At 46.6% G+C, this 71,744-nt stretch overlaps 3 protein-coding genes, 2 long non-coding RNA genes and 1 pseudogene across 5 annotated transcripts; 3 read left to right on the top strand and 3 right to left on the bottom strand.

Annotated features, from left to right (window-relative positions):
• Positions 1–18,361: 18,361 nt before the first annotated feature.
• Positions 18,362–20,743, bottom strand: LOC120646478 (annotated as a pseudogene).
• Positions 20,744–21,729: 986 nt separating this feature from the next.
• Positions 21,730–23,078, top strand: LOC120646477 (endonuclease 2-like). The gene is made up of 7 exons (XM_039923036.1): positions 21,730–21,767; positions 22,075–22,100; positions 22,214–22,359; positions 22,461–22,553; positions 22,670–22,722; positions 22,801–22,871; positions 22,981–23,078. Exons 1-7 carry the CDS (start codon positions 21,730–21,732, stop codon positions 23,076–23,078), a joined length of 525 nt encoding a protein of 174 aa, XP_039778970.1.
• Positions 23,079–28,592: 5,514 nt separating this feature from the next.
• LOC120646056 lies at positions 28,593–31,412 on the bottom strand. Its single transcript, XR_005664263.1, has 2 exons — positions 30,990–31,412; positions 28,593–29,225 (listed from the first exon to the last, which is right to left on the bottom strand). It is a non-coding gene; the product is annotated as an uncharacterized LOC120646056 (long non-coding RNA).
• Positions 31,413–35,078: 3,666 nt separating this feature from the next.
• On the bottom strand, positions 35,079–37,504 carry LOC120646055. Its single transcript, XR_005664262.1, has 4 exons — positions 37,151–37,504; positions 36,316–36,417; positions 35,591–35,675; positions 35,079–35,511 (listed from the first exon to the last, which is right to left on the bottom strand). It is a non-coding gene; the product is annotated as an uncharacterized LOC120646055 (long non-coding RNA).
• A 4,377-nt stretch (positions 37,505–41,881) lies between these two features.
• Positions 41,882–43,413, top strand: LOC120646476 (alpha-L-arabinofuranosidase 1-like). Its single transcript, XM_039923035.1, has 6 exons — positions 41,882–41,902; positions 42,078–42,184; positions 42,303–42,359; positions 42,440–42,632; positions 42,706–42,855; positions 43,021–43,413. The coding sequence occupies exons 1-6, from the start codon at positions 41,882–41,884 to the stop codon at positions 43,129–43,131; spliced, it is 639 nt and encodes a 212-aa protein (XP_039778969.1). The 3' UTR covers positions 43,132–43,413.
• Positions 43,414–44,018: 605 nt separating this feature from the next.
• LOC120646475 lies at positions 44,019–44,564 on the top strand. Its single transcript, XM_039923033.1, has one exon. The coding sequence runs from the start codon at positions 44,019–44,021 to the stop codon at positions 44,562–44,564; it is 546 nt and encodes a 181-aa protein (XP_039778967.1).
• The last annotated feature ends 27,180 nt before the right edge of the window (positions 44,565–71,744 follow it).

Here is a 71,744-nt window from a genome sequence, read left to right as displayed (position 1 = left end):
CTGAGGGGAAGTTCAGAACCACCCACTTTGCTCACCTGTTGGGGGATGATGTTGTTGAGGAGACTTTCAGGTCGGTAATGAGGTATTTAAATGCCCACTACCATCAGCAGGAACGTTTGAGGCAGCACATGACACAGGTGGAAGTACTTGCACAGATGACAGACCCTACACCGGGACCTGAACTTGCGGGATACCCAAGTCCAGGAGTTGTCTGACGCGGTGATTAGCCGTGATGCCACCTTAGCAGAAATGGGATCACAGATCTTAGAGCATGATGTTGCGATCGTCCAGCGCAACACTGTGATTGGTTTTCTCCAGGAACAGAACTAGGACTTAAATGACCAGCTTGTAGCTACTTTAGAGCACATAGAAGAGCTCCAGGAGCAGTTGGCACATCCTGCAGTTCCTGCTGAGCCCGCCCAGGAAGGGAATGAAGAAGAACCTGAGGAGATTGAGGGAGTTTCTGAGATCGATTCTGAGCACGGTTCTAATGACGGCATTATGCCCGGGGTTGTCTATTCTTCGGGCAGCTTCTCGTCGGTTGGCAACTTAGACGACTTTTAGGATGGGATCCTAGGAAATGTTGCATGCACTATCCTTGTAATAATTGTACATAGGAAGTGTTGTATCATAATCTTAGTTGCAGCCACTTCTTGTAAAATATGTGGCATGAGGAGTTTGAGGAACCATGGCTTGTAAAATTAAGACTTATCATGCATGTATAATAGAAGCACTATCAGTTTGTACTCTTAATCAGATCTGCTTGCCGAATTTTTATCGTCTGATTTGTGCGGTTTCGAACTGTATGATGAATACCAAAGTTGTTGAAAATTATGTAACCTTGGTGCCTGTCAAATTTCAGCTTCATACGATCTGTACAACTTCAGATATCATCGAAACTTTATGCACATCTCTGCTGATTTTCCAGCATAAGGACAGATCATGGGGATCGAATTTTTAGACACTGCTCCTATTTGATTCAGCTCTAACTTCGAATAGCAAAGTGATAGAGTACGACGCTTTCCAACAGCTAGCAAATTTTGAGCCCAAATGGTTTAACAGAATGAGAGATATGTTTAATTTTTGAAGTACCTGTCATTCTGTTTTAATCTCAATTTGCACTGTTGCTTCAAACTATTTGTTCCATTAATCCATTTGATACTGGAAGTAAGTGAAAATGATCTAATGGACATCTTCTATGTTTTTTAGATGGTGGGACACACCCGTGGTACGCCGGAAGGCTTTGGTCGTGATGGGACAAGTGGATCACAGCCACCCCCACCACCACCGAGCATTCAAGAGATATTGGCTACCCAAACGGAGCTTCTCCGTCAGCTTGTTCAAGGGAATTTAAATAGAGCCAACCCTCACCAGCAGAATGAGGGAGAAGATCTTGCATCGGGCTATCAGGCTTTCTTCGGCACCCATCCTCCTCTGTTCAGCAAAGCTGACGAGCCCCTGGAAGCCGATGCATGGCTCCAGGTCATAGAATCCAAGTTTGATCTGCTCACTGTTCCGTGCGCGGATGCAAACAAACCCCACTTTGCAGCACAGCAGCTTCGGGGCCCTGCCTGCATATGGTGGGAAATTATCGTGCTATGCAGCCAGCAGATCATGTCTATTCCTGGCAAGAGTTTCGGACTGCTTTCCGGGCACATCATATTCCAGCTGGCCTTATTGAGAGAAAGTTGAATGAGTTCTTGGCTCTGACTCAGGGAATCCGCACAGTACTGCAGTATTCGCAGGCTTTCAACCAGCTATGTTAGTATGTGGGTGATCATGCTAATATAGATGCCAAGAAGATGTATCGCTTTCGTCGTGGTCTCAATACTCAGCTCCAGAAACAGTTAAATCTGGTGCGAGCTGATAACTTCAGTGATTTGGTTAATATGGCCATCACTCAGGAGGACTGCAACACGCCACATCGTGCTGATAAAAAGATAAAAGCCCCCGTAGGATCCTCGAGTGCTCAACCACAGAGGTTTCGTGTGGTGCAGAATCCAGCTCCTAGGGCCTCACCGAGGAACATACCGACAGGGAGATTTGTGATTCGACCACCCCAGCAGCAGGGCGGATATAGGCCCCCATTTCAGCAGCAGCCCGGCCCAAGGCCCAATGCTCCACCTGTTAACCGCGGAGTCAACGACAATCGTTGCTTCACTTGCGGTAGTACTTCTCATTTTGCCAGAAATTGCCCTCAGTCCAAAAGAAATGTTCAGGGGCAGAGTTCCAATCAGAACAATAAGGGCAAGGGGAAGAGGCTGGTGATGCAAGTTAGGCAAGGGTGGCTGAATTTCACTACACTTGCTGAACTTCCAGAAGGAGCACCCATCATGTCTGGTACATTCTCTATTCACCATCATCCAGCTACTGTACTGTTTGACTCAGGGGCAACTCATAGTTTCATTAGCCATAAATATGTCAGTAAAGTTGGCTTGAATTTTTGTCATACCCAAGGTTCATACATGATAGCAACTCCTGGTGGGAAGATAGCTTCCAATCAGATTACTAGACATGTGCCATTACAGTTGGGTAGCAAACTGATTAAGACCGAGTTGATATTGCTAAATCTAGAGGGAATGGATGTACTTCTGGGTATGGACTGGATGTCAAAGCATAAGGCACTGTTAGATATCTCTTCCCGAGTAGTTGAAATTGATTCTCCTAGTCATGGGGCAACAACTCTATATCTTCCACACAGAGAGTTCCGCAATCTTTGTGCTTATGGTGCGGAAGGGATTAGATTACAGGATATTCCTGTAGTCCGTGAATATCCCGATGTCTTTCCGGATGAGTTGCCGGGAATGCCCCCGGATAGAGAAGTAGAGTTTGTTATTGAATTACAGCCAGGCACAACACCCATATCCAAATGGCCATATAGAATGCCACCTAATGAGTTGAAAGAATTGAAGGTTCAACTCCAGGAACTCCTTGATAAGGGCTTCATTCGCCCTAGTTCTTCACCATGGGGATGCCCAGCTCTATTCGTGAAGAAAAAGGACCATACCTTGAGGTTATGTGTCGACTATCAACCGCTAAATGCTGTCACCATCAAAAACAAGTATCCTCTGCCTCGTATCGACATACTATTTGATCAATTGGCTGGAGCCAAGGCCTTTTCTAAGATTGATTTTCGCTCAGGCTATCACCAGATCAAGATTAAACCGTCTGATATACCCAAAATGGCATTTTCCACCAGATATGGTCTTTATGAATATCTGGTCATGTCTTTTGGACTTACCAATGCACCGGCTTATTTTATGTACTTGATGAACTCAGTCTTTATGCCGAAATTGGATAAGTTTGTCGTGGTTTTTATTGATGATATCTTAATTTATTCCAAGAATGAACAAGAACACATGGAACATATGCACATCGTTCTTCAGCGATTAAGGAATCACCATCTCTATGCCAAATTCTCCAAATGTGAATTTTGGCTTGATAGTGTGAAATTTCTGGGCCATACTATCTCAAAGGATGGAATTTCTGTTGATCCAACCAAAGTCCAAGAAGTAATGGACTGGGAACCTCCAACTTCTGTACATCAAATTTGCAGTTTTCTGGGTCTAGCTAGCTATTATCGCCGATTCATTCCCGATTTCTCCAGAATAGCCAAGCCTATGACGGAATTATTGAAAAAGGGAGTGAAATTCGATTGGACCCCACAATGTGAAGAGGCATTTCATACACTGAGAGCTAAATTAACCTCAGCTCCTGTTCTAGCTACTCCTGACACCACTAAGCCTTTTGATATTTATTGTGATGCTTCGGGTACCGGACTTGGTTGTGTACTGATGCAAGACAACCGAGTAATTGCTTATGCTTCCAGAGATTTCCGGACTCATGAAGTAAATTATCTAACCCATGATCTTGAATTGGCTGCCGTGATTCATGCACTCAAGATCTGGAGACATCATCTCATGAGGGACACACTGCAATATTTATACCGACCATAAGAGTCTCAAATATATATTCACTTAAGCTGATTTGAATATGAGGCAACGACGATGGTTGGAATTAATCAAAGACTATGATATAGAAGTACACTATCATCCAGGCAAGGCCAATGTAGTTGCGGACGCACTCAGTCGCAAACCGCACTGCAACTGCTTAACTGTTGAGCACTATAATGAGAATCTATGTTATGAAATGCAGAAGTTAAATCTAGAGATAGTACCCCAGGGAAGTTTGAACCATATAGCCATAGAGCCTACACTCCATGATAAAATTGTTATGGCCCAATTGCAAGATAAAGGAGTCAACATTATCAAACAAAAAGTAGCCCAAGGAGATTCTAAATATAAGTGTTTTCGTGTTGAGCACAAGGGAGTTCTGTGGTTTGATGCACGAATTGTTGTGCCTAAAGATCACCAGCTACGCAAAATCATTCTTGATGAAGCACATCTTTCACGGGTTTCTATTCATCCGGGTAGCACTAAGATGTACCAAGATCTCAAACAAGATTTCTGGTGGACTAGAATGAAGAGAGAAATTGCTAGATATGTCTCTGAATGTGATGTCTGCCAGAGAGTCAAAGCCAGCCATATTAAGGTATCCGGCACCCTACAACCCCTGCCTATTCCATCATGGAAATGAGAGGATATTAGTATGGATTTCATTGTCGGATTACCCAATACTTCTCAGAAACATGACTCTATATGGGTCATTGTTGATCGGCTCACTAAGTCAACTCACTTCTTACCAGTACACACTACCTATACTGCTAAGAAATATGCTGAGATCTATATGGACCAGATCGTTCGACTTCATGGTATTCCCAAGACCATAATTTCTGATAGAGGAACTCTTTTTGTTGCACGCTTCTGGGAACAAATGCAACTAGCCTTGGGAACTAAGCTGATTCGCAGTTCTGCTTATCATCCACAAACTGACGGGCAGACTAAACGAGTTAATCAAATCCTTGAAGACATGCTCCGAGCTTGCGTCATTCATTATGACAAAAACTGGGACAAATGTCTAGCCTTAGCAGAGTTCTCTTACAACAATAGTTATCAATCTAGCCTTAAGATGGCTCCTTTTGAAGCGTTATATGGTCAAAGATGCCAAACTCCATTGAGTTGGTCTCAGACCGGTGAACGCAAAATCTTCGGACCAAACTTAGTCACTGAAGCAGAAGATAAAGTTAGAATCATCCAGACCAATCTGAAAGCTGCTCAGTCTAGACAAAAAAATTATGCCGATAAACGAAGGAAGCCCTTACAATTTCAAGTAGGAGATTTTGTTTATCTTTGAGTATCTCCTACGAAGGGTGTTCAACATTTTGGTATCAAGGGAAAGCTATCGCCTAGATACATCGGTCCTTTTGAAATCACTGAAGCCTGTGGTCCAGTAGCTTACAGACTTCAACTCCCATATCAGTTGGCAGCTATTCACAATATCTTTCACATCTCCCAGCTCAAAAAGTGTATCAAAGTGCCAACTGAGATCATCGAACAACAAGCTATAGAAGTCGAGCCAGATCTATCCTATGCTGAGCAACCTCTTAGAATTCTTGATACTAAGGAAAGAGCCACTAGGAGAGCGAAGGTGAAAATGTACAAAATCTAGTGCATACTGAAGAGGAAGCCGCCTGGGAGACAGAAACATATCTTCTTCGAAATTTCCCAGACTTCCTTAAAAACCAACCAGGTACACTACCTTTCCATCTTAGCTTTCGTAATCTCGGGGCGAGATTCCTTTTAGGGGGGAAGGCTGTGACACCCCTGGTGTTTAAAACTTTACTTGGGATTTAAAACATAGGATTCAGACATGAATCATGATTTTTGAGTTTAAATGTCATGCAATTTTTGGGCTAAATTTATAAAATTAAGGGCATATGTGCAATTACATGAAATAATGAGTACTTTTGTGATAAATGTTTGAATTAGGGAGGTAAATGTTTGAATGCTTAGGGTTTTGTTTGTAAATGTTCATGTAATCATTACTTTGCAGAAAAATTTACTTTTAAACACTTGGTCTTTGTGAAATGGCATTATAATTAGTAAAAACCAATTTAATTTGAATCCTCCTCTTAATTTTCAAAGTATTATGTTATCCTTTGAGATTCAGGCTTAGGTCCTTAAAGCAAAGTTGTAGAGTTTGAAAAGTTGAGAAACTTTCATTTTTGGACCAACTTCATTTGAGCTTAGAATAGTAGGAAAAACTATTTTACAGTCAGATCCCTGGAGATTTTGTAATTTACAAACAAGTCCCTGGCAGACCCCCCTTCTCCTACCTCTCTCTCCCCTCTCTGCCGGTGATGCAGGGCACCACCGGCGCCACGCAGCTGCTAGCTCCAGGCGTGCAGTGGCCCTGCATGGCACCCCCGCAGCTCCCCTGACCCCACCCCCGTCGCGTTGGCCTCCTCCAGCGCCGCCATGCACGCGCGCCGCCGCCGCCCGACGCCACCTCGCCGGCCTTGCGTGGCAAGGCCCCGGCGAGCCCCTTTTCTCCCTCTAGCCGAGCCGATACGCCTCCAGTCGCTCCCTCCTTTCCATTCCGCGCACCAGAACCGTCCCTCCCTTCCTCCTCCCTTGCGCACGACCTCGCCGGAGTTGCTCTCCACCGCCGCCGCGTCTGCTCGCCCGTGGAGCCGCCGCTACGCTACGCCCCACCCCTTCCCGAGTACACCAGCAGCAGCGCCTCCCTTCACTGAACCTTGTCGACCAGCTCCCGCCGTCAGCCAGTCGCCGGAGATACCCCGCCGACGAGCACCCCTCGCCGCCGCCGTCAGTTGCCGTCGATCTGCTACCACCCGACCTTTCCATTCCAATCCAGGTAGCCGGTCAGCATCCCTGGTACCCCCTCTAGCCCATGCGCGCCTTAGCTGGCCGCGTTGCGCCGTGCCCTCGCCGGAACGCGAGCGCCGCCCCGACCTCCCAACCCGAGCCAAACCCTACCCCTAGCCCCTTTGGCCCTCTCTTGAGTTGCTCCACCCCCTACCCCTCACCGCCGGCGAGCGAGCTCGCCGGAATTTCACCGGCCAGCACCACCCCCGCCGCGAGTTGTGGCCAAGGGCCACATTGCAAGGATCTATTTCTTTCTAGGGGGCCATCTGCAAATTTTCAGTCCCTCTTTCTTTGTTTTCCAGTGAAGTTTCAAAATTCGTAGTTAATCGTAGAAAAAATTAGAAAAATGTGAAACTAATTTTGCTGTATTCCTGTAACTTAGCTCTACAACTTTGGTTAATAACTTTTGGTCAGTCTCTGCATGTTTTTAATGTTACAAAATCATTTAGTAAAAGCATGTTTTAGCTAAAACTTTAGTACTATAGCTCGGCTAGGGTTGAGTTTTGGCAGAATAATTCCTCGTTCTATGCCTGTGTTGCTGCTAAAATATCATGGATAGATTTGCTTGGTACCTTAGGTTAGAAAATATTTATTGCTTACATGAGCTGATGGTTACTTATTTTGTATGGATTGTTATATTTAGTTTCTGAAGCTAAGATTTTTATGCTAGACTCTATTTGATGATTGTACTTCATGGTTAAATTATCTAGTGCAGAGAAACTGTCTAGCTACACTATTTGAATTAGATATGCTAGTATGAGTTTATTTTTGTGAGCAAGATCTAATTTTTGTTAACTCTTGAAAAATTTACTGAACACTCTTTATAACATGTTTGATCTTCTTTAAAATTTGAGCATTAGTCTTGGTCTGAATCAGTAGTTAAAATTCTGTTAAGATATATCAATGCTTTTGCATGTTGGATTTTACACCACTGTTTCAGACAGAATTGATTGCTGGAAAAATTACAGTAGCTGCATTTGCTTGTTAGGAGGGTTCAGTAAAATTTCTGGACGTAATCTTGCTATGGTGCAATCTGTGTAAAATGTTTAAGTTAAATATGCAGTCTGATTGCTAGAATTTTAGTTAATTATTGGCTGCATAAAATGAGTTGATTTTTGGTATGTGGTTTAGTCCCTAAATTATCTGTGCTGTGTAATTTTCCTAGCTTCAGAACCTGTTCCTAGCTTATTTTTGTTAGGGTGTCTTTTAAATATTGCTCGTTCCAAGCTAACACCCACCCACCTTACTTCATGGAATAGTTAAATTAATTTAGAAAGCAATTTATGTTACTTAATGAAAACAACTCAGTTGTTTAGTGTGATTAAGTGGGTTTTTCCTTTCTTTGCTTAACCTTTCCTTTCTTTAGGAAGGAAAGCTTTACTCAATTTTAATTTGGTTTCATTGCATCATGTAGGCACCTAGCCGATGGAGACTATGAAGTGATCCAGGAACCAGAAGGAGAAGTCCCTGAAGTCCAAGCTAACGTAATAGAAATAGCAGAAGACCCGAGCCAACGCTCGGAAGAGCCCAAGGCTGCTAACTCCGTTCCTGAGAGCTCAGAAGGCAAGCCCCGGACATATCCCAAATACTTTCACTTATGCAACCTATAATTCCTTTACTGATGCATTAGGTATTTAGGAATTGTTTGAAACCTTAGTTGCATGTCCTAGGTACCCTTGTTTGAGTACTAGCATTATCTCCGACTAGATGCTAAGCTAATAAGGCCGGTAAAAGTCGAGTGGTTGCCTGTCACTCGCGAGCTGATAGGAGTTGTAGTGTTTATTTACATGCAATCACTATAAGGACGACGGACGGGTCATGTGCGATGATTCATGTCTTTGATTGAGACCTGTCTGTGTCGATGAAATTTGTTAAGATCGAAAGGTGTGGTAGCGGTGGTTAAGTGTTTGAAAGTACTAGCCACATGCCGTGAATATGGTAGCGGTAAGCCTAGTAACCAATCGGACCGGGTCGTGGAGATACCTTTCACTCTCTCTTAGAGATAGGACATTTTTATTTATGGTAGCGCTACACCACGGCTGCAGGGGCGAGGTGGTACCCTGTAGTCGGGGAGAGTGACCCTCTCCACGAGATGGAAAGAAAGGTCAACGGTTGCTTGGGTGTGACTCGACAGTACTCCAAGCGTGTGAGTTAGGTTTACCTTGCAAGGTTGAAAATCGATTCGAATCATCCGTTTCTCGCGGTATATGAGGCTGCTTATACCCCTTTGCTACACAGAGTAAGAAGAGCATTATGACGGATAAGTCTTGCTGAGTATTAGTATACTCAGCCTTGATGTGTTGTTGTTTTGTTTCAGAGATGACTTTTGAGAAGCAGATAGCTAATCTGACCTGACCTTGTACTCTGCCTGAGGGCTGGTCTGTGGTTTGGGACCCGAAGCCGAACAGCCAGGATGGAGATGAGTGATAACTCATTTGGGCTTAATGAGTTGTCTTTTGCGACGTGTAGTGCCCGTCGATGTTTTATACCCGCTGTTAACTCTGAGTACTGTTGTTGCTTCAGTTTCAAAACTCGGTTTGTAATAATGTACCTCTAAGTGATGTAATAATATGATGGTTGTTTGTAACTCTGACCCGCCTTCGTGTGGGATATACTGGTGTTCGATCCGAGATTCCGGTGGTTGTATCGGAACGTTACCCGACAGACCAAAGGATTATACTGTTTGAAGTGCAACTGAGTTAGTATTACCTGCGGGTGATACCCTTTGCACTTGAGCCAGTGTAATTCTAAAATGGTTCTGCCACAAAGAAATCTTAATGTTGGGCTTGTGAAATAATAAACAATAATAAGACAATAAAGTGGCCACTTCTTTACAGAAGAAAATATCATCACCAGACTCCAGTTCTCAAATCCCTAATCCTAACATCAGCAAGGAGGAGACCATGCCGCCCGACCCCAGCCACCCCTCCCCCTCCGCCGACGCCACCAACCGCCGGCGAGCCACCGCTCCCCAGCCCCTACGCCCAGAATCCTCCACCGCCAGCAAGCCCACAGCCAGATCCAACCACAGCCCCAGCCGTCTCAGCGTGTTTCGGACCCTTTCATGTGGGCGGCCTTCTTCAGCGACTCACCCCCGCCTCCGTCGCGCCATGGACGCCCCACCATCGACGACGCGGATTGGGTGCCCGACACGCCGATTTCTGTGAGCGCCGCGACGGATCCACCCCGAAGCACGACGGATCTTGCCCCCTCATTCGCTGAGGTCGTCCGACGCGGTGGATATGCTTCCAGATCGCCACCTGCATCGCCTGAGCCTGCTTACCCGGCGGTCTCCCGCCCCCTGTCGCGTCGCCCGACCACGTCTTCCTCCTCTGCGCGACTTCAACAAGCCTTTACTCCTCAGCGGCGTCCAGCTCAAGCCGAGCGCATTTACTCCGGCAAGCTGGCAAGGACTCAAGCCTGGATTCCACGATGCCTCGACACGACGCCGCCTAAACAAGGCTGGACTACGGTGCGGCCGCGCCGAAAGCAAGTGAGGGGCGACGCGTCCCATGCCCTGTTCCCAGGTGACGGCGGACATGACCACCATTCAAGCCGGCCGGGGGACGCTCGTCGCACTTCAAGCCGCTCGACCACCGCTCTCCGAGCATTCAAGATTGCCACGGCCGGTCGCTGCTTCAGATGCCTTGAGAAAGGGCACCTCACTGCTACTTGCCGTGACCCGTTCAAGTGCTTCCGTTGCCGGCGTTTCGGGCACCGCGAGCGGGAGTGCCGTTTGCGCAGGCGCCCAACTCCGCCACCACCGCCTCCGCCGCCCCCTCCGCCGCCGCCACCCCCACCGCCCCCACCACCCCCTCCGCCTCCCCCGCCTCCCCCTCCGCCGCTGCTCCCAGGGGAGGTACCCATGGTGATTGGTGACCCACATACTCGGCCAGATGAGGATACAGTCTTCATTCCTAATTCCTTCGATCTGGAGAGGGATGCCCGGGACTGGGAGGCGTGCGCTCTTGTCCCCTGGGCGGTGCATCTTCCACGCGGTGCGGGAGCGCTCGACATTGGAGACCTGCTGCTCGATGCCCTGAAGCTGGAGCGTGACGCCATCACCGTCTCTGTCCACCAGCCGGAGCCGTATCTGATACGGTTTGAGCGGCAGGAGCACTACGAACTGGCACAGAGCCAAGGAAGATTCAAACGACGGGGCATTAACATCTGCCTGAGGCGTTGGAGGAGCCTCATGCATGCATTGGGCATGCGCATCTTCTACCGGGTGCGCCTTTACCTCGACGGAATCCCGGCCCACGCCTGGACGCCGGAGATCGTGGAGCGAGTTGTCGGCCGCCGATGTGCGCTCCAGTGCATCAACACAGACCTGGTGCAGCCGCTCGACACCAAGCACATTGACTTGTGGGCCTGGACGGCCGATCCGAGTGCCATCCCCAAGAAGGTCTGGCTTGCCTTCACTCACAGGCCCTCTGATGGCTCCTCTGCCGTGGTTGTCTTGCACGATCAGCCGGACTGGTGGCAGCAGGGGGTCCGGTACGAGGTCTTCATCCACTTGGGAGTCCTAGAAGACTGCACGGCGGCAGAACAAGATCTGCAAGGCGCGGTGTCCAACCCGGCGGCCTTCAAGCCGATCAAATAGGGATACGCCTGGCGCTACGGTGTGGTCGATGGCTCGCCGGCGGAGGCGCGGGCTCGATTCCCGGCAAGGCTCCCAAGGCCACCGCGCGAGCTCGTGGCCGGCAGTGACGACCACCACGCGCGCCGTGCAGACGAGCTTCGGCGCGATGACGCTGCGCAGAATCGATGCGCCGATTCGGCGCTCGTACAACGCGAGCACAAGGATGACGGGCAAAGACGCGACGATGCGGCGCGCAGCAGGAACCTGGTCGGGCGCGCAAGGGGCGGTGATTCGCGTTGGGTCGAGGCCAGTTCTTGCAGGGACTCGGGGTTCGTCTGGTCGAGCCGACGCAACGAGGACGACGACGACGATGCCGACGGGGACCACTACGACCACCCGGGCCGCGGTGGCCAGACTCGGCGCTGGCCTTGGCACTCTGACCAGGGCGAAGCCGACGCGCCGAGACGAGAATGAACGCGGTCGCCACTCCGCCGGGACTCCGAGTTCAAAGGAGACCGATGCCGACACCACAGCTCGCGGCCGACCGCGCACCGCTGCCTCCGCACCCTGCGCCTTCCAGGGGTGGCAGAGCTTGGGGCCATGTCGCCGGCGGAGCTCCGCGCGACCTTCACCAAACAAGCCGAGGCGCTGAAGTTCACTACGGAGGCGCGCGCGGCCAACTCGGCTGACGACTGGCTGCAGGGCGCAACTGACTACCTCGCCAAGGCGTGCCTGCTGGCCAACAGAATTGGCATTGCGGGAGAAGAGGCACCTATCTGGAATGGAGCCTAGTTCGGGCCAAGCGAAGGTGAGTCGCTAATTCCAGTGCAGCGCGTTTACTCTAGGAGGTGGAGTGCGCGCTGAACGACATGGAGCTTGAGACGTCGGCGGCAGCGGGGACGATGCTTCCCCCACCATCCCTCGTCCCTGAGAAGGTCATTGGGCCTCTCGCCCTCGACGCAGGCCCAATGCTGGGGGCCTTGGACGCGGCCCACTCCTCGCCATCGGGCTGCCCCGCGATGGGCCAGCGCGGCCCAGACAATTACCCGTCTGGGGAAGGTCTGGAACTGCACCCCCAGGCCGAGCGCATGTCGCCTGTGCTTGCGGCACTGGAAGAAGACGACGCCCTCTCCGAACGGCCAACTGACGAACGGCGACAGGCGACCGTCGACGACCTCTTTGCAACTCTATCGGCTCCGCTTCTGGTGCAGCAGCCGCAGCGCCGCCCCCGACAACGCAAGTTTTCGACATGATGGCGGTCCGAAGGAGTGCAAGACTTGCAAAGCGCCCGGCCATGCCGGCCGTCGAGCGCGCCCAGCGCAACCTTTGGTGCAAGCTGGGGCTCTCGAATGACGAAATGAAGCCCATTGAAGAGGTCCTCAGGAGCTTCATCACCACCTTCTCCGGGCCTCTCACGGAGTTCATCGTGGCTGTGATGACGGCGCTCTTCAACCTGGAGGACGACGACGACGACGCCGTGCACGAGGCCTTGCTCCAGTACGCGGGCGAGGCGGCTACGGACCTGCAGCAGGAGGCGAGGCGGCTACGGACCTGCAGCAGGAGGTCCTACCAAATGAGGGATTATGCTCACGCCATGCTTCATAGAGATCCTACATCTCTCATGTATCACGTTTCTTCACAGCTGAGAACTACGGCCTTGAGCCAACGCACCCCCACCGCCCTGCTGGCTTCGACCTTCGGGCTGCTTGTACGCGGATTCGACTCCGCCCTGCTGGCTATGACCTTTCGGGCTAACTATATGCGACATCGATTCCGCCCTGCTGGCTATGACCTCCGGGCTTGCCTTCTACGTTCTCTACGCTCTCAGCGACGATATGTGGGTGACCATCCTTGAGCAGCCCGGGTGCGACCGTAACGATTACTTACATCGCGTCGCGAATCGCAAGACTATGCGTGCGATACAACCTGTTACCAATGCATAACGACTTCAATATTTTAAGCTGCAACGTGCACGGCCTAAATTCGGCGGCTCGGTGCCTCGCGGTACACGAAGTCCTAAAATCAACAACCTGCCACATAGTATGCCTTCAAGAAACCAAACTCCAAAATGTTGACAGTGCTTTAGCATTCTTTTTGGGGGGCTACCGCCTAAACAATTTCATCTACAAACCATCGCATGGGACGAGGGGTGGAATTATTATCCTTTGGAATGACAGCGTCGTCCAATTAAGTGGGATAGATGCAAGTCGAAGCCTTCCCCCTCAGTGCCACCGTCTCTATCCAAAGCTCCGGAACCGTATTCCTGCTCACATCGGTCTATGGACCTTCCAGAAGACCACAAAAAGTTGTGTTTCTACAACACCTACGATCTTTGAAGCCACTTGAGGGAGTGAAGTGGCTCATTCCGGGGGATTTCAACCTGATTTATAAAGCAAGCGACAAAAATAATCGACGTCTGAATCTAACACTCATGAGGCGCTTCAGAGGGGCTTTGAACTTTTGCAGCCTAAAAGAGGTTCACCTCCAAAACCGAAAATTCACGTGGAGTAACGAAAGACGACGGCCGATGATGGTGAGGCTTGATCGCTTCTTCATCAACGAGGATTGGGACTTCGCATTCCCCGACCACGCCCTGCACGCTTTTTCATCTTCGCATAGCGACCACTGCCCCCTGCTTCTCGCGCAACAATCTGGGCCGCGAAGACCGACCCCATTCAAATTCTACAACTTTTGGACTGCCCTACCAGGATTCAACAAAACTGTTGAGGCGGCTTGGCACAAACCGACGGGGCACACGGAACCTTTCCACCGGCTAGGACACAAACTTCATGTGACGGCAAAGACTCTCAGATCGTGGAGTTCCTCCATACTCTCGGAGGTGAGAATGAAACTCCTAATGGCTCTGGAGGTGATCTTGCAGTTTGACATCGCCCAAGAAAGCAGAGAGCTAAATGATGTGGAACTGTAAGGACCTTGATGTCGCCTAGAGGGGGGATGAATGGGCGTGACCACCAAAAACTTGTTGAACAAGCCCCCTTTTTGCTTGCTGCCTGGGACAGGCGGTTAGACCGCCTCAGGCAGTGAGCACACTAAAGTGCTCCTCGATAATCTTCTAGACTTCTAGCTCGAATGCAACTCGGTAAATAGCTTCTGTAGATGATGATGATGATGATGATGAGCAACACAAATATGCCCCTGCACACAATATCACCACAACCAAGTAGATCGAAGCGGAAGCACAATTTAAACTAGAAATCAACAAGAAAGAAATGCAAGGGAAACAAAGGATTTGTTTGACCGAAGTTCGGATCCACTACGTGCTACTCCTAGCACGAAGGATCCTACTCTCCGTTGAGGAACTCGATGGGCGTGAGTCTCTTTCAACTCGATCCCTTGAGTTGGGTCTCTTTCAACCACTTCCTCACTTCCACTATCTTGCTTCTTCCCTTGCGGAGGCGAAGCGCAACCCTCACAAACTTCCCGCAGCTCACCACACCTTGGGAGCTCACGGGCAACTACTAGCCGTCTAGGAGGCAAGCCTCCAAGAGTAACAAACACACCAAATCTTTCTTGACAATAGAATCACAAGTGCTCAAGCTATGGAAGGCTCTTTCTCAGTTCTCTCTTGCTCTCCACGAGCTCACTAGATCACTCAATGTTGCTCTCTCTCTCTCTCTCTCCAACTCAAGAATGTGGCTTGGAATGCACAAATCTCACAAAGAGATGTTGGGAGGAGCTTGGCTGATCTCTCAGTTGTTCTTAGGCGTGTATGAAGTGAATGAAAGCAGCAACTTGCCCATGGGGAGGAAGGAGAGTATAAATACTTAGCTCATCCCCAACTAGCCGTTAGAAGGCGGTTAGACCGCTTCTATCAGGCGGTTAGACCGCCTGGAAACAGCCGTTTGAAACACTAGCCGTTGGGGCTCTAGGCGGTTAGACCGCCTGGCCCCAGAGACACCCCAAACTCACAAAGGGCTTGTTGGCTCGCCCAAAGGGTTGAACCAACCATTGTTAGTAGAGCTGGGTTGTTTAGCACACTCATTAAGTCACTGAGAGGCTATTCTCACATAGGACACCTAAGAGCACTTTTGATCTTTTGTCATAAAGCAAATGTTGCATCCCCCTTGATAGTACGGCATACCTATACTCAAGTTAAAGATAAATACAATGAGATTCACTTGAGTTTGTTGATTCTTCATTAATGCCACACTTCGATAAATATTCTCTTGAGGGCTTTCAACATTGCTATTGTCTTGAGCACATCCATACTTAAGCTGGTGACTTGAGATTATCCAACAACCATGATAGCACAATCTTCCATCACAAGTCACTCCATATTATCAATCCAACATACTTGATGCAATGTATTGCTTTACTCAATTAGACTAGATATGATTCCAAGACCCCCAAATACTAGCACTTCACTTTAGTAATTCGCACATGGTCCAAGTCGTCACTTGACCAAAGCTTGCTTAGTCCCTCGCTCTAGTACCTTGGTTATCTCTTCACCTATTCTTGCCATATTGAGTTTAGCCTTGTCATCAATAGTGAATTCTCATTTGAATAATCCTTCAAATGCTTGTTCTTGATTGATATAGAATATCCATGAATTGCAAGCTTTGTTGATGTTCGTTAACGTCCCGATTTGTATACCGCAAGCGCACGGTTTCATGTAGCTTTTCCCTTAGAGTATTCCCCCAAGGTTATCAATCCGTGGATCGACAAAGAACTACCCAAGGTTTTCCATCTAATCTATCGGATCTATCCTAACATGAAGCATAGATTGCATATAAAAGGGTAAACCTATATAAGATGTGAGTGATGTGTATAGGTTGATCTCATCCATAGATATCACCAAAGCATAGCCAAAATGGTGACTAAGCCTATCGTCATCTAGTTGCAACTCCGGCCAAAGCATAAACTTAATCTAAACTCGTACTTTGATAAAGAGTCTTCTCTACGAAAGACGGCTCGCAAGCGGCCTACTTTCCCATGGACGCTCCCGCGAGGTGCCCGCCAAGGCCTAAGGTCTCCCAAAGCTTTACCCCAAACGACTAGCAAGTGCTCATACTCGAGCTCCATCTCTTGGTAGCCGGCACGACAACTCCCATGATACTTGCCGTAGATCCAATCTCAACATTACACGCTCGTTCGGCCTTTTCCCTCCCGCATGCTGTCACCACACAAGGGTAATAAACACCAACTTCCCGCACACCACAACGATGAATCCGCAAGACATATACTAACCACCACGGTTAGATCTAGTCCTACTAAGAACATATGCTAGCTAGACATATGGGGAAGAAAGCATGCATCGAAGTAGATCAAAAGTAGAGACAAGATTAGATTGATATCACCATTCAATGTACATGTGCCTTGATGAATCCAAGGTATGGCTCCGAAACTCCACCATGGCTTCACCACGCAGGGCCAACCATGGCGGCTAGGGTTTAGCCTAAGCCATCTCCTAGGCAACGTTGAGGACTAGCGGCGGCTGTCGTCTCCTTCCGGTCTTTGCCCTAGGTTTTCGTCGAGTTCTGGGTGGATGGATGTCGTGGGTTGAGCTGAAAGTCCTCCTTAAATAGTCCGAGGGAGCCACCAGTCGAAAGGGAGGCCGAACTGCCTCGAAAAAGGGCTAGGCCGGCCGGCCTAGGGGTGTTGGGCCGGCCGGCCTGCCCCTTTTTGGACTCGGCTCGGTCTCATCTTTCGCGTGCGGACTCCTCACAACTTTTAAGGTATAGTTTCTGTACAATTGCACCCCATTGGACGTCGTTATCTTCGAGATATCTTCGAGGCAAAGGATAGGACTGAGAATCCTGCCTTAAATCTTCGTCTACTTTGCTTGGCCTTGAAGTATCTTATCCTCATCTTGTGGGCTTTGATCCTTTGGGCTTATTTCGGAGGGTGGATGTGCATGAACGGGCCCTTGATCGTCGTAGCCTTTGCTCCTTGGTACGGGCCTTGGCCGGCGTCTTTCTTCGTGTAAATCCGCGATCGTAGGCTTCGTCGTTTTATGCTCCAAAATAGGTCAAAAACCTGCCAAAATGCAATACCTCCAAAATATTTGTGCATATGTGAAAATGGTCAATTTCGGGTGCCAAGTGGCGGGTTAGTAAAGAATCATCCCGAAGAATTAACCAAAAGCACTCCTAAATGAATGACAAAATGTGTACTTAAGGAGCGCCAACAAGCTTCAAATAGAATATATATGCCCTTGTCTTGTGTTATGGTGAATATATATGAAGCCTTGCAATGTTTACTTGATCATAGATCAATTTTTCTATGAATAATCCCTTTGATTGTTGACCAAGCTTTTCTCTAGATTTTACCAATTCTTTGCTTGTCATTTGATCTTTCAAAGTCATCATGGAATTACATATCTATTTGAGTTGTCCCACTACTAGTTAAGCAAGTTCTTCATCATAGTAGAGATATACATAATATTTTCAACATGAATTTCATCTCTTTTGCTTAGCTCAATCACTTGCTTGCCCTTGATCACATCTTTGCAACTTGAGACAACACACTTGCTTGCTTTTCAACATTATGAGCCATATGATAAACCATTCATATTCATGATATCAATCTCAATATAAACATTACAATTAGTCCCTGCTCATAATCTTTAAATAAACAAGTTAGCCCTTTAATCGCTTTGTCATTCAATTCACCAAAACCGACAAATAAAGGAGCCTAGATGCACTTTCAGGAACTTCAAATTAGAGCAAAACTAAAAAAGAAAGTTCTTGGCTGGGCTGTGGTGGAAAAGGCAAGGAGGCGACAGAATGCGAGAGCAACGAACCTCAAAGAAGGGGACGCAAACACTAAATACTTCCACCTCCGGGCTAATGGTAGACGCCGCAAAAACTTCATTCAGCGCCTCCGGATCGGCCATGGCTGGGCCATATCTCATCAAGATAAGCAGGAGTCCATTTTTGCCCACTTCTCTACAATGATGGCGCAGCCGCCAAATCGCTTAAAAGATCTCAATTGGGAAGATCTGCACTTCCCCTCGGTAAACCTCGACACCCTAGATGCCCCCTTCACGGAAGTCGAGATCCTCAACGTGATCAAGCAACTTCCTAGCGATAAGGCGCCAGGGCCGGATGGCTTCACTGCCAAATTCTTCAGGAGTTGCTGGCCTATCATTAAGAATGATGTCATAGCTGCAGTTAACTCTTTCTACAACAACCGTTGCGCTGATCTAAACCTCCTCAACAAAGCAACCATGATATTGATACCTAAGAAAGAAGGTGCGAACACGATACAGGACTTCCGGCCTATCAGCCTAATTCACGCGGTGGCGAAAATCATCACCAAGATTTTGGCGTTACGACTAGCGCCTTTCATGAATGCCTTAATCTCACAATGCCAGAGCTCTTTTATAAAGGGTCGTAGCATTCATGACAACTTCATGTACGTCCGCAACCTGGCGCGCCGATTTCACAAAAACAAAACTTCGGCTCTGCTCATGAAACTCGACATATCCAAAGCCTTCGATTCGGTGCGGTGGGATTACCTTCTGACCCTGCTGCAAAAAAGTGGCTTCCCACCTCGTTGGCGGGACTGGATTGCCTCGATCCTCACCACTTCCACTTCAAGGGTCCTGCTCAATGGCATTCCACTCGACCATATTCAACACGGTCGGGGGCTACGTCAAGGGGATCCTCTTTCCCCGCTACTCTTTGTCCTGGCCATTGATCCACTTCCGAGGCTACTCTCTAGAGCTACGGACCTGGCCCTCCTCAGCAAGCTGCGAGGGCGGACGGCAAGGTTTCGGACATCTCTATATGCGGATGATGCGGCAATTTTCATCAAACCGGACAGAATGGACATCTCAAATTTGACACTACTACTACACAATTTTCATCAAACCAGACAGAATGGATATCCTGATTGCAGAAAGTTAGTAATCAACTGGAGTGAATACCAATATGGATCCCATTCTGAAATACAAGATCAGACATTTTTCTTTAATTCTCAGCAATCAGGATATCCTAAACTATAGTGCTACATGCATTCTGATGTTGTCTAAACATGACAAAATATAACATGAACTAATTAGGAAGGATAATTAAGTGTTATCATAAAAGATTGTAACCTGTAATTTGTGTGGCAGCCAGCTCCATTTCAGTCACCCTGCCACCGTATAATATGGATACACCTTCAGTTTTCTTTAATTCTAGTTCATCATAATAACATGAAACAAGTAGCTGCCAGACAAACCGGAATTGGTTTTGGGTCAAGGGTAAGCACAACTCCAGCTTGCTCCGTGATTCTCTGATACATGTTTAGGACTATATTTAGAAGTGCTTATTATAGTGATGCAAATTTTATATCAAGAACAAAGGTGTTTTGACCAAAAAAGATACACTGAACTATAATTTTTCACCACAAGAAAATATTTTAAAACCAATAAATGCTTTACTGTAATAAGCTGATGGACTCAAAAATATGATTCAATACAAAGGAAAAAAGAAAAGAACCTAAATGACATGCTATCAGGAAATCCTTAATTACTATTTGAAGTACCTCGAGAAGGTATCTTGAAATCCATATGTGGTCTCCAGCTTCAATACCAACACTAGGTCCAACTTGGTACTCCCACTGCACAGATAGGGATAATGTTCTGCCAATTAAACAATTTGGGAGGGGTGGCGATATACCACGATTCGGAAAAGAAAATTTGCATGTGTCTATGAAAGTAACCTAACCATACCTGACCAGGCATGACCTCCCCATTTATTCCACTAATGTTGATTCCAGCAGAAAGGCATGCCTTGTAGTGAGCATCTGATATGTCACGGCCAAAAGATTTGTCCGCTCCTACGGCACAGTAGTATGGACCCTGCCATATTTTGACACAGGTTAATACTGCTCATCAAGCCAATGCAAGACATGTATTTCAACAAGTAACTTTATTATAGCATGTTAAACCAACTGTTTCTCCTTGTTTAATAAAGTACCTGGGGACCAGGGTAGCCACCGACAGGCCAGCCAAGAGGCCAATTTACATCTCTCTGAAGCAAAGTATACTATTGCTCAATACCAAACCTGGAAGCAAAAGGATACAACAAGTGTTTCAACTCATTCCATGATAGTCAGTTTTTTACTATAATTTATAGAGTGCATACTATTTGAAGTACCTCGAGAAATGACACGATATCAGGAAATCTTTAGTTACTATTTGAAGTACCTCGAGAAGGTATCTTGGAATCCATATGTGGTCTCCAGCTTCAATACCAACACTAGGTCCAACTTGGTACTCCCACTGCACATACAAGGATAGTGAAGTTCTGTCAATTAAACAATTTGGGAGGGGTGGAAATATACCACATAGAATCAGAAAAGAAAAATTGCATGTGTCAATGAAAGTAACGTAACAATACCTGACCAGGCATAACCTCCCCATTTGTTCCACTAATGTTGATTCCAGCGTAAAGGCCTGCCTTGTAGTGAGCATATGATATGTCACAGCCAAATGATTTGTTCGCTCCTACGGCACAGTAGTATGGACCCTGCCATATTTTGACACATTTTGATACTGCTCATCAAGCCAGTGCAAAACATGCATTTCAACAAGTAACTTTACTAAAGCATGTTAAACCAAGTCTTTCTTCTTGTTTAGTAAAATGTGGTACACGTCGGACGAAAATGCTGAACTGCACCAAAAAGACAACAGTCGACTTTCCGTTGTACATGCCCTTAGTCGCTAAACTAGTACCAAATGGCTGACACTTCTATCCTCACACCTTGAACTTTAGCAATCAATACTGTTAGCTGATCGAATAGTTAAATCACTGTGGTGGCCTGTTTTCCATGCTTGTTCTTTTTCAAAGGTGGAATACAGTCAGCACACCTACACTTAATTAAGTCCAACGCCTTGGCCGCCAAGAATGCTTTTGGTCGCTTGCGGTGCTATACTGCTATATGAAGACCTCAACTTGTGTATAAGCAGTATTGAACTCATGGAGCTCTATCGACCAGTCTCATGGATTCATGGCTATGCTTTGTCTGTGCTTCTTGTTTCTTGAATTGTGGTTCCGTTACTGTGCGTGTTTTCTTTTTCTTTGGTGCTTTTTTCTTGAATTTTATTTGCCGGCTTAGTTTTTGTCGAATCATTTTTGTTTGGGTTTGAGTTTGATCCTTGGAGAACAATGATGGAAACAAACGAAGGCTCGCTCGCCAAACCTAATATGGCATCTCTAATGCCTTGATGACCATATTCGTATGTGTACTGAGTTCTCCATGCTCGCAGCTTTCCGTTGTCGTATTGTCGGTTTTAGCACTGATTGGAGTTCTGGATTCAGACGAAAAGGGACGTCCGGTGAAGAAGTCCCATACATGGAGTATATTATATATCTAGTATAATCGGTCTGAATTAAATTTGTTTGCGACATGCCTGTGCAAGCTTTAGAGGATGCGTCGAAGCATTGGTCTATCCTTGCTTGTTTGGTTGGACAAGCAAGTTAGGATTGCGTCACCGCCAAAAATGGAAGCCATAATCAAGGCCCTTCTCTTGTTCCTGCTACTAGCTTGGTTTATTTGGATAGCAGTAATGATTTAGTCCTGTAATGATCGTGTAGGATTATTTTACAAGTTAAAAGAATTTTGTTTCTATAGTCTAAAAAACAAAGAACAAACGAGAGGTAGGTGAAGGAATGGTTGTGCCAGTACAGACTGTACCCCTGTACCTGAAGTTCAGACTTCAGAGCTTATCTTATGGTTGCTACTTTTGAGCAGGGGACTGCAGGACTCATCAAGTCCATGTAAGCAAGCATCGATCATATGTCAACTGCTGTAACTACCATGCAGCACATCGTATGGGCTTATTTCAGGCCAAACGGCACCTAACATCCTTTGCGGGAACAACCTCCATCAGTTGATCGGACCGAGAGCCTGATGTTCCTGGCGCATTTCGTCGGCGACGTCCACCAGCCGCTCCACTGTGGCCACACCGATGATCTGGGCACAACACTATCATCGTCCACTGGGGAGTGGTACAGAAGGAAGAGCAACCTTCACCATGTATGCTACTACCGTCTTCACAGATCCAGTCAAAATATAAACCGTATCGCTTTTTACTGACATCTCACACAAACGGTACTTTGCAACTCGTATTGCTTCAGGTATGGGATGTGAACGTGATTGAGACAGCCATGAAAGACTTCTATAACAACGATCTAAGCACCATGATAAAGGCCATCCAGCGGAACATTACTGTAAGTAGAAGTGCACCCATCACCTCACCTTTTCCCCTTCATTAAAAAAAAACTTGAGCTTTATTTTGCCTTGTTAGTATTGTCAAGTATGTGTTGATTGAGTTCTTGTCGTTCAGGACGTGTGGTCTAACGAAGAGAAGCAGTGGGAGACGTGCAATATCCGGACAAAGTAAGATCGTGATACACTGATACTGCTTCCGGAGGAAACTCAAGTCTTCAGAGGCTAACTGCTGAAAAACAAATGCAGGTTCTCTGAAGAGAGCTCAAAACTTGCCTGCAATGCCTACAAGGGTGTTAAGCAAGACTCCATCTTACAAGGTAGGTTCTGAACAAATACTACATGGATTTAATTCTGTGAACCTAAAGATTTGTTTATGACCCCCCTTGGAAGCGATGTGATGTGATCCTCTTTAAAACTGAAACGCAGACGACTATTTCTTCGCTGCGCTGCCGGTGGTTCAGAAGAGGATTGCCCAAGGAGGCGTGAGGCTTGCGGTCACACTCAACAAGATACTCCGTGAATGAGTATCTTAATGTCAATCACTTTCCAGCCACCATTTTCAATGAAAAGAGCAAGTAAAAAAGAAAACGAACTCAACCAAATGAAGCTCTTATCATTTTACACTCTTTTCTTGAAGAACTCTCTTCATGCCTTAAATTTTGGTAAGATAAAAGTACTAAAAAAGTTTTAAAAAAAAAACTCAACTCACAAGGCCTAGAGAGCATCAAAGAATACTACCAATATCGCTTGAAACAAAAGAATGATACTAAAGTTATCATAGTTTGCGCTTGCTAATAATAATATTCACTACATCCTCATTGTATCAGAACAATACTTACAGGCTCACACACATCATATGCAAAGAGCAGCAGTTGGGTGAAGGTTAGCCTTATGAACATTTCAATGACGTGATTAGAAGTAACAAGTTCAATTACATTTACAATTTCTAAACAATTGCCGACATCTTTTTAATTACCAAGATACTCCCTCCATGTTGGTAAAAAATGACGTTTAGGATATCGACACGGTCTTCGAAATGTAACTTTGACCACTACTTTTTGCTATAAAATATTTTAAAAATTTAGTCAAAGTATACTTTTATGAAACAATATTTGAAGATGAATTTACTTGTACCATTTTCACATCTCACAACTCAACACATAAAAAATTATTTGTTGTCAAAGTTTGAAATGATTGACTTAGGACAAACTCAAAACGACATTTTTTACCAACACGGAGGGAGTATTAAGTGTGTTAAAACTATTATTTTCTATAGCCAAATTAGTATGACATAGGTTATATTAAACGAAGTTTTGCATTCATGCCGGTGGCATCTTGTACTCCATGAGTGCAAATGAAAAGTTTTAAAACTAAGTGTAGCCATCTGTTAGACTTTTCTGGAAATTTTTCTCGAGCAAATCCATTTTACCAAAAAAATTTAGAAAGCATTTTCATAAGCTCCAAATATTTAATTAGGTTCTTCGTCTCCAAATCTATCTCTAGTATTTTTCTCGGGATTTTAGATAGTTTTGTGGTTTAAATTCTTTATCTAGTTTTTTATGCAAATATTTCGTCGTAAAATAATATGTGAAAACTAAACCTAATTTTTCCAACTGGGACTGAGACCAACCACATCAACCAACCCATTTAGCCCACCCACTTAAGCCCAACTCAGCTCCAGGCCTGGCCCAATGCCTGTCAGGCATCAGGCCGAAATCTTGTCCATCCAGTTGTTGAGGTTGTGAGCTTAGCAGGAGGGGAGGAACGGGAAGTTCTTTGGATCCAAAATTTTGGATAGAAGAATCTTACCTGCATAAAGGACTAAACGAAGTTAATTTGTAAAATATTTTTAGAGATGGGTGTAATTTTGTGCGACGAATGTAATGAGTCTAATTAATCCATAATTAATTACAATGATGCTACAGTAATCATCCACTAATTATGAATTAATGTACCTCATTAGAATCGTCTCGCAAAATAGTTTAAAATTATATAATTAATTTTATAATTGAACTTCATTTAATAGGCCAAATAGCAAGATTCTTTGATCTAAAATTTAGATCTACAAGAACCAAACAAGCTTCTAGAGCCTAGAGTGCGAACCTGGGAAGGCTCCCGCACAGACCACGGAGTTGGATGCGTGCACGCCATCCGCGTGGAAGAGAGGAGTAGAGGAGAGGAGCTCGGCGTGCACGGTGCCCTCCCGTGGACGTGGTGCACCACGGACCAGGTCAAGCACTTGTCGGAGCTTCTCCTGCCCGGGGAACAGAACACACTGGCCCGCGCTGCGCCATGTCCACGGAGCGATACGCTCTGGGTTCGGCCCTTCGCTCCGTGGCACGGTGGCAGAAGCGTAGAAGACACAACTACTACATAGAAAAAGGCCGCCACGTGGTCGGAGTGGTTAGATTTTTTTTCCTTCGATCACGTTTTTCGCATCAAATGATTTATGTTGAAATAAAAGTGCAGTGATTCTTTTTTTCGCGAAAGAGAAACCGCTATTTTAGCTTGGAACATATAGATTGAATCATTGAAACATATCAAAATGGAGCAAAGTTTGCTTCCTTTGCCTCTCAGTTTACATGCAGCCATGAACTGAAACAACCCGTTGCGACCTCACCTTTTGTAATACTACCTCCGTTCTAAATATATGCACCATTAATTTTTATTCTCAAACTTGGACAAGTATTTATTTAATAATTTAGTTAAATAAAGTAAAATGAGTACCACTACATTTATCATCAAAAGTATTTTCAATTTAATTTTTAGGTTTATCTATTTATAGAAAAAATAATAAATAATCAAATCAAGTGAAAAAGTAAATAGTATCATATATTTAAGAACGAGGTAGTACTTTACTTTTTTGGTCAACAGTTTGTCAGGACTAGTAGGATTAAGATGCCATGAATAATGGTCAAGCCGAATTCCCTTGAGCAATGCCAAACAAGACCTAAATACACACTCCAAAGTTCTAGGCAATGAATTAATATGTTGATAAATGTTAAATGTTAAGTACAATTAAGAAAACCAACTACTCCAATTGTATTCGTCATAAACACAATTTGCACGGAAACTGTCAATTTTCGTATCTAGTGCACGTGTTGCTAACAAGTAGCAACGATCAAATTTCTTATTTAGACATGCTAAACTTCCTAAAAATATTCATAACCTTAAATGACTGTGTGTGCAAGAACATTACTAGAATATGTTGCGGTGAATCAAATCCTTCCACTATAACCCAACATCAAAAACATTGTCGGGATATGAATCACTAAGACAGTAAGACTTGAAGATTATATTAATGATGTAGATTCCTGGCAAACCATCTGTCGGTATATCAGTCAGGACAAATGCTTTCATTTCCCGTTCGATCATCCTCGTTTACTCGTAGTATTTGGATCCGAGAACATACCATCGTTCGGTATATCAATATCAAAATTATAAACAACATAAACATGTAGCTAGAGGTTGTAAAGGGTCCTAAATTTTATTCTAGATAATCTAAGAACCGGCTTCTAAAAGGGTCAGACTCTAATCTTATATAAAATTAAATTTTAGTCTAGATAATCTAAGAACGGGCCTCTAAAAGAATCAGACTCCAATTTTATAGAGTTTTGAGCTAAATATAAAAAAGGACCAAGTCAGATGGTAAAAAGAGCACTGGAGTCATGATCTCATATAGCCGTAGTCGCTGAAGGAGGTTGCACGGATTCCAACGAAGTCACGATGTATAAGGTGTGGTATACGTATAATGTTGCCATTGGGCTTGGCCCCATTTGGAGCGCCAGCTCATCGCACAATGCATAAGAGGGCAGCTCCAGCCTATGTTTTTAGGTGGTGCTAGCAAGAGAGAGAAATGGATGAGAAAGGTGCAATACATTGGAGCAAGAATTTGCATGGGTGCTAGCAAGAGAGAGAAATGCATGGATGAGAAACGGGCCTCTAAGAGCATCTGTAGCAGTGATCCGATTCGTGTTAGGGACACCGGCCACGTAAACAAAAGAATCTCTTTCCTCCAACGGTTCATTTTTTGATCCGATTCATTCACAGCTGCTTTACTGTTCATATACGTTATTTTATTGTACGGGAATTTTTCTTCATCAACACTCGCTTTTTTCTGGTCTCTACCACAGCTGCTTTACTGTTCATATATGTTATTTTATTGTGGATGCACCAAATCATTTTTTTTATCCGATTCATGCGCCTGGGGAATGATTCGATGTGCTCCAGTAAGAAAGAATCGACTCATTCTCTGCCAGGTAGACCTTTGCACCGGTTTTCAAAGGCCACTGGAGAAGCCCGAAGCCTAATAGCTTTCGTCAGCTGCGTGCATAGGCGCAGTTTAGATTAGGAAAATTTTCGGACGCTACAGTAACTTCGAGCGTTTGACCACCAATTAGAGTGTTAAATGTGAATAATTGAAAAAACACATTCCATAACCCGGGTAAAATTGCGAGACGAATCTAACGAGGCTACTTAATCCATATTTTGCAACAGTAATCAATCATCCGTTAATTATGAATTAATTAATTACCAACATTAGATTCGTCTCGTAATTTCCAGGTGACATCTGTAATTAGTTTTATAAATATTATTAGTCTACATTTACTACTCTTAAATGATAAAGATTCCTTTTTAAAAAAATTCGCCCTAAAAATTTTCGAATCTAAACACAAGCCGTAAGAGCGCCGTGTCATCCATAAGTAACCGTGTTCTTTTTTTATTCATCCGCATCTTGCGCCATTTAATGCTCATAAGCACTGTGGATGCAACAGGATCGTCCGCTTGAAGCCGGCGCTCTGTGCCGTTCCATTTTCTCTCCTCTCTTCTCACTCTTCCATGTAGAATTTCACCGGCCACTCGTCTGCCATTAGCCGGCATGCATGTAACTAGTTGACCAGGCGACAGTGCCGGACCACCACACGCTTAGCAACCGACGAATCGACAAGGCGGACCGAAAACGTCATGGGTCCCGTACACCAGGTACTTGGATGAAGAAAACACTGGCACCTGCGCGTCTCGGTTAGCTGCACGCATGGGTGCACGGTCGCCGCCGACGCCAAGCTGATCGACGACGACGATCCCAGCTCCTCTTCCGCGCTGCGTGTGCTCCGGCCGGCCGACAGATGATCGAGGGGGCTCCCGGTAAAAAGAGACAAGCAGGTAGCCAGCCCCTCCCGTGAACGGGGCCGGCGACGTTACGTGACAACTGGACGACGAGGGCCCCACTCGACGTGGAGGCAGCGTACCTGACAGGTCAGCTCCTACTCGTCCGGCGAGGAGGAGGGCGTCCGGCGTTCGGCGCGGCGCAGCTGATGGCCCCTGATCCGGAAGCAACATTTTCCTCACGCAAACACGAGAGCCTGCTCGCTCGGTCTGCTCCACCTCCACCTCCACCTCCACTTCCACTGACCCCGCCGGCCCGTCGGGGGATCTTCTGCGCGCGGCCGGCCGCCATCTCCGCGTGCGTCAACATCCGTTACGTACGGGGCGTGAAGGTGATTACGCTACGCTTGCTCGACACCGTTGACGCCCCCGGCCGGCCAGATCGAGTCGGAGATTAGTCGTCCACGAAAGCCACTTCGTCGCAAAGCTGAACTTGCATCTGAAGTGGTCGCCACAACCAATCATGTGTGATACACAGGAATAGGACAGATAAGCCCAGAAGTAAGGGTGGAAACGGATCGGATTCGCACGGATACGAATTCGGATATCCATTTTTCTGTTTTCTTACCATTTTCATCCCTACCCAGAAGGGCAGTAGGTCTGGTTTTTGAGGTTGGGGCAGGGGTGGTTGCTGTCCATGGTTCTGGCTCGGTTCTTCTGAGACCTGCGTGGTTCAGCACTTGTCATTTTTTTCATGTGCAAATTGCTCTGTTTACATGCATTGTTATTTTACGATCAGTTAGCTCAAGACTTGCTGATGGCAATAGTATATGTGCATCTTCTTTGTAATGCCATGATCAAAGTAGAAATGTGTAAATCAGAAATCTAGTGGAAATAAGCTGAGCTGTTGAAGCAACGATTGCCAAACCACAAAATGAACCAATATTGTACATTTGCACTCATCGAATCCCTAAGTTATCTGCACCCAACTAATACAAGAAGCGAGTACTCTATTTATCAACTCAACTCGCTCATTCATTCGAAAAAAGGAACTTTAACACCTTTATCACACCACCTTTGGTTGTCAGCACTGTCTTAAACAATGCTTCCAGATGATGCCTTGGATATTTGATGTCAAGGCATTCATAGAGCACTGTGCATGAATACACTAGGGAGGCAATGTACTTGCAGTAGATGGTTTAGAACAGGATTAACATTAAATACAAAAAGTAGAGAAAATGCATATAAATCTACCAGTTTTTTTTTTTGGTATACACCATGCTAATTTAACAAATGAGGCACGTAAGAGAGAGACCATAGGCTTTAAGAGTTATAAAAATCCAAAATATGAAGAAAAAAATTAGAATGACAAACAATGCAAAGTTTATAGGGAACATCATTTATTTTTCTGGCCATATTTTTTATTATGATAACTTAACATTCATTTGAACTTGCAATTGAGACCACGTGTGGCTTGCTGCCTGCATGCTACAGTGAATCATTCCTGACGACCAGCACATACCATCAAAGCAAAAACCAACATAACTGGACACTCTATCCTCATCCTGCAAACAAAGTACCATCCAACAGATCAAATTAGTAGAATAATGAACTAATTCTCCAGTACCATCTTTCATGGACAAAATAAAGAGTGCATCTCATGAGAAAATGGCACGAATACTGAAAATGGTGAAAATTCGTTCAAAAACATTAAGAAATGCATAACTCAAGTCGAAAGGGTGTCTGACCAAAGATGACAGAGTAAAAAATTATATTGGCTCGTCATTTCTACTTTGTGGAAGGCAGCAAACTTTGAATGCAGCATAAAAGTACTCTTGTGTGAAGCAACCAAGATAAAAGGTAACCCTGATTTTGCCATCCAAATACAGTAGGTAAAATTGCATTAGATGAGAGACAGATGGTATAGCTATTGTGGCAAAACTGTCATGTTTCAGCCAAACAAGCTAAAGAAATGCATGAAAAAGCATTCATCAGAAATGCATGAAAAACTATCCACCATTTCATTGATTGAGAATGACATCACACCAGACCACATCAATACTAGTACTGTATTACTCATAGAGATCCCCTCACATCAGGACTACTTGGTTACTGTACTACTGAGTACTGACATAGATCCGGACCCCTCCCTTGACAGTACTGACAGAGATAAGAATGGAGAAACTAACGACATGCTCACAACTCCCTATCCCTAGATCTTGAACTCCTGGTTGTAGACCGAGCGGCAGGCCTTCCGCAGCTTCTCCAGGTCGGAGTGCAGGACGGAGCGGAACTTGACGCGGTCGACGACGTCCTGGGCGGAGTCCACGAAGCGCCTGCCAAGCTTCTTCATGCCCTTGAGGTTCGAGGCCTTGAGCTTCTCGCCGAGGAGGTGGAGCTTGTCGGCCTGCCTCTTGAGAAACAGCTCATCCCTGGGCCCGTCGATGGATATATTCATGTCCTTCTCGGGGTTGATGAGCGGGTGCGGCAGCAGCTTGCCGAACACCTGCAGGGCCTGCTGCACGGCTGTGGCGATCTCCACGAACGGCTGCAGCTTGGGGAGCTCTTCCACGGACCAGCGCTTGGTCCCCTCCATCTTGCGCAGGAGCCTGGCCATCCCATTGGCGTCGGACAGCTTGGTGAGGGTTGCGCCGACCATCACCTCGACCCCCTCCGCCTCGCCCACCTCCTTGACGAGATCCTGGAGCTCCCTCAGAGAGCACACGACCGCCATTGCTCTCCTCTCCTTGGGTGGTAGGGAAAGGGTTTGGGATGCTGGTGATGGAACATCTAGCCCTATATTTATAGCAGATGGGAGCCTGGCCGCGATCCGTGGGAAACACCCCGCGATTCGTGTGCCACCGGCGCCGAGATCCGTTCGATTTCGACGGCCGAGCAAGCAGCCGTCGATTGGATCGCTCGAGGGCGGGGCCGCGATCCGTGGGAAAGGCCCCGCGATCCGCGTGCCTCCGTCGCCGTGATCCGTTCGATTTCGACGACCGAGGAAGCAGCCGTCGATTCGATTTCTTCGCTCGCGGGGCGCGGGGCGGGGGAAATCTGGGGCGGGCTGGGGAAGCGCGTAAAATTTTCGGATTCTGAAATTTGGGGAGAGGGCGCGCGAAAGCGAAATTCTGGAATTGGGATTGGGCGGGAGGAGGGAAATGGGTTTTGGTGGTCTTGGTCTACGGTGAACCAAGCCGGGTCTTGGTCCACCGTGGACAAGGCGATGCCGCCGCTGGATCCGAACGCCGGCGGCAAGACGGAGGCCTCCAAAGAGAGAGGCGGAGGCCTCGAAAGGAGGAAGAAGGCGCTAAAGATTGGATTTTTACCTCCACCGAGGCCGGGCGGCGGCGTGTTCCGCCGGCGGCGACGAGATCTTGCGACCGGAATCCGAGTTGACCGGCCACCGGAGCTACGGGGGCTCACCGGGACTGCAGATCTGGCGGTGGCCAGCCGCGTCGTCGACGACTGCACGTCGCCGGGAAGGTCCGGCCAGCCGAAGCTCCACGGACGGTGACTTGAGCTGGCACGGGCCGGCCATCATGGGAGAGCTGGCACGGGACGGCCACCACACGGAGACAGACAGAGAGGGAGGAGGAGGAGAGGGGCGAGGCCAGAGCGGCGGCGCGGAAAGAAGGAGGGGTCGCTGCCTCCTGCCGGCTGCCGCTGCGTTACTTTATGGGCGAGAGAGAGCGCGCGAGAGAGCGCGCGCGCTCCACTGCGTGCGGTTGGGGGGTCCCTGGGTGGGCGGAGGGTGGGTGACTCTGCCCTCGCGGTCCACTTCTCAGTACAGCCTCAGCCTGATGACGTCTCTTGGACTCCAATCTGTTCACAAATCCAGTTGCCTCGATCACACGTCCTCCACCATCTAGAACCTCAGGTCCTCGGCTCACCAGGACGTGCTCGGCTCGCATCGGCTTCTCAGCTCCATCTCAATCCAATGAGGCAATGATGACTGGCTGCTGCCGCCTGCGACGCTTGCGTTGCGTTGGGGGCTCACTGCACTACAGGTCGCCGTCAACACTGCATCAACCTTCGGGCATGTGTTGCAAGGACCATACCCACGCCCTGACCATCTGAAGTTCTGAACGATGGACCAAGCGCACATTTACACACTAGGGTCCGGGACAGCTGCATCGGAATCGTTCGCTTCTGCAGAGAAAAATGGAAACAGGAGGGAAGAGAAGAGAAATGAGTGTTGGCAATCACAGTCGCCTGTCATTTATGAGAGAGTCAACTGCTAGCTCCCCAACAGGCCGGGTTGGTGTTTAGTGTCCTTGGTGATTAGGTTTCAGTTTCAACAATTGTACTGTAGTGTCGTTGGATAATCAAGTTTCATTATCATGGTCAAATGGGTGGAGTCGATGTCAATCAAGAAAGGATCATGAGAGGCTGTATGGGGCCATATGATCTGATTAATGATGGCACCTTTAGGCTTTGTTTGGAAGGAATTAGGATTTCATTGCACTGAGGAGAGAATCACAGGATGCTTACCTGTAACAAGTGATCATTGCTTGGAATGCTTCTGGTCTCTTCCTTTTCCTTTCCTCTTGTATGCCTCGCCTCGCCTCGCCATTGCCACTCACTGCCTTCCTTTGGATCCAGGTGGATGCCATAAGAGGTGCTTCCAAAAACCAGAAGTAACTTAAAAGAAGACACACCCGGACAATTCTGCATACCAAGGTGATAAACTTGAATAGGAAATTCTATTATACACTTCTTTGATTAACTTAATCTGGATATTGTTGCTACCAAAGGTAAACATACCTTTTTAACACTGACATAAATTGTGTGAATAACGATGAGTTTAATAAGGTGTGTAGAATAAGGTTTTAGATACTTGAGCCTGAGATTGTCTGAATATGTTGACAGACTATAATCCACATAGCTACTATGAAGTAAGAAAATGTAAGCCAATTATTGATAAAACATGGTGTGCCATAGCTAACTAAACATAACAAAATTTCAACCGTATGTGGTCTGATTGCAATGTTAAAATATTTTGTGCTACTGTTACTTGGAGCTTACAAACGAATATGTTGTTCAGACACATGAATAGGTTGTTCTTACCAGCATCTGTTGTATGGTATAACTTGTGCAAATCTGCATTTCCAAAACGATGAGATAATAGGTACAACTTTGAATACTTACTATGAAGAAGAGTTGGCAACAAAACCAGATAGCGAAAGTACAACAAATGATAGTGGAGATGATATCTATAGAAGCAGTCAATCATATATGGGTTATCAAGAGAGTGCAGATTTTATGTCAGACATGTGCAGAATCATCAGATTCTATGTGTTTGGACAGCAGCAGCAGCAGCACAGATAGCGAAGAGTGTAGTGGGCCAGATAAAAACCATCAAAATCTGAATGAAGTGGATCTGGAACAGTTTGACTGGAATAATTTTTTTGTCAACAAGAGAACTAGTTAAACCCGGTGGCCAAGGAGATAATGGACATCTGGCAGTAGTTCAAACAAAAAGAAATAATACACAAGATGAAAACATCAGTTCCAATACTGTTGAGGGGATCCAAGGTGGATGAAAAAAAAGGTTAGTGTTAGGCTTTGTTGCTTCCTGCTCATGAAAATATATGCTGATCTAAAGAGCACAAAACTTACAGTACGACAAAAAATGCAGGATGAGAGTTAGAGATGGAGCTCAGCGGGGAGACTCCTGTAAACCTAGAGGTATGGGTGTTGCCGAAAGATCACTGAGGAAATATTGTGAAGCAAAAGCAGCAGGTCTAAACCCAAAGTACATTTTTGATCCTTCTGTTGGGTTAGCATTTGATTCAGAAGAAGCAGCAGTAGAGTTCTATAAATTCCATTCGGTGGAGGTAGGATTCGGTACCTAGAAAGAATACTAGGACCGCAACAAGGATGAATACCAAACAATGGGAGAAGTTGTTTGCCAATGTCAGGTAACTACACTAAGAGGAATGTTATGAAATAAGATTTCCAGAAGGTTGAAAGAAACATAGCAATCTGAATGGTTCCAAAAAAATTTCTGCATGGTTTTGACAAGAGGACAAAGACCAAGACAAAAGGTTGTAACTGCATGGCCATGATTAGACTCCACCGAACAAAAGATGGTGGCTGGTTTATTTTAACTTATGTGAAAGAACACAGCCATGGGTTTTCAACAACTGATGCGGGGAAAAGAGAATGGAATTCACATAAGAAAACAGATCGCACGGTAAGGGACATGGTGAAATATCTGCATGAAAATAATGCAATGTTATTCTTAGCAAGCTACATTGTATCATGGGAAGCTTGTTTGGTAGCATGGAAAACATACCTTTCACCAGAAGATCTCTACGGACCATCTATGCACAAATTGCAAGGATACAAAGGGATGATGGCATAAGGAAAACTTTAGAGCTTTCCAGGAAGATGAGGTCAGAAGATCTATGATTCCAGTTTAGTGTTGATCTAGATGAGAAGGACCAGATCAAAACATTAATTTGGGCAAATGGGAAAAGTCAAAGCGACTACAGTTGCTTTGGAGATGCCATAACATTTGACACCATGTATAGCACCAACCTATACAAGATGTCATTCAGAATTTCCGTCGGTGTGAACAACCATTTCCAGAGCACAATTCTTGGTGGAGTGTTCATGAGGGATGAAAATGCTGAAAGTTTCAAATGGATTTTCAAGGAATGCTTAACATTTGTGGGTGGTGTTCATCCCCATACAATACTAACGGGTACTAGTTCACAGAACACTATGAAATTTGGTTTCAACGATTTCTGCTGCTGAAATAAATGTTGCCTCATTTTAATACAAGACCAATGCAGGGCAATGGAAGTAGCCATAAAGAAGTAATGCCTGACATAGCTCACTTGTGGTGCAAGTGGCATGTGTTCAAAGATGCAGAACTAGGACCAATATACAGGAAGAATGCAGCTTTCAGAGATGAATTCCACAAGGTGATCACTGAGATGCTAATAGTCAACGAATTCAATAATGCATGGTCATGATAGAACTTGTGGAAGGGAAAAGGACAGTGATGCAAGTCAGCCGATAGAGGAGTTTGAAGAGGAAAGCGAGTCAGATTAGAAGCCACGAAGTGAAGGCTAGTTTGATTAATCATCTTGCCTGCTGTAAAGGAAACATTTTAGGGTAACATGAGTTTTTGTAATGCCATTAGGGTGATATAATTTTGTGTAATGCCATTTACATGCAGCTAGAATATGTATTAGCACAACAGGCGCATCATTTGGTTGTGTGTGGCAAATTCTATAATATAACTAGTGGTTATGACGTTCATGGATGTTACAAACACTTTATGATTGTTGAAGTGATGCTTCTGAACTGCTTTACAAATGCGTAATATCTGATTATTCCAAATCAAACTAACCAAAGAATTGTATCAAGCTTCTGAAATTGTTGGACTTTGTAGCATATAGATATGAGAGAAATAATAACTTGAAAACTCAAAATATATCGGTTACATAACATCGATATTAAAGATCTGAGGAGCTGGTTAAATAGTGATTATCATAACCTGAGCTTGCAAATGTCCAAACATAAGACCTAAACTAGAAAGTTCATACACTGTGATAAAGACAGACAAAATAGGCCTTGAATCAGCAAGGAACACACCAAACATCCTTCAACTGTAGCTAAATAGAACCTTTGCCTTAGCAAGCAACACAGCTGACCAAACCACAGACAACTACAGCAGAATGCAAAAAGGAGAACACTGATCTCCTGATGTGCTGCTGTGACGGCTTAGATGTGGATGCCAAGCTCCTGGAAGAGATCTTCTGGTAAGTATCCATGATTCCCAGCCATGATGAACAACCAGTACAGGATCTCAGACCTAGCCTTGGACAAATTGCTCTACATTTAAACCATGATATATTAGTCATAATATAGAACAATTGTTTGGAGCACATTCGGAATGCAAGACAATACATACCTCGTAAAGTTCCTTAACATTAAAGTGAACATTTTCCCCATGAAAAGCCCTCGCATAATGGACAGCATAAAGGCAACTACTAACACTGCAAAATGAATAACAAGCATAAAAGGGCTTAATACAATTAATTAGAGCAGACTTAGAACATAGCAGCATGTGGTAACCAAGAAAAGACTTGTGAAAGCTGAAGATTTGCATCTTGGGCCGTGGTTGGTCGGGAAATGGAAAGTCCAACCACCAAACTCAACAGAACAGCCAAGAAACAAATTATTAATGCAGTCGATCAGTGCTTTGTGAAGGTCTAAAACAGCCTGTTCATGCTGCAAGCTAATCTTGATAGAACTTGTATTCATCAGACTAGGGTCCATTATAGTTAATCTCTTGAACTCAAAGTCCCGGAAGTAATCTTGATAGAATTTCTATTCATCAGACTAGGCCGAAAATGTACTGCATTCAACTTTGGGGTTTTCAAAAAATGTTAACAGTTCGATATGGATAAATTTTGGTAAACATGATAAGTAGTTAAAGAAGGTGGCCAAGAAGCAAGTGGACATCTCCGAGTAATAAAAACAAAAGCAAGTAATGGAGAAGAGGAAAAATCAATTCCATCATATTGAAGGCATGCAATGTGGGAAAAAAAGGTTAGTGTGCAGTTTTGTGGCTTACAGGTGGTAAAAAAAAGTTGATGCTGTAGAAATAAAATTGTGCAACAATACAAGTCATACCAATGAACGAAGCCTTAGACGAGCAGTAGCATCAGCAGATGCAGTAGCTCTGCAACCCTGGTGCTGTGACACCCTAGCCATAGGATGCAATAAGGACTTGTCCTGATAAGAATACACACACAACAATCTGAATACTAAACAACCCAAATACGAGTGTCTCGTAATAAAGAATACCATGGTACTAAGTATACTTACTACACATACGGTAGTGTAAAAGAACACAAGCAACATAAGTGATATTCTGTGAACGCATCTTAATAAGGTCACTCAGCACAGTGCTAGATATCTGATAACTACTTTGTTTCAAGTCTTAGGGATAAAGCATTGTATCTAATTTTTCCTGCACACAAAAGGGCATGTAGCTACAACTTGAAATGTATGGAGCACTAGAGGAACTTACAATAAAATGGAAATTTGAGTTAGGCCTAAAAAGGTACCACGTATCTGCCAAGGCGCCAAGCTGATAAGGTCCTTTTTATCACTCACATAAAAATATTTGCCCATAAAAATATACATGCGGTACATTCAATTACTATTGAAGCAACCATCACATGAACAAAAATCAGAGAAGTCACTAGCAGCGAAGAACCTGTTGGCTAAAAAGGGTATACAGAGCAGACACAAGAAGTAGCAGATCTAACATGTCCAAAGCGGCAAAGCATAAACACAGGGCACCTTTCAACAAAAGAGCATACAGATGCAACACAACAAAGGGCTGATTTGCCAGCGGTCAACAGATCTGTCGAAAACATAAACCAGGGATAGCTATAACTAAAACAAGATAAAGAATCTACAGAACACAGATCTAGTTTACAGCAACGAGAAAACCAACGACCTTTTGACCACGTCCTCCGCCGGCAGATGCTTCTTGCTGCCCGGCGGTCACGGACAGATCCTTAACCCCTCACACAGCTGCTGCGTAGCTTGCCCATCTTCATCCACAATCGACGACCCCGTGTCAGGCACCACCACCACTTCGGCACGGACACTCAGGACTGAGAACGTACACTTCTCCTTCTCGTCAGTTCGCAACATGGCGAGGACTTTTACATTTTTACCATTATAACTAATGGCGCTCATCAGATCATCACTCTTAGAATGACTCTTACATATATACCAGATGAGAGAAGTTTAAGTTTCATTTTTACCACATTTGCTGATGTGGCGCGCCACGGCAGTTGTGCACGCTGGCGTCCAGTCAACCTAAGGATGCGAAATGTCGTTCTTGCTCTTGCCTTTATTCTCTCTCTCCCTCTCCGACGGGTGGTTTACCATCTTCTAATCGTGCGGTCAAAAGTCTTATTAGATTTGTCTCGCGAACTTACCAGAAATCATGCAAATGATTTTGTAATTAAATTTTATTTAATACTCTAAATTAGTGGTTAAAGGTGGAAAAAAATTTCATGAAATTATTTTCACCAAGACCATTGACTCGGGCAGTGCTTAACTCGACCGCGGTGGGCGCCGCCGGGTCCACAACCAGGATGAACGGCCGAGATAAACCCGGCGTCCGCAAGGGCATGTGGTTACACCTTTCCGGTCCTCCGAGGCACATCGAGGAGCCCGGTGCAGCCGCAGCTTTGCGCCTCGCATGCGATCCGGGTAAAAGCAGAGGGTATTGACGGTGGTCCGCCGCGTGGTGGGTCGGGAAATCGCGGCGGCGGCAGTCTGGGAGAAGCGGATGGTGGCTAGCGGTAGCGCCATGCTTGATGGCTTGGCGATGGATCGGTGGATGTGACGGGAGGATGAAGAAAAGGAGGGAGAGGGAACGGCGGCGGAGCGGAGTTGGAATCGACAATCGATCGAGTTGTCGGATCCCGCGTGTTTGGTTTCCTACCCACAAACGGCCCGACTCCTTTTGCTTTGGGCCATCTGCATGCACGGTCCAATTAGAATCATCGGTCTGCAGAAACAGCGGCAGGCAAACAACTTGCAAATCATCGGCGGTCGGTGATTGAAGTTAAAAGCACTTGTAGAACGGCCACTGATCATGATCAGAGTTGTTTACGGAGCAAGAAATCTAGTTGTTATTGTGTGGTTTTTGTCCTCGGTTTCGACTTAAAAAAGGACTGGTATTTAGCTTAGCGTAGAGGCAGCGCTGGTTTTTAAATAAAAATTACGTGCTGCTAGCCCCGCAGCCCGCCGCCGCCGCAGCATCGTCACGCTCCGCGCACCAGCGACTCGGCTCCTCTCTCTGCCCTCGCTCATGGCCGACGGCGCGAGATCGCCATGGCCGGCGACGCGAGATCCTCCCCTTAGACAGCAGCGAGCTCCTCCTCCTCTTCCCCATGGTCGGGGTCGAGCTCCCCTCGTCGTGGCTTCCAGATGTTTCATTGTGTTGCATTACGTAGTATCTAATGTTGCAAACGTGTATTTTTTATGCAAGAGTTCATCAAACAGCCAAGTTACATATACGATTTGAATTTTGAAGGTCTTGCAGTATTCAACAAACCAATTATAGGGGGGGAACCAAGCTTTTGGCATACTTGCAATGTAAATGTATGCTATTACCTGGAGCACATACATAGACTCTTGAATGGATGGATGGTCCCATAATGGCTAAAAGGACTGGTATCAAAAATCTTTTCAAACTGCATTAATTTGAGATGGACCATGAAGACACCTCTATATGTCGACACAAATATGATATTATCATCCCCATGAAGCCCAAGTATTGTTCTGTATTCTGGAAACTCCCCTGATGCGAGCGAAAGAAGCTTGTCCAGTTCGATTGTTGGACCCACAACCCATCAAGGAACACCATCAGAGTTTGCTAGCGTACTCAAGTAGAGGCAGGCCATGATGGTTTGCATAGACATCTGATGGCAGCGGAACCTTTATCACAGTAATGCTCTGGCTACCCAAATCAAATTCAAGGATGCGAAGCTGACTGCCAAACATAATCCAGTAAAGTGAATTCCCAACCAGGACATTACTGAAGCTGACAACAGACCAAGACTGAGACTGGACCGCTGCGGAGACGACATCACCCCATACACCGGTCTCTGATGAGTAAACGCAGACATGTGCATTGTGGCTGCCTTTCCACGCCAAAGCCACCTTGAAGGGGCCCTTGTCGCCGGAGGCACAGATTACCGCTCCGCTCAGACTAAAAGGGTACCTGTCCTAGGAACTCAGGATCCGAGACGTGCCAAGTGCCTTGGAGGTGGCGCTCGCCTGCGACGGGGTTCCACACCAGGACCTCGCGGAGGCCGCAGCCGTAGCGAGTCCTGTTGATGAGAAGCACGAGCCTGTGGCGGCAGCCTCGGAATTCCATCGACGCCGGCGACGGGGCAGGGGAAGGGAGGGGCGGAGGCGGAGGCTGAGGCCGAGGCTGGCTTAATCTCGAGTGAACTTGGCTCGGGATCGGGCCGGATTGTTCGAGTCGAGTCCATCTTGGGCTGATGATCCTTCTCTGGGCTGCGTTGGGCTGGATTGAGGCGTCATCCCTCGATCCCATCGACCTCAGTGAAGAGATACGATTGGTTTGATGGACCTGAACGGCCGTGGGCTTGGCCCCACAGAGTTAGCTTGATTTCGTAGTTGCTGTTTATGATCATATCCATGTGCACAGAGGAAGCAAGACATTGGAAACACAAGCATGTGAGGTTTGGAATAGCATATGATAGTAAAGCATGTGTACACAGGAAAGGCAGTATTATTACATACTTGAGGTCTCTAAGAACAACATCTCTGATGACAGTGCCATTCGGCTGATTTGGAAGCTGCACTGGAGTTGGCTCACCAACTTGAACAATAAGTCCAATGACATCTGATTGAGATGTAATAGTTAGAAACCATTGTTGCCAGTGTATAAGGAAAAATCATGTGCTGAGAGGCACTGCGATACTCCCATTTGCGGTACACACGAACAAGGACCATGCCACGTTTTGCACGGAACTGAAGCTCTGGAAGCAGATCAAAATGCATCCTGGGCAGCTGCAAAGCATAGGGAGGACAAGAGAGAAGCAGCAGCAATGCAATAAACCAGGCGACATATGTATGGTCCGAGTAACTCACCACAGAGGTAACAAAACATCAGGACACAACCAAAATACAGAGACACAGATAGGAAGGGTAGAAGTGATAAACATGATGAGCAGCATAGGGATAACAATAGATTACAGTAGAATGAAATGACCAGGTAAAGACATAAACAGAATAACAAACATGTAGAGCCAAAATCTAAAATGTCTCGCCAAAAACCATAGCCATAAATCGTAAAGAAAAGCTATATGCAAAATATGGATGGTCCAATATAAAGATGTATAATAGATACTATATTAGAATAGGTAGGTCTGTATCCTAATTTCAAATGCGTGCATGCAGCGCACGTGGAAAAATCTCTCAATACACAATGTTACGAGTTGTATCTGTCAAGGTTCTTAAGGCGTTGCCTTGTCGTCGCCTAGGCGTCTGGGCGATTTTCCAATTGAGGCGTCGGGTTCGCCATGGCTTCTGTGCGTATGACGTCGCCTCACTCGCCAAGGCGTGGAGAAAGCGTCGGATGGACGCCGCACACGTGAAAAGGCGCCGCGCGCGGGAGCAAAAAGGGCGCGCGGGAAGAAGGCGCCGTGCAGGGGAGGAAAAGGGAGGTCGCGCGCGGGAGAAACGGAAGGGATTCGCGCGCCTATACCTCTGCAAGGAGGCGCCCATCTGGAATCCGCGCCATCTGAGTGGGAGGGAAAGAGAGAAGGCGGCGGGAGAACCTGGAGGCCGACGCCACCACCGCCTGCCCGCCTCATCTGCAACCGCGAATCCCGTCCCATCTGCGACCGTGCCTGGGACTTCTCGGCCGCCTCCCCCCCCCCCCCCCAATCCTCCCTTACTCTTTTTTTTGAGACAAGGGATTTCATTCATTGATCAAGAACATTGTTACAATCACACTCAAGGTAACGCTACACGCATGACGGGGCCTGATGCCACTCGTCCATCACACACGCACTAGACACATGCTTGGCTAGCTCATGCGCTACCAAGTTACACTCTCTACTAGCATAACAGAAAGAGAACCTAACTAAAGAGTTACACAGCTCCTGAATTTCCCTGAGAATCACCGTTATCGACGAACGTTGAACATCTTTCAGCTCCCACAGACGCACAAGCTCCCGACAGTCTGTTTCAAGTAGCACACTTGTGGCGCCATTTTTCTTCGCAAGAATCAAGCCATCCCTGCAGGCTAGCACCTCTATAGTTAGCGCATCCATACAAGCGGTGTACCATCTCTCCGACCCTCCCTTAAAGCAACCATGGTGGTCACGTAGAACAGCTCCTGTTGCACCACTTCCATCTGGATAAAAAGCACCATCAGAGTTACATTTGATCCATTCTTCCTCTGGTGGTTTCCATTTAGGCTGCACCTTTGTTGACTGCTCCTTGTGTGGGTGAATCAGCTGCCATAGATCGAAAGTTGTATCACACACCCACAAAACTGCTTGACGAATCGGCATCCCAACTTCACCATGGCGACGTTTATTCCTCAGCATCCAGAGTGACCACATCCCACAAATGATCAATGCTCTATCTTTACGTGGACAAACATTGTCCTGCATCAAGTCAATCGCCCATGATTCCAGCCGTAGGCAAGGTACCTTCACTCTAGTGATCTTCTTTGCCTCTTCCCAGAACATCCTAGCCACAGTGCAGTCTAACAGGACATGCCCTATTGATTCCTCGTCTGATCCACATACCTTCACTCTAGTTCTCTTTGTTATTGATATCATAGACAGGAGGTAAATTGACTACGTTTTGTTCGTATTCAGGTGTTTGTCAGCGAATATGCAGTTAACGAACCAAAGGATGCTGGTCAAGGAAGCCTCCTTGCTTCACTGGCAGAGGCTGCACTCCTCACTGGGCTAGAAACGAATAGGTGATCTGAAAATGTTCCGACAAGCTAGTTCAAGCATTCTCATAAATACTGACAATGGGTAACAAACAATTACTTCTGGTGGGTTAATGAGAGAGCTCTCTGTGATGCTTCTCTGCAGTGACATCGTTCAAATGGCATGTTATGCGCCACTCTTCACAAATGACAATGATCGCCAGTTTGTGCTTCATGCTTTTGTTCCTTCTGGCATTGTAATTTATGACAAATGCAGTGACAGTGTCTTAAACTTCTTTTCAGATGGAACCCAGATGCGATAGTCTTCAACTCGTGGCAACAGTACGGAACTCCTAGTTACTGGATGCAGACATTCTTCCGTGAATCAAGTGGTGCTACGATTCATCCAGTTCAGATCACATCCAGCTACTCCGATTCATTGGCCACATCTGCTATAACCTGGAACAACACTGAGAATAGCTTTCTGAGGGTGAAGGTAAAACCGACAGTTTCTTATTTCCTTGTAGCCTGTGTGATTGCTTAACATCTGTCTTATTGACACTTTGCAGATTGTAAACTTTGGACCTCATGCTGTGAACCTGACAATACGTGCAACTGGACTTCAAGCTGGTACAGCAGTCAATACAATGGCATCAAGGCTCACTGTTCTCACGTCGAGCAACGTGATGGATGAAAATTCATTCAGCAACCCAAATAATGTAAGAGCGTGACTGTTTATTACAAGTTTCTTACCGTTCCATACATTGTGAGCTCATCTGTCAATATGTCAGGGGTGTTGGCCATGTGTAGAGCCAATTTACAGGAAGCGTTCTAGCTACATGTGTCATTAAGCTCGTGTAACATAAAAATTGTTGATGGTGCAGGTCGTTCCGATCATCAGAGAGCTGCCCAATGCCTCCGAAGAGACGCATGCCTTGCCGAATCCTTATTCGCTCACCTCATTCGACCTAGCTCTGGAGCAAAGGCAGGCGTAGTGTGATGTGCGTTCTGGTGTGTGTGTGTGTGTGTGCCTATCAGACCTCGTGTTAAACTGAGTTTGTGGGACTGCAGACGAGCAACTGCAAATGGTGGTAGGATGATTCTTGTTAACCTGCTCTCGCTTGATCAGATCGAACCCCAGTTAAAGTTAAATAAATCTGCAGTTAGAAGTCACAACTATGGCATGTGATCAACCGGAGTTGTGTTTGAGGCTGAAGGCACTCGATGCACCTTGTTCACAAAAGCAGAGTTATATAACCTGCACGCCAAGTGGTCAATTCATCTGAGTGATGGCATCCTTCAATCTTGAAATAAACCAGTGAAAAATTTCAAATTTCGACAAATAAATAAGACAGATGTTACATTATTAGATTATCCATGAAAAGTACCTTCAAAATAATTTTTATCTTTTTTTCAAAGTTAACTATTGCATGATGTTGTGTGTGTCTATATGATGATGGACCCAATATGAAACAACTCTACATCAATGCTAGTTGTGCTTTCTGATGGTTGGATTTCCTTCTCACAACTGTATCATCGTGAAATACAAGCAATTAATGTTTGCCTCTCTGGAGCTCTACAATAATGTTTGCGCCTCGTAAATTGGCCGGTTTATAGCAGCAAATTAAACAGTGCGTCAGTATTAGCAGAAGAGGGTGGGAATTAAGACAGAAAAGGGAAATCAATCATCAGAAAACAAGGGATTAATTACATGCCATAACAAATGACGTGATTAGGGTAAGTAATAACTCCCGGTGCTTAATTATTCTATTTAACATTAACCAAAACTTTGTGTATAAATAAGGTGCAACCTGCGATCCACAGTTCCACACACGTCTCAGATCATCTTGCGCATCTGACGAACACGGCGAAAGTGAGCACAATGTCTTCCTCCCGCTTCTACCTGATGATGGGCGTCCTCCTCCTCGCGGCGGCGGGACAGGTCGCCGCCGTCCCTTACATCCTCCCAGTGTGCAAGAGCATCGGCGGCGGCAGCAGCTTCTTCGACGTCCAGTTCTGTCTGGAGGCGCTCGGCTCCGACCAACGGACCTTCGACGCCGGCATGACGTACCGCAACTTCTCCGTTGTCGCTGCCGACCTCCTGACGTCCAACGCCACCAGCACGGCGGCCAAGATCGACGCCTTGCTCCCCAAAGGCGGCGGCGGCGCCACGGTGCGCGGCCTCCGGTCATGCCAAGCGCTGTACGGCGGCATAGTGCAAAGGCAGCCCGGCTGCATCGCGGCCATCAAGGAGAAGAGGGACGAGGAGGCGATATCGTCACTGGAGAAGTCGGCGAGCGCTGCCAAGGAGTGCGAGAGCGGGTTCCGGAGGAGCAGTGTGGCGTCGCCGGTGACGGCGGAGAACGGTAACGCGTTCAAACTCGCCAAGATTGTCGTCGCTCTTATCAAAGGCGCCGATGGTCAGTAAACGTTTGTATAGTATGCCTCATGAAGAAGCAGAAGCAGATTCATTCATCATCATCAGGGACATTTGTTTTCCTCTTTTTCTTTAATATAAAAAAAAAATCGTCTACCAACTGCATGTGTACTAGAAACCTTTCTGAATAAAACAATGCATTTGGCCGGTCTCTTCTTAGATGCAAAGCAAAGCCACGAGAAATTAGTTATAGCATATTCATCCGCGTTGCTCCGCCCACGCCGTTGATCGAGTGATTGACTTGACAGCAAACGATACAAATGCCCACTGTGCCCAAATGATGTAAATGGATACTAATCTCACAAATCATTTGATTCACAGCAGTAAAAAAACGATCTATAAACCACAGAAAGAATTAGTTAGCAGGGCTGCAGTGGAAAGATTGAAGATAAAATAAAATTTAGCAATTTAATATTTGTAACCCAAACAATGACAGGTTTATTGGAAACTTCTTAAACCTTACAAGAGGTAAAAGTATTAGTTGCTACTCAAACAATGACCCAAACAGTTTAATATTTGTGACCCAAACAATGACAAGTAAGTTCGTGCCTGTATTTTTGCTTGTTCTAGTAGCTTGCTATAATTTTAGCTGGGCAAAATTTGACATCTAACCAAGCAAGCACTATAATCTGCATTACCAATTTATGCATGCCATGCATAACTCTCGTGTCGTGTGTAAATAAAGAAGCATTGCACAACCATGGCCGCCTCCTGCTATCCCTTCGGGCGAATATGTATCTTAGAAGGCACAGTACTTTGTATTTGTATCGTCAGTGCCATCTCAGTAACCTCGTCGTATCCTAATTCCTGAGTAAACCTGGGGATCAGAAAATTCCCTGAGGGAAGAACCAATTCCTCCAGAATTTCTCAGAAAGTTCCTTTGATCCAAACAGGGATGAATGTGTGTTATTTTTTTTTTCATTGCCTCAAATTCACCCAGACTCTTTCATGCCAGCAACCAAGATTTTTGCAGATTTGTAAAGGTCTAATATGATTTTTATGGAGAAATTAATAAAGTTATAAGTAACATTATGCATATGGCACATGCTATATCACATACGTAAATTACACAATATGCTTTGCGTGATTTTGATGATCTGCTGGGATGGTTGCTGCTCACTTATGCTCGCATCATCTCCAGATACAAGTGGGCGGCAAAAGCCAGGCAAAAGAGTCATTACAATACTAGATTTACTTGGTAGCTGCAAAATATCAAAGTCATGAGTTGATATCAGGACCCCAAGCTGCATTTTATCAAGCCGTACCTGCACATAGAAGAACAAAGATACTGTCAACAGTTTTGCTAACTGTTTCAAGGGGAAATGCCAAAAGAACATAATAATTATTATTATGAGGGTTATCACCGTATTATGATACTATCTCAAATGTTGGAGAGATTGTCTATAGCTATTTTTTTCCTTTTAGTAAAGCTATCACACTTTTCACTTTTTCAAACTCAAATGTGAAGTTAGTCTGACAAAAGTATGCTTCGCAGTTTTGCACAGCTCTTTTTAACTAACCTAAGTAACCTCTAAAGGTATGAAGTATGAACAATCAAAAAGTCAACCTGCCCATATTACCAAACTCCCAGAATTAACCACTAATCACCTCGGTTCAGAGACTTCAGATCAGGTCAGATAGTGTAGATGGCCAAACCCAGTAGTGTGTGTGCATGTGTAAGTATGTATAAGTAGGAATTGAATAGGGAGCTGTGAGTAAAATTGTAATCTGGACCTATTCCTGAATCACCTATTCTACTGCATCCTGTCTATAACCTATCCCGCCTCAGGTATTGTGTACTGCCCTACTCGCTGTCCATCCCTGTTTTATTTAATACAGAAAAGAAATTCGGCTGAGTGAAGTCGGATAAACAATTATTGACTGCCATGACTATGAGGCAATCCTGTAAGGAATAAATGACTGTTACGAGATGGGGAACAAATAAACTGTAACCGGTTACATCCCTCACATAACACTTGTTCCAGTTTGTTTACAGCTCTCACAAAATGGCAATCCAAAATGAGGAAGTATGTGATGAATACTAAAATGATTAGCAAATAAGATTTTGAAAAGAAAAAAAAACAGTTGATTTAAAGCAGCATGTCACTCCATCACCTTAGCACAAAAACAAAGATATCTCAAGCATAATTATTTTTAGTGACCTTATTTTATTATACCATAATGGTGGACAAAACTAAAATGCACCAAACAAACTGCAAAAGTGACCAGTGAATCATGAATCTTAATGAAGTTATCCTGATAAAGATTAAAAGTTAGGTTCATTAATTTTCTGGTGCGATTGAACTTGTCACTAAAAGCAATTAAGCAAGGCTCTTCAATAAGCGGCAAAGAACCGTTACTTCAAAAGGTAAGAACAGAGCAAGTCAGACAAGTCACAACTCACAACTGATGATCTTAAACTCATACCAGGATTCATAGAGAGAAGTGCAACGAACTTTAAGCTATAAAATGTGACAAACGAGTTACTAATTTTTCATTTCAGTTGGTTCAAGCCTTGCCGATTTCCAACATTATGCATCTGGATTAAAATATTTACACTATGGCTATGCAAACATTAGTACGATACAGTGCAAGTTACATATTTGGCAGTACACAAGAAACTGACATTAAGCCATGCGATTCGAGAAATAGCATCCACATAACAAAACATTTCTAATGCAAGAGTTTATCAAACAGCCAAGTTACATATATGACTTGAATTTTGAAGGTCTTGCAGTATTCATCAAACCAATTATATAGGGTGGAAAAACCAAGCTTTTGGCATACTTGCAATGTAAATGTATGCTATTACCTGGAGCATATAGACTCTTGAATGGATGGATAATCCTCTCATCACTAAAAGGACTGGTATCAAAAATCTTTTCAAACTGCATTAATTTGAGATGGACCATGAAGACACCTCTATATGTCGACACAAATATGATATTATCATCCCCGTAAAGCCTAAGTATTGTTCTGTGCTTTGGAAACCCCCCTGATGCGAGCGAAAGAAGCTTGTCCAGTTCAATTGTTCGTCGTAGCACCCATCGAGCAACACCATCAGAGTCGGCCATCCTCTCCCACATTTGAGCTGTGAGGTTGTCTAACATGATGATTAAACTAAGCCCTCCATCCTTTGCTAGCGTACTCAAGTAGAGGTCGTGATGGTTTGCATAGACATCTGAGGGCAACTGAACCTTTATCACAGCTATATTCTGGCTACCCAAATCAAATTCAAGGATGTGAAGCTGACTGCCAAGTATAATCCAGTAAAGTGAATTTCCAACCAAGAATCAGACTGGAGCGCTGCGGAGACAACATCACCCCATACACCGGTCTCTGATGAGTAAACGGAGACATGTGCATTGTGGCTGCCGCTCCACGCCAAAGCCACCTAGGGGGCTGGGTGTTGGGGGCGTCACCTTCGGCCATCGACCGAAGGCCCGCGCACAACTTGAATGCCACGACAAGGTCTTCTGCCGGCTCGGCAGGCCGAGCGAAGAGAGGCGAAGATCAAAGCGCCAAGGGCGAAGACGAAGCGAAGCGAAGAGAGGCGAAGACCAAGGCGCCAAAGCCGAAGACGAAGCCGAGCGAAGATAGGCGAAGACCAAGGCGCCAAAGCCGAAGACGAAGCCGAGCGAAGAGAGGCGAAGACCAAGGCGTCAAGGGCGAAGACGAAGCGAAGCGAAGCGAAGCGAGGCGAAGGCCAATGCGCTGTTTGCAAAGTCGAAGACCAGCAAAGGAAGGCGTAGGAGAGCGAGCACTTCAGAAGCCGCGAAGGGATCATGTTCGCCAGACGATGATGTGCGAACCTGGGCCCGATGGACTGTAATGGGCCCAATGGGCAGAAAGGGGCCTGGATGTAACCTACTAAGTGATGTAAAAATACGGTTGTGCCCCGAGAATATACCGGGAATATAGTTTTTAGGGGGTATTACAGTGTAATAACGGAGGGTGGTAGGTGAACCGTCACCTATAAATACCCGACCTCTGTACATTGTTGGGACACATTGAATACAGAGAGAGAGTTTTGCTTAACTGTGCGAAGGCTTGTTTTCGTTTCGGAGTTGTTCTCTTCGATTGGTGCGCACTTTTCCTCACTGTTGTAGTGTTCGTCCATTCTGGAGGCACTCTCCACCAATAGTTTGGCGCCCACCCGTCAGTTCGACACACCACGCCACACCACATGGTGGCGAAGAAGAAGGGAGACGCTACTACCACTTCGATAGACACGACAACAACGACAACTCTGCAAGACGAAGCTGCCCCCGGACAAGAGCTCGCAACCGGCAACGAAGACATCACCGTCGAAGACATCGCAGAAGGCCAACACGAAGTCGATCTGCTGGACCTTGGCATCTCTGCCGAAGACATCGCTGCAATGCGAAGGGTTGACGCTCGCCTCGAAGAGGCGCGAAGAGCCAAGATACAAGCTCTTCAGGAAGAATCTGCGGAGCCTCAGATCATCACGAGGGCGAAGGGGAAGAAAATAATGTTGACTGAAGCAGAAAGGCAAGAGTAGTACAACAAGATGCAAGAAGAAGAACTTCACTGCAAGGCGTTACAAGAGAAGATCAGAGCACAACAACTGATGCTCGAAAAAATGCAGGCACCGCAGCCGCCGCAGCCATTGTCGAAGGGCAAGGTCGCAACGAACCCACCAAGAAACGCAAGGGTCCGAACAAGGACTATACCAGTCGAAGAGATGTCTGACCAGTCCGAGCCAGAGGAGGAAGGATATTATCGAAGGGTCCACCCGCGAAGAACGCCATTGTCCAAAGAGTTGGAAGAGATACAATGGCCTCATCGCCTCAACCCAGCAGTACTGCCTCAGTTTGATGGTGAGTCTGACCCCGAAGAGTTTCTCCTGAAATACGAAGCCACCATAGAGGCAGCTGGAGGAGGCACAGCGTGCAAGGCGAAGGCACTAGTCCTTGCGCTGCGAGGATTGGCTCAGCGATGGTATGCAAACATACCCCCAGGAAGCATTTTATCATGGAACCAGCTTCATTCCCAGTTGCGCTCAAGTTTTCGAGCCGTCAGACCCGACGAAGTCACATCCTGCGACTTCCATAACTTGAAGCAAGGAAGCATGACTTTACAGGAGTACCTTCAGAGCTTGATAAAGCTTCACGCAAGAGGGCCAGACGTCACTGACCAGAGCATTATCGACTCAGTAGTCAATGGGATCAGCCTCGGCCCATGCGGGGAGTACTTAACTCGGCGAAGGCCGAAGACAGTTACCAAATTGTTCGAGATTATGCAAGAATATTGCATATCAGACCGTGCGAAGAGGCAAAAGCTTGAAGAAATGTATGAGAAGAGGAAGTCAAGAAACAGCGAGAGGTCGCACCAGAAGCCATGGCATTCCGACCAGTCGAAGCAAAGAACTGTCAATAGTGTCTCCAAGGAGGAGTCACGTGAAACCAGGCACCACAAGAACAAGGGCGGCAGAGACCAACGCGAAGACAAATCTAGCCGCGAAGATAGATCTAACCGCGAAGATAGATCTAGCTGCGAAGACAGGACCAGCCATGATAACAGGTCCAACCGCAAAGACAGATACAATCGCGAAGACCACTACCAGAAAGGCCGAAGAGAAAAGGGGGGCCGAAGGGAAAAAACACCATTTTGCTATTTCCATGGGAAGGACCAAGGTCATTGGACCAATGAATGCCCAATCGCAATTGAAACGAAGGCAGAGCTCGAACGCAAAAATGCACAATCAGCAAAACCAGTAAATTACACTTCGCAACCACCGCATCCAGTTCCTCTTCCACAAACCACCTGGACCCCAACACCAAATTGGCCAGTATCATATCCAATTTACAACTACAACCCATCATACACACCTCCAATGTCATTGCCTTCGCAACAATCCATGCCACCACCTTCGCACCAGTCGATGCCGATGCTACCCGCTCCGCAGTACGCCAACACATGGTCAAGGAGCTCCACGCCTCTACCCCCACCACCGAAGATCGAGCCAGGACAGATACCGGACCATCCGGCAGCATAGTCAACATCATCAATGCCATCTCCGGAGGATCCAATGAACCGGTTCATGAGACGAAGAGGCAACGCAAAGAATACTTCAGAACTGTCTCTCATGTGAGTGAAGGCAAATGCTTCCAAACTCCGTGGTCGCATGTCCCCATAACTTTCACACAGGCTGATCTTCGGCTGCAACACTACCCTCACAATGATCCCCTTGTCATCAGAGCCAACATCGGCAAGAATTCAGTACACTTCGCAGGGAATGATGTCGGAAGGATCTTGGTCGACAATGGTAGCTCCGCAGACATTCTGGTATGGCAATGCTTCGTCAAGATGGGGTTCACAGAGCAAGCCCTGAAGAAATTGCAGTACCCTCTCATTGGCTTCGGAGGCAAGAGAATCGAGGCCCTCGGCAAGATAGAGCTCAATGTCACGTTCGGCGAAGGGGTCACGCAAAGAACAGAAGCAATAACCTTCGATGTGGTGGACATCAACTATCCCTACAATGCCATCTTCGGCCGCAACACGCTGGTGAAGTTTGCAGCTGTAATCCATCAGCCGTATCTATGCATGAAGATACCTTCGGCAGGGGGAGTCGTGACCGTCTACGGAAATCAAGAAGAAGTGCGCAGGTGCGAAGATAACGCGTACAGCACCAACAAGACTGTGCATGCCATTGAGGCATCCGAAGAGGACACAAAAACATTTGTTGCCGAAGACATGCGAAGAGATAATAAAAACGAAGGGGTCTCACCAGCAGAACATACAAAGAAGGTACCGTTATGCGAAGATGTGCTTGATCGTATGGTGATCATCGGCAAAGAGCTCGAGGAGCACGAAGAGGCAAGACTCATACAGTTCTTGAGGAACAATCAAGACGTCTTCGCATGGTCTTCGTCCGACCTGCGAGGAGTCAGTCGAGAAGTCATTGAGCATACGCTTACAGTCAACCCGAAGGCAAAACCGATAAAGCAGGGGCAGAGGTCAATGTCCGAAGAGAGGAAGAAAGCAGCGCAGGGTGAGGTGCAGAAGTTGCTAGACGCAGGTGTCATTCGCGAGGTGCAATACCCAGAGTGGCTGGCAAATGTGGTCATGGTACCGAAGAAGAATGGGAAATGGAGAATGTGCATCGACTTCACCAACCTCAATAAGGCTTGTCCGAAGGATGAATACCCTTTGCCTCGCATCGACACATTGGTCGATGCGGCGGCCGGCTCAGAAATGCTCAGCATGTTGGATTGTTTCTCCTGCTATCACCAGATTTTCATGAATAAGGAGGACGAAGAGAAAACTAGTTTCACCACTCCCTTCGGGACATACTGTTACATGAAGATGCCGGAAGGCCTCCGCAACGCAGGCTGTACTTTTAACAGAATGATCAAGAAGGTGCTCAGGGACCAGCTAGACAGGAACATCTCCGCATATGTGGATGACGTGGTCGTTCGGAGCAAGAAAAAAGAAGATCACATACAAGATCTTCGTGAAACATTTGCAAACCTTCGCCGGCACGGGCTAAAGCTAAACCCTGAAAAATGTGTCTTCGGTGTTCGAAGAGGCAAGCTATTGGGTTGTATGATCACAGAAAGGGGTATAGAGGCGAACCCTTAGAAGATCGAGGCAATCAGGCGGATGAAGCCGCCAACCACAAAGAAAGGAGTTCAGAAATTGACAGGTCGATTGTCTTCGCTGAACAGATTCATCTCCAGATCGGCAGAAAAGTCTCTCCCATTCTTCAAAGCACTGAAGGGAGCTGGCAACATGCAATGGGGCGAAGAGCAAGCGAAGGCGTTTGAAGCCTTGAAAACATTTATAGAAAACCTGGCAGTCATGACCAGCCCTTCTGAGAAGGCAGAGCTCTTGCTATACATCGCCTCTTTGGGTGCCGCGGTCAGTGCAGCTCTCGTCGAAGAGAGATTAATCGAAGGCGAACTTAAGCAAGTCCCTATCTATTTCGTCTCCGAAGCCCTGAGTGGCTCGAAACTACTTTACTCCGAAATGGAAAAAATGGCTTACACAGTAGTCATGGCTTCGCGAAAACTTCGCTACTACTTCCAGAGTCACAAGATAAAAGTTCCAACTTCGTTCCCTCTTCGGGATATGTTTGAAAACAAGGAGGCCTCCGGCAGAATAGACAAATGGGCTACAAAACTAGCAGAGCATACAATTGACTTCATCCCTAGAACAACAATCAAGTCACAGGTCTTGGCAGAGTTCATTGCAGACTAGACTCCAGCTTCGCCTTCGCAAGAGACACCGAAGTTAGAATCAATATGGCAGCTTGAATGTGATGGGGCATACCAGAGAGATGGGGCAGGGGCTTCGGCAATCCTCACTGCCCCATCGGGCACACAATTGAAATATGCAGCGAGGCTAGACTTCAAAGGGTGCACAAACAATGTTGCAGAATACGAAGGCCCGCTCCTAGGTCTTCGCAAGGCAAGAGCACTGGGAGCGCGAAGACTGTCTATCAGATCCGACTCGGAGCTAATCACCGGACACATCAATAAAACCAATAGAGCACTAAAGCCGGAGTTGTCAAAGTATCTGGCAGCCGTTCGAGGCATGGAGAAGTTTTTCCTCGGATTCAGCATACGGAGCTTCCAAAGATCGCAAAACAAGAAAGCCGATATACTGGCGAAGGCCGCAGCTCAACATGATCCTCTGCCACCAGATGTGTTCTTTGAAACATTGAAGCAGAGCTCTGTCAACTGCGCCGAAGAACCTGTAAAATTCATCAATGCCATAACCAGCGAAGACTGGAGGGCAACCATAATGGCCTATCTGCGAGGGCATTTCGTCCCTGAAGATGGCAAGGAAGAAAAGAGAATGGCTCTCCGTGCTCGCAACTACAAAATCATCAACGGAAACCTATATCGAGGAGGTGTTTGCGCGCCCCTCCTGAAGTGCATCTCTTGTGAAGATGGCCGACAGTTGCTCGAAGACATTCACGCAGGCATGTGCTCTTCGCACATTGCAACAAGAGTATTGGTAGGCAAAGATTTTCGCGAAGGTTTCTATTGGCCTTCGGCGGTTGCAGACGCGCACGAAGTGGTCCGAAAATACTCAAATTGCCAAAGGCATGCACCGTACAGCAAATTTCCACCAGACGAAGTGCAGTTATTGCCTCCGGTGTGGCCCCTTGCTCGATGGGGCATCGACATAGTAGGGCCTTTGCCCACAGCGCCAGGAAACTACAAGTATGCTGCAGTCGCAGTAGAATATTTCTCGAAGTGGGTCGAAGCCAAGGCTCTCAGAGATATCACAGCCGGAGCCTTGCAGAAGTTCTTCTGGCAAAACATTGTGTGCCGCTTCGGCATACCAAAAGAAGTCACCGTAGACAACGGCAAGCAATTTGATTGCACCACATTCAGAGACTTCACCACGCAGCTTGGGACGAAGCTATGTTTCGCTTCGGTCTATCACCCGCAATCGAATGGCGTGGTGGAAAGGGCCAACGGCATTATCTTCGCAGGCTTAAACAAAAATATCACCGAGTTGCAGAAGGGGAAGTGGATAGATGAGTTAACAAGGGTAATTTGGTCACATAATACGACCGAGTCAAGGACAACGAAGTTTACTCCGTTCAAGCTCTTGTACGGCGAAGAAGCTGTCACGGCCGAAGAAATCAAGCTCAAATCTTGGAGGACGTCCGAAGGGACGAACAATATAGAGGAAGACATGAAGCCTTCAATCGACACAATCGAGGCAGCAAAGATGCAAGCAGCAATCAACCTCGACAAATACCAAGAAGAGACTCGAAGATGGAAGAACAAGAAGGTGAAGCCCAGGGAGATTCAAGAAGGGGATCTTATACTTCGCAGAATCCCGAAGGCCAAGCAGAAAGGAAAGATATGCATAGCAAGTGGGATGGACCATTCATTGTTGCCTCCATGGTGAGACCAGAAGCCTGCAGACTTCGCACACTGGAAGGTATCGAAGACCCATACTCATGGAATAAAGATATGCTGCAAAAGTACTATGTGTAGGAACAATGTAAGAGCCTACAGAGAAAATAACCGAAGGGGCTCAACAGTTTAGTATTTATTTCCACAATTTTTTATTTTTTGTTTGCGAGAAATTCGCACAATGTGTCGAAGGGACCGTACTCTTTTCCTCACAGGGGAAGCCTTCGCATGTTCACTCTGAACATCGGAGGCGTGAGGTTTTTAACGAGGCGGAACCCTGTGTAATCCCATGTGAAATATGGTGAAAGCACCGAAGCGTCTATCCCTCTTCGCTTGGCGAAGAGGGGAGTCATCGGCGCATAAAACAAGCGATGAAGCTTGAAAGAAGTAAGCACGGGACGCAATCCCGGATAGGGGCTTCGCACCCCTTAGCTTTACTTCCAACTAAATAGCAAAGTCCTTATGAGCGAAAAGCCTAAGGCAGAAAAGTCCTTGCGAGCCAAGAGGCCAAGGCAAAAATTCGAAGACATAAAAGGCCTTATGAGCGAAAAGCCAAAGGCAGAGAAGTCCTTGCGAGCGAAGAGCCAAAGGCAGAAATTCAAAGACATAGAAGTCCTTATGAGCGAAAAGCCAAAGGCAGAGAAGTCCTTACGAGCGAAGAGCCCAAGGCAGAAATTCGAAGACATAAAAGTCCTTATGAGCGAAAAGCCTAAGGCAGAAAAGTCCTTGCGAGCGAAGAGCCCAAGGCAGAAAGTCGAAGACACAATCTTCATGAGCGAAGGGGGGGTGGTGTTTCGCAAAACATACACATGCTCGGCTGCGGCGTCGATGACTTTCATCCTCCCGCCCGTGCAAAGGGGGGTGCGTGGCGCTTTGCAAAATACAAGTTTGCACAGTCGAAGGATAAAACCTGGGAGTACAAATATACTCATTTGTATATTAAAAAATAGTTCATGTTACAGATGAAATTACACTTCGCAATAATAAGTGAAGAAAATGCACGTTGTCGGTACCTCTGGACTAGGGTACCCCCTCTTACTATGTCAAGACTCGCGTAGTTATCTGTAACTACGCCCTAAGGAGCTGAACAACCGGACCCCTGGGGTCCGCCTCCACCACACCGGACCAACAGTCCCGAACCCGCTCCCCGCTCGGGAACGGGTCCGGTGTCACCACGTGTCCCGAAGAGGGGAGCGCTGAGCCAAAACAGTCGGGGGACCCGAACCTCTCACGGGGTCCCGGACCCCCATATACTATCCGGACCCCTCAGCGGGGAGGGAGCAGACACCCCGCCTAAGGGGGTCCGGAGCCGCCACATGTCCGCAGGCGCAGGCACGCGCGCGACCACCTAGCTTCCTCGGGAAGACTCGCCCACCTACCGCATTCAATGCGGGAGTGGACTTGAGTCGACCGTGGCGAGCGGTCTCCGCCGGAGCGGGCCACCGGAGTGGACTTGAGCAAGAACACACACTGGACTCAGCTCCAAGCCCTTCCCCTACCTGGCGCGCCAAATGTCATGGTGTGGCAAACCACAGCCGGGTGGCGGAATGCACCCGCCTAAGTCCAGATGGTGAGTACTCGGGGGTTAGCTAGCGCCTAGTTCGATCTCGCTCAAGAACACGATGAACACAGCCGGTTTAGAGTGGTTCGGGCCGCCGGAGCGTAATACCATACATCCACTGAGAGTTCAATTGTTCTAGAGTTCGTGGATGAGTCTATCGTCTACCTCTAGAGCCCCCTTCTCGGCCTTGAGTCATTCTCTAGCGGGCGTCCTCCTTTTATAGCGCAAGGAGGACGCGTACATAGGTGTTGGACCCCGACAGGTGGGCCCAACAAGGATGTATATTTTACTATAAAAAAGTCACTAATGGTGCTACAATGGTTGAGAATCTCTTCCCGGATACGCTTCATTGCACTGTAGACTCTCTGACTGAAGGGAGTCTTCACTTGTCCCATCGGCGAGGCGCCCGTTGAGGCAGTGTAGGTTGCGGCGTAGACTGTTGGGTCTACCGCATAGGTGTTATGATACTCCGTTGCCGAGCTGTCGTGTCTAACTGGCATAGCAGACTGACGCGCGTGGCATGGGTGGCGCCAGCGGCTGTACTGCGCGCCTTGGTAACGCGCGATCAGCAGTACAGCCTGGCAAAAGTCTCCTCGGCTCTGTTGTGGCAGAGCGCACTTAACGTCTCCCGCATTGAATGCAGTAGGTGGGCGAGTCTTCCCGAGGAAGCTAGGTGGCCGCGCGCGTGCCTGCGTCTGCAGACATGTGGCGGCTCCGGACCCCCTTAGGCGGGGTGTCTGCTCCCTCCCCGCTGAGGGGTCCGGATAGTATATGGGGGTCCGAGACCCCGTGAGAGGTCCGGGGCCCCCGGCTGTTTTGGCTCAGCGCTCCCCTCTTCGGGACACGTGCTGACACCGGACCCGTTCCCGAGCGGGGAGCGGGTCCGGGACTGTTGGTCCGGTGTGGTGGAGGTGGACCCCAGGGGTCCGGTTGTTCAGCTCCTTAGGGCGTAGTTACAGATAACTACGCGAGTCTTGACATAACAAGAGGGGGTACCCTAGTCCAGAGATACCGACAGTGGCCCCCGGGCCCATCTTGGGGGAGGTACGAACCCGCAGGTGGGGCCATTATCGTGACGCAATCCAGATTGCGTTGTCGTGCTTATGTTGAGAGCGGGTGCTCCGGACCCCTTCAAGGCCGTAGAACTTGTTGCCAGGTTCAGGTACTAGAGCGCTCTCCGCAGGGCGGCGAAGGTGCAGGCTTAGGGTACGGAACCAAGCTAAATGGCTGCATGGACCTCGATCCGCCCAGGGAGCGAGCACCACTTCCCCGGACCCGGCTCTAGGCGACCGTGGCGAGCGATCTCCGCCGGAGCGGGCCACCAGAGTGGACTTCGAGCGACCGTGGCGAGCGGTCTCCGCCGGAGCGGGCCACCAGAGTGGACTTCGAGCGATCGTGGCGAGCAGTCTCCGCCGGAGCGGGCCACCGGAGTGGACTTCGAGTGACCGTGGCAAGCGGTCTCCGCCGGAGCGGGCCACCGGAGTGGACTTCGAGCGACCGTGGCGAGCGGTCTCCGCTGGAGTGGGCCACCGGAGTGGACTTGAATTGTTCGCCAACGATCAACGAGATATGTTACCGGTCCTCGTGGCAAGGCATAGGAAACTATGCCTTATACTAGAAAGGAGTCCGGACCCCTAGGTACAGCAGCCTCGGATACTAGGGCACTCGTAATATGGTAGTGAAGTGCGTAGGCTTAGGGTACATTACCAGGCTAAGCGGCTACGCAGAACTTCTCCACCCCAGGGTACAAGCACTACTTCTTCGGTGCAGGTCCCTAGGAGTTTGGACCGCCTCCCAGCTAGAAGGGGTGTCCCAACCTGTCCACAAGCCAGCAACTCAACTTGGATTGTTAGCGACAATAAAAGACTCCGTACGGAAGAAGGAGGGCCCTGCAAGCTCCCGAGGTGATACTGGATGATGCTGTATAAGCACGTCCAGGGCGCCCCTGCCCCCAACAAACCGAGGAATCTCCAAGATGGCAGTTCCACTCCGGCTGGAAAGTGCATGCCTTACAAATGACAACTGTAGGTTACCACTAGATAGGATTGAGTGTGTTTCTCCTTTTGTAATGATATGGTGCCTACGTGTGGTCCAGTGCGGTAAAGGTCCGCCCTTGTAAACACGACCTCTGGCTTCATCGCACAAACAGGCGACACCAAAAAGTGGTCCAGAGCGGTAGAGGTCCGCCCTCGTAATCCCGACCTCTAATGTACACCACGAATCAAGTAATGAAGGAGATTTTGCTTGTGTTCTAAGTCCACAAGCTAATACAATCCAAGCTTGGAACAAGGTGTGAAAAGGCGGGATCTGAACCGTTGCCCGCGCGTGAAGCGAGGTGGAAGCTGAGCTGACGTGTGCGTATTAAGCGCTGGCATGACCAAGCTTTTCGGGAACTGCGCCGGTAGTAAATATCCCATTTACTCCGGCCGCAACAATGCCGAGCATCGCGCGTGTGACTAGGTGAACCACTGTGCGAGGGGGCCACAAATCAGTAAGTAGTTGCGATGTGATGAGGTAGCAACCAACCCGATGGATGGTCAAAGCCGGTCAAGACCCCTGCAGTGAGAGGCTTCAAGTTATGCAGGGCCAAATTACAGTAGTGGCCCCACCTACGGGTTCGAACCTCCCCCGAGGTGGGCCCGGGGGCCACTGTCGGTACCCTGTAGCATGGATACCCACTTCTACTGCAGCAAGGCAGGACCCGCGTAGTCAACCGTAACTACGCGATAAAGGGCGGAGCAACCGGAGGCCACAGGTCAGGTTCTTACCTCGCCGGGTCAACGGCCCCGGATCCGCTCCCCACTCTTGGACGGGCCCGGAGACGCCATGTGTCCCCGAGGAAGGGGAGCTCCGAGACAACCACCGAGATCCCGGACCTCCCATAGGGGTCCGGGACCTCCACACGCCCGTCCGGACCTCCCACGCGCGTAGGACCAGCATACCGCCGGGTGGTGGTCCGGAGCCACCACGTGTCCCGCAGGCGCCAGGCTCGCCCACCCACCGCATTTAATGCGGGTGATTGAGGCGTGCTCTGCCGCCACGGCACGCAGGGCAGACCTTGTCAGACCTCACTGTAGACCGCGTATTACCGACGTACACAGTGCAGCCGCCTGCGCCGCACCCACGCAGAGCCGTCTGCCGCATTAATTGGATACGAATGCACGGCACTTTTCCATCATGCCTCCTACGCCGCAAGCTACACAGCCCGTTCAGCTACGTGGCAGGCGACGCCGCGTGCTACGTCTGGTGCCGTTTCAACAAGACAGTGCCTGGACACGCTGAACAAGGGATTCCAGGAGCAGACAAGGAAATCCAGGAGAGAGATCTCCATCGCCTGCGACGCCATATTGTATGAGCAGTACGTTATTTTGTATTACACCGATGGGCCCATCTATCGGGGACCCAACGGCCATGTATGCGCCTCCCTTGAGATATAAAAGGGAGGCACTCGCTGTACACTAGAACACACTCACACGGGGACACACACTGGACTCAGCTCCAATCTCTTCCAGACACAAGCAATACAACTCACAGTGGATGTAGGGTATTACGCTCCGGTGGCCCGAACCACTCTAAACCGGCTGTGTTCATCGTATTCTTGAGCGAGATCGAACTAGGCGCTAGCTAACCCCCGAGTACTCACCCTCTGGGCTTAGGCGGGTGCATTCCGCCACCCGACTGTGGTTTGCCACACCACGACACACGTGTACACTTCACACAAAAGCGAAGAAAGATACAAATTTCTTCCCTAAGCGCTAAGTCGAAAACTAAATCATGAAGTTACATCTGAAATTTCTTCGTCGAAGATAAGGCGGTCCAAGTCAGATATGACTTCGTGGACCGCAACATCTATTATTTCTTCGACTGTCCGGCGAAGAAAAGCTTCGAATTCAACCCTTGCAAGCGAGGGCACCCCATCGTTAAGAAGGGCCTTCGTCAAAAATCCCTTGGCGATGATACATGAATTCATGCGGAGCAAACATGTCTTCGACAGGCTCCGGCTTCGGCTCTAGAAGGCCCATGGGCACTTTATAAGGCCTATCGGTGTCCAAAAGACGTTTTATTTCACGGCGAAGACGGCACTCAGACAGAACTTTTGCGTGTTCTTCGGAATTGCGCTGGAATTCCGCGAAGAAACGTTTAGTATCGGCGTTCCGATAGTCATACACGCGTTCTCGGTCAGACCAAAACTCATCAAATGAAAGCCAAGGGCGACGGGCATGGAACTTCTCCCAAGTTAAACCAGAAACATAAAAATTCCCGCGGTTCAAGCGCCAAGAAATTATACCTTCGATGATCCGCGCAGGGGCTAACGCAGGGTCCTGCGCAGACATCGAAGGCGTTAGATACAGTGATACTTCTGTTTTCAATACTACACTACTACAAAAATCACTAGGCCTTTAGTCTTCACACCTCGCCGATCTTCGGCGCATCATCTACTTGCCCCCCGCCATCTTCGCCCTCGCAATGGCCAGGGGCTCCGTCTTTGCCGCCACCGGGAGCGCTGCGGCGCAAGTTGCCGGCTTCAACCTCACCAAGGAACCCTCGGGCGAAGATTTCTGCCTTAAGAGAAATCAAGCATGTCGATAAGCGAAGACGGTAACAAAAAGTGAACCTTTAAGAAACGCGAAGTGGTACCTGATCTTTCATGCGCTCCAGCTCAACATCAACAAGTAGCCGCCCTTTTTCATGGAAGTACTTCGCGAAGTTTTTGGCGATATTCTTCGGCAGGGCAGGAAGGGCTTCGGGGCGCAAGGAGTCCAGGGAAGGCCATTCAAAACACGAGTCCCGAAGAAGTCGCAGCTGAGCCTTCACGATGCCCGTCGAAGAGGCACTGCTCTCCGCTGGAAGCAAACGGCAGACAGCAACACTAAGAGTACGTGCCGCAACCGTAGCGGACAGCTCGCATTTGAAGTCCGCGCCAGACCTAGCCATCGCCAAGGAGGCACGGATCCAGCGGAAGAGCTCCGCCACTTCGACGTTCTCCTCTTGCGATATCTCCGGAGGGTCAATAGCGAACTTCGCAAGCAATCCGTGAATGTCAGTTTGCACCAAATCTGCGAAGGAGCTGATAGCGGTGCGCCATCGCTGAATAACATCTTTCCCACGGGCACGTTGAGCTTCGGCAACCCTCCGGGCCTCTTCGGCTTCAGCTTTAGTTATTTCAGCGATAGGACGAGCGGCAATGGGAGACGAAGAAGCGGTGACGGGATTTCCGTCTCCCATGTTGTCTTCGGACTCCCCAGCGCTGCGAAGGGGCGAGGAAGTCAGGAAATCTAGAAGCTTTGAGCGTTTCTGTTGACACTCCTTAGAGCCCTCAATTACGTACCGCAAGCGCACGGATCGTGTGTAGCTTTTCCCTTAGAGTATTCCATCCAAGGTTTATCAATCCACGGATCGGCAATGAACGACCTAGGGTTTTCCATCTAATCTAACGGATCTATCCTAACATGAAGCATGAATTGCATATAAAGAGTAAACCTATATAAGATGTGAGTGATGTGTATAGGTTGATCTCATCCATGAACAAAGACACAACCAGAGCATAACCAAAGGGGTGAGTAAGCCTATTATCTTCTAGTTGCAACTCCGGCCAAAGCGATAACCTAATCTAACTCGTACCATGATAAAGAATCATCCTACTCAACATTACACGTTCATCCGGCCTTTTCCCTCCCGCATGCTGTCACCACACGAGGATAATACGACCGGCTTCTCATGCACCACAATGATGAATCCGCAAGACAAAGACTAATCACCACAATTAGATCTATTCCTACTAAGAACATATGCTAGCTATCATATGAACGAGAAAGCATGCATCGAAGTGGATCAAAGTAGAGACAAGATTAGATTAACATCACCATTCAATGTACATATGCCTTGATGGCATGGCTCCGGAACTCCGCCTTGGCACAACCACGCAGGGAGGCCATGGCGGCTAGGGGCGGCCTAAGCCATCTCCTAGGCAACGTCGAGGACTTGCGGCGGCCATCGTCTCCCTCCGGTCTTTGCCCTAGGTTTTCGTCGAGTTCTGGGTGGATGGATGCCTCGAGTTGAATAAGGTGGGAGCTATTTATAAGCCGAGGAAGCCACCGGTCGAAGGGGAGGCCAAACCAACTCGAAAACGGGCTGGGCCGGCCGGCCGGCCCCATAGGCCTAGGCCGGCCGGCCTACCCCTTTTCGGGCTTGCCTCGGTCTCATTTTTCACGTGTAGACTCCTCGCATCTTCTAGAGTTTCTGTCCTTCACGATTGCACCCCTTTGGACGTCGTTATCTTGGAGATATCTTCGAGGAAAGGATAGGATAGGGAATCCTTCCTTAAATCTTCATTTGCTTTGCTTAATCCTGAAGTATTTTGATCTCATCTTCGTGGGCTTGGTCCTTTGGGCTCTCTTGGAGGATGGATGTGCGTGAATGGGCTTCGAATCAACATGGGCTTTGGTCCTTCCTTTGGGCTTTGGTCTTCGTCTTTCTCCGTGTTAGTACTCGATCACGGGCCTCGTCATTTCATGCTTCAAAATAGGCCAAAAACCTGCAAAAATGAAGTTCCTCCAAAATATATGTGCAAGTGTGAAAATAACCAATAATTAGGCCGGGGTTAGGACGGTTAGTGATTTTGATATTAAATTCATGCCATTATCAAGGGTAAACAAGGGATAAAAGGGGTACTTAAGGAGCGCCAACATTCCCCCCATGCTTAAACCTTGCTCGTCCTCGAGTAAGTCCAGGAGCTTTGCTTATAAAGAAATCAGCGTTGCCCCGCAATGTCCTCTCTGCACTTAGTCATACATAACAAGACATATTGCTCTCTCAAGTATTTAGCATTTAAGTTCATGTTGTGACCGGCTACTTTTTCATTATGGAAAATAGACTAGCAATTAAAGAACAAGCCTGTTGGCGCTCCTTAAGTACCCATTTTATCCCTTGTTTATCCTTGGTAATGGCATGAATTCAATATCAAAATCACTAACCGTCCTAACCCCGGCCTAATTATTGGTCATTTTTACATATGCACATATATTTTGGAGGAACTTCGTTTTTGCAGGTTTTTGGCCTATTTTGGAGCATGAAATGACGAGGCCCGTGATCGAGCGCTAACACGGAGAAAGACGAAGGCCAAAGCCCAAAGGAAGGACCAAAGCCCATGTTGATTCGAAGCACATTCATGCACATCCATCCTCTAAGAGAGCCCAAAGGACCAAGCCCACGAAGATGAGATCAAGATACTTCGGGATTAAGCAAAGCAAATGAAGATTTAAGGAAGGATTCCCTATCCTATCCTTTCCTCGAAGATATCTCCAAGATAACAACGTCCAAAGGGGTGCAATCGTGAAGGACAGAAACTCTAGAAGACGCGAGGAGTCTACACGCCAAAAATGAGACCGAGGCGAACCCGAAAAGGGGTAGGCCGGCCGGCCTAGGCCCATGGGGCCGGCCGGCCCAGCCCTTTTCTGAGGCGGTTTGCCTTCCCCTTCGACCGGTGGCTTCCTCGGCTTATAAATAGCTCCCACCTTATTCAACTCGAGGCATCCATCCAACCAGAACTCGACGAAAACCTAGGGCCAAGACCGGAGGGAGACGACGGCCGCCGCAAGTCTTCGAAGTTGTTTAGGAGATGGCTTAGGCCATCCCTAGCCGCCATGGCCTCCCTGCGTGGTTGTGTCATGGTGGAGTTCATGAGCTAGTTGGAGTCGTCAATGGTGTATACGCGGTGGTGGCGATCCAAACGAATCTATTATGTGAGTAATGTCTTCATGTCATCCGATCTATTTAGCGATCATGTCTCTCCTCTTTCGATTTTGTTCTTGCTTTGGGTGCGCTTATTCCTAGATCTATTCTCGAGATAGATTGCATGGGGTGTTCTTGTAGCTATGGTGGCTAGGAGTTCATACCGGATCTACCCAAAGGGGGTTCGACTTGCTTCAGGGTATCCCGTTGAAAAGGGGGGCGTCGTGACAGGCCGTCTCCACAGAGTAGGTTGGGTATCGAGGGATCGGATTGGAGGTTTTGATTTAAAGAGGCTTTGGATGAGATGCATGTTGAGCTTACTCGTTTAGCTAGAACTACAACTAGAATGCGTGTGATAGGTTTAGTCATGCCTTCGGTCATGCTTTATCCTTACCGATGTTCATGGATGAGATTAACCTTCGTACATCACTCATATCTATCAAAGGTTCACCTTTTATATGCAATTAATGCTTCATGTTAGGATAGATCCATTAGATTAGATGGAAAACCCTAGTAAGTTCATTGTCGATCCACGGATTGATAAACCTTGGGGGAATACTCTAAGGGAAAAGCTACCACGAACCGTGCGCTTGCAGTATACAAATCAGGGGCGTTAGTGAACGTCAACAAAGCCACAATAATAAATAAATGCAATGCACTCAAACTTAAGCGAACTTCAAACCTTTACCTTGTTTCATCATGAAGAGTTTTCAAAAGAATGCATATCAAACATAAGTGAGGTTCTCTTGCAAAAGATCATGGAAATACTCATCTCATCAAGTCGCTCAAGCCTACATTAGATTGTTTTCAACCTATTCTACTCATATATAAAAGTGGAAGGCTTATGTGGAGCTTGGTAGGTAAAAACAATCCTAGCAAAACATTATACTTGAAATATTATCAAACTAAGAGAGAGATCTAATGGAATTACCGAGACTAGTCAAAAAGGCCATTGGAAAATAATGTTGGAGAGGGGGAAAGATGAAACACACACATTTAGATAGGTGGACATGTGCAAGTGGCAAATGGATGATCCCGAGACACAAATGAAGTTCTCGTTATCGGATTGCACATGGTTGGAAGATTTGAGTATGGAATAGTTCTTCAAAGTAACTTGGAAAACTAATGAAGCCAAAAAGAGCTCAGGAGCATTTTATTCTTCTCTTTTTTTTCTTTTCATTTTTCTCTTTCTTTCTCTTTTTTTCAATCTTTTTACTCCTTAGAACTTTTGATAACATAGAATACTTACCCAGCCATCCCCCCATGCTTGAACGAATGCTCGTCCTCGAGTATGAATAGTGGGAGAACCAACTAGTTAGGGTAAGTATCTCAAATTCACCTTCTTCTTCGTAGAACCTCTTGAATCTCCGGTGAGCCTTGTCTCCCAAAACTTTTCTTTATATGGTTCCCTTGATTCTTTTGATTCCGTCGAAATGATAATCCATACTCAAATTGGGTTGTTGTCAAGGAGGTAATCACAAAAAGATATTTTTTGTTTAGGGTGGATATCCAGCGAGGTTTGTAAAATTCCCGAAGTAGAAATTCACAATGCATGGATAAATAGGCTAGCAAAAAGAAGGTTACACAAAAAAATTGGAATGACCAGCTTCTTAGTCTCGTACCAAAGAAATCAATCTTAATCCAACTCATCAAAATATAAGTTTGCAATCTAAAGGTTTCATCATGAAAGAATATGTATGTATAGGCTTTGGTGGGTAGAACTTTGCAAGAGATTCACAAATGTAGATAGCATAGGAATTAAGTTTTCAAATTAAACAACACAAGATGTAAGGTCATCGGTAGACTTAAATCAAAGAGCAACATAGAATATGTGGGTTTAGAATTTAGTCATTTAACCTCCACAAATAAAAGAGCCGGTATTTAATCATTTTAATTCCATTTAATTGAGAGCAAATGGTCAAGTCATATACAACATAGCGTAGTTAAAACAAAGCAGTAACTTTCATCACTTTTCCATAAGCAAGAGCATATAAGAATATCATCGTGGTGAGCTCAAGGTGATGGTGGTTATCATTCATTAAAAACAAAAACAAATCTAGGTTGTACTCCTAGTAGCCATGTTATTATAGGGAGAGATATACAAAGATTGCATCTTTGGTTGAAGGCATGTATGTATGTACAAGCATTTAGAAAAAGAGAGAGTTGAGGAAGAATTACCGTCCTTCTTGATGCTCGTAATGAAGTGTAGCGCGGCCTCCCCCATACTTAAGCATTGTGCTAAGCATGGAAAAAGAATCATGAGCATCTTGTGGCAACCGTGATTATCTTACTCCATGAGATCTTTCTTCCTTGTTCATGAAATCCTCCCCCATGCTTAGCATGATGCTAGGCGTAGAAGGAGAAGGTGGACCATCTTGCAATTCTTGAAGTTCTTCCCTCATGTGTATGAATATCATCTTCAATGTGTCTTCACCTTTGTTGCCTCAATTTCCTTCAACTTCTTCTTGTACTAAGTCATGGTCCCAATCCTTGCTTCTCATCGTCGTCGCCTCCTTCAATTCCTCATTGTCCCATTGCTGCCTCATCTTCACGAATTTTTATTCTAATTTCCAGAACAGAACCTGTACTGAAACATTGCTCCATTGTGAAGTGTACTAATTTTTCTTTCCAACGAGTCCTTATTCGCCCAAAATTGATTCCGAACAAGAGAGTTATGTCCATTTTATCCCAGCGCTGCAATCTGTTTCGAATTTCAGAACGCGCAGCGTCCAAAGTTTTTGCCATATCTCCTTGTACGGGTCTTCAAATTCATTGATCTTGGATGAGTTGGAATGGGAATTTCATGGAGCTTATAAATATCAACTTTTTCTTCCTTGTATGTCTCTGTCCATGCGCAAAATTTGATAAAAACAGCGTGCCTTGCTCTCGAACTTTGGAGATGTTGACGAATTTGATTTCTTCTTTGATCACGAATTCATGGGAACGCTTCTTCATGCCTGCAAAATATTTTAAACACACACTACCCCCGGGGTGATGGTCGGGAGTAGAAACAAATGCCAACAAACCTACAATTCCTAAGATCTCAATTTGTGGCAAAGTTAGCTTAGCGAAACTAGTGAGTGTACGTGTGTGCTAGTGTAAATGCAAATGAGAGGAAGATATATAAACAAAGACAATGTTTACACCTAGTTCTAAACACCATGTTTACAACTAGGTTGCCGAACATCTCCATAGCCAAAAAGACTTATTTAACCAAGGTCAAAACACCATGTCTATCCCTAAATCAATAGGCCTTAATAGCACATGAAAAAATAAAGCGCATCGCAAAGCTTATAAACCAACCAAATGCAACCTCATAGCTTGGTAACTAAATGATGATGGTCTTCAATCATGTCTAAACACCATGTTTACACAAGATTGCAAAAAGGAAAATGCTCACGTGAAGCATTAACATGGATATGAAAGTTTTCATCAATAAAGTTGAGACCAAGCTAGCAAAATGAGTGCATGAACAATAGAATGGATGCAAAGTGTAAATGCAAAGTTAGCAAAAACAAGTGTTAGCAAGGTTGAAAGGACCTTTCGATGTTGTTCCGCAACTAGCTTATTCAAAAATAATTGCTAAGAGTGACAAAAAGCTTTCGCGACACTTCATAAGAAGTGAGGTTTTTGTCAATGAAAAGGTTATTTATCGAAAAGGACCAAACAACCGAGCTAACAAGGTTTTAGAAGTAGGTTTATGGGTTTCCTATATTTGTTTTGGCTTAAAACAAAAAATTTGAAGAGAGAGTGTTGGGTATAGAAATTCTATCTAAGGTGGTTTTTTTAAAAAAACTAGAGAGAAACAAAAGTTAGATTTTTTTTTTGAATGAAAAACATACCCTATGGTTTTGGGATTGCTCTATGAGTGGTTTTCCTAAGGGTTTTAGGATCTCAAAAGTGAGGCTAGTCAATGTTTTTAGAAAAGGGTTTTTTTTTAAATGCAACATGCAATGCAATGCAAGGGTGAGACGAATAACATGGTATGCAATGCAACACGGGGTGGATGAACAAAATGATATGAAATGATGAGGTGGTCTAAAACAAAACAAAAAGTTAGCCTAAGTTAACTAGCCACAAGTTTAGAATCAAATGGTGGTGCAATGCTTCATAAATCTCTCTAAAAAAACTCAAAGAAAAAGACTCAAAACACTAATAGGCACACAAAAAAGGTCTACAAGTTTCCCAAGATCAAATAACAAAGTGCTCCCTCAATAACATTTAGAATGAACAATATGAAGTTGTGGTTTTTGTTAGAGCAACGGTACAATGTTACTTGATATTCCGATTAAAGAGTGCAATGTAGACGGTCATATTAATATATATAAATAAAATGAACGGGTTGCCTCCCGCAAAGCGCTTCATTTAAAGTCATAGAGCTTGACTTTCTCACATACCTTCTCATTGATGTGAAGCCATGGTCCTTCGTGCGAGAATCCGAAGTGTCCATGCAGCTTGATGTCGCCCTTGAAATCCGTCGTGGTTGCTTGCAACATCTTTTGTTTGTCAAAGGTCGACCGCTTGTGTCTTTATTCACCAATGTTCTTGGGGCTCTTTCTCTGCTATAAGCCTCTGAATTCGATCAAGCATGCTCAATGTAAGCATCGCCCAAGCTCCTCCTTCTTGTTGTTGTCATCGTTATTTCCTATATCTTGTTCTCATCGCATTGCTCCTACCTCTTCTTCGTGGACTCTCTCCTGTGTACTCAACAGAACATATACCGAAATATAGATCTATTGAAAAATTTATGAAATTACCTTTCCAACGAGTAGTCATTCATCTTAAACCGAGTTCAGACGTGGGAGTTATGCCCGTTTTATTTTGGCGCTGAGTGCTGTCCAGAAAATTTCAGAGTGCACGACCTTCGATGTTTCAGCCATAACCGATTGATGGAATCTCCGATTGACTTGATTCTTGATTCGTTGGAACCAGAACTTCATGGAGCTTTCGAATATACAAAAATATGCTGCTAGCTTCCTCTGAGGTGGAGCTGAATGTTGATGAGAACAGTACCTTCTCGCGAATTGATCCGAAGATGTCGATGATCATGATCTTGTGGTCTTTAGAGCGCCTTGTTGTGCGTCCCTAGGCTCCAAGGTCATCACCATTGATTTACCAGCACATAGCATGGCTTCAATGATGTGTCTTCTCCATGATTCTTGCTTTACCCAAGGTATCGGGATTAGTGGAGGCTCCCGTGCTTTGTGTTGATTATTTGAGCGATTTTCTTCCTTGATAGCATCACTCGACTAGAAATATATCGAGCATCCCACTGGAGAAGATAGGTGGTGTCATGATTCTTCTAATCTAGTTGCCTCCAGCTTTGGTCAACTTCAAATCATCATCTTTTGTGCACTCGGCCTTCCAATCATCCTTTGACATCGTCATCACTTTCTCCGTTGTTTGCTACTGCACCTTTCTTCGTTGAATTGCTCCTTCGTCCAGTGCAAAACATGTACCAAACTCCAAGCTCATTGTGAGGTGTATCAAATCATGTTTCCAACAAGTGGTCATTTACCCAAATTGGACCTCAGATGAAAAAGTTATGCTTGTTTTACTCCGGCGCTACGCTTCGTCCCGAGAGATTTCAGAACGCGCAGCGTTGAAAGATCTTTCCATAACTCCTCACACCGATCTCCAAAATTAACTATTTTTGATGCGTTGGAAAGAAGACTTGACGGAGCTTCATAATAATCTATTATTTCCTCATGGCACATATCTGATCTTGAACGAAAAACTCATCACAACAGCAACACTTCATAGATGATGATGATCCAATCGCACGATTTTCTTTTCGGACATGCTTCATACCTATTGCTTGAGCAAACAAATCTTCCTAAAAACATTAGTCTTTAAAACTAATTGACACGGCGGCGTACCTTGTTTATCAACTTTTTTTTCTTGGGAGTGGGGACTCGATAGCGGATGCTGGGCCACTAACAAAAGTTAGCACCTACCATTAAAGAGAGAAACTTGATGTTATTCACATCTTGTCGAAGTGGATCTAGGGTTTTCGATGTTGATGTCGAGAACTCCTCGATCGTCTTGTCGTCGATTGTCGAAGTTTGTTGGAGCGGGCTGTGGACTTCTCGAAGCCCAAGTTTGGTGTCTAGCTTTTTCCACCTGCTTTCAAGGACACAAACAAGAAAACAAGGGTATATGCAATAATAAAATTTAGGGTTAGCCCAAAAAATTAGATAGATCGCCCTAGGGTTCGAGTTGCCGATCCCCGGCAATGGCGCCAGAAAAGCTTGTTGACGCTCCTTAGAGCCCTCAATTACGTACCGCAAGCGCACGGATCGTGTGTAGCTTTTCCCTTAGAGTATTCCATCCAAGGTTTATCAATCCACGGATCGGCAATGAACGACCTAGGGTTTTCCATCTAATCTAACGGATCTATCCTAACATGAAGCATGAATTGCATATAAAGAGTAAACCTATATAAGATGTGAGTGATGTGTATAGGTTGATCTCATCCATGAACAAAGACACAACCAGAGCATAACCAAAGGGGTGACTAAGCCTATTATCTTCTAGTTGCAACTCCGGCCAAAGCGATAACCTAATCTAACTCGTACCATGATAAAGAGTCATCCTACTCAACATTACACGTTCATCCGACCTTTTCCCTCCCGCATGCTGTCACCACACGAGGATAATACGACCGGCTTCTCATGCACCACAATGATGAATCCGCAAGACAAAGACTAATCACCACAATTAGATCTATTCCTACTAAGAACATATGCTAGCTATCATATGAACGAGAAAGCATGCATCGAAGTGGATCAAAGTAGAGACAAGATTAGATTAACATCACCATTCAATGTACATATGCCTTGATGGCATGGCTTCGGAACTCCGCCTTGGCACAACCACGCAGGGAGGCCATGGCGGCTAGGGGCGGCCTAAGCCATCTCCTAGGCAACGTCGAGGACTTGTGGCGGCCGTCGTCTCCCTCCGGTCTTTGCCCTAGGTTTTCGTCGAGTTCTGGGTGGATGGATGCCTCGAGTTGAATAAGGTGGGAGCTATTTATAAGCCGAGGAAGCCACCGGTCGAAGGGGAGGCCAAACCGACTCGAAAATGGGCTGGGCCGGCCGGCCCCATAGGCCTAGGCCGGCCGGCCTACCCCTTTCCGGGCTCGCCTCGGTCTCATTTTACACGTGTAGACTCCTCGCATCTTCTAGAGTTTCTGTCCTTCACAATTGCACCCCTTTGGACGTCGTTATCTTGGAGATATCTTCAAGGAAAGGATAGGATAGGGAATCCTTCCTTAAATCTTCATTTGCTTTGCTTAATCCCGAAGTATCTTGATCTCATCTTCGTGGGTTTGGTCCTTTGGGCTCTCTTGGAGGATGGATGTGCGTGAATGAGCTTCGAATCAACATGGGCTTTGGTCCTTCCTTTGGGCTTTGGCCTTCATCTTTCTCCGTGTTAGTACTCGATCACGGGCCTCGTCATTTCATGCTTCAAAATAGGCCAAAAACCTGCAAAAACGAAGTTCCTCCAAAATATATGTGCAAGTGTGAAAATGACCAATAATTAGGCCGGGGTTAGGACGGTTAGTGATTTTGATATTAAATTCATGCCATTATCAAGGATAAACAAGGGATAAAAGGGGTACTTAAGGAGCGCCAACAGTTTCCCTCCGCCAGGGCCAGAGCCCCCCTTTTTCTGTTTTTTCTTCTCAAGTCTGGCAGTGACGCCACCGGTGCCTCCAGCTCGCCCCCCTGCTTTCTGAACAGCGAGAAGAGCTTCGGTAACACGCTGAGGGGCTTCGATGCCGAAGAAGGAAAACACCCGATTGCCTCGCGCGCCGGCAAGTTTGGACAGAAGCAAGTCATATTCATTGCCAGACATTGGTCCAAGAATCTCGTCAGCGCTGGTCTCCACCTCCGCTACATCTATTTCTGAAAACAAAGACAAAAGTTCTTATTATCCTCGCAAAAAAAACTTACGTTCTTTTCGAAGTCCGAA

This window comes from Panicum virgatum, chromosome 8K, assembly GCF_016808335.1.
Source record: "Panicum virgatum strain AP13 chromosome 8K, P.virgatum_v5, whole genome shotgun sequence".
Classification (NCBI taxonomy): domain Eukaryota; kingdom Viridiplantae; phylum Streptophyta; class Magnoliopsida; order Poales; family Poaceae; genus Panicum; species Panicum virgatum.
Note: the sequence above shows the minus strand (reverse complement) of the source record. Positions and strands in the feature narration are given on the sequence as shown.

Coding starts and splice junctions, on each gene's coding strand:
- LOC120646477 (XM_039923036.1), top strand. CDS start 21,730: ATGCCTGTGCAAGCTTTAGAGGATGCGTCGAAGCATTG. Junction 21,768..22,074: donor GAGGATGCGTCGAAGCATTG/GTCTATCCTTGC, acceptor ACTTTTGAGCAG/GGGACTGCAGGACTCATCAA. Junction 22,360..22,460: donor GGAAGAGCAACCTTCACCAT/GTATGCTACTAC, acceptor GTATTGCTTCAG/GTATGGGATGTGAACGTGAT.
- LOC120646476 (XM_039923035.1), top strand. CDS start 41,882: ATGATTCCAGCCGTAGGCAAG. Junction 41,903..42,077: donor TGATTCCAGCCGTAGGCAAG/GTACCTTCACTC, acceptor GTTCGTATTCAG/GTGTTTGTCAGCGAATATGC. Junction 42,360..42,439: donor ACAAATGACAATGATCGCCA/GTTTGTGCTTCA, acceptor ACTTCTTTTCAG/ATGGAACCCAGATGCGATAG.
- LOC120646475 (XM_039923033.1), top strand. CDS start 44,019: ATGTCTTCCTCCCGCTTCTACCTGATGATGGGCGTCCTCCTCCTCGCG.